At 43.1% G+C, this 70,625-nt stretch overlaps 3 protein-coding genes across 5 annotated transcripts in view; 2 read left to right on the forward strand and 1 right to left on the reverse strand.

Annotated features, from left to right (window-relative positions):
• Positions 1-3,853: 3,853 nt before the first annotated feature.
• LOC131087948 (carboxymethylenebutenolidase homolog) lies at positions 3,854-36,938 on the forward strand. Of its 2 annotated transcripts, XM_058031673.1 has the most exons (8): positions 3,854-4,035; positions 6,450-6,672; positions 7,446-7,553; positions 8,622-8,764; positions 9,913-10,004; positions 33,556-33,751; positions 34,438-34,640; positions 34,897-36,938. In XM_058031673.1, exons 2-8 carry the CDS (start codon positions 6,458-6,460, stop codon positions 35,464-35,466), a joined length of 1,527 nt encoding a protein of 508 aa, XP_057887656.1. In that variant the 5' UTR covers positions 3,854-4,035; positions 6,450-6,457; the 3' UTR covers positions 35,467-36,938. The 2 variants fall into 2 exon arrangements, with proteins under 2 accessions (XP_057887656.1, XP_057887666.1); XM_058031683.1 differs by lacking the exons at positions 33,556-33,751; positions 34,438-34,640; positions 34,897-36,938 and adding an exon at positions 10,994-11,499 and having other exon boundaries at positions 3,866-4,035.
• Positions 36,939-52,756: 15,818 nt separating this feature from the next.
• CCT5 (chaperonin containing TCP1 subunit 5) lies at positions 52,757-60,689 on the reverse strand. The gene is made up of 11 exons (XM_058037847.1): positions 60,531-60,689; positions 59,625-59,685; positions 59,366-59,530; positions 58,663-58,861; positions 57,724-57,916; positions 56,691-56,840; positions 56,245-56,364; positions 55,676-55,861; positions 54,533-54,670; positions 53,974-54,154; positions 52,757-53,041 (listed from the first exon to the last, which is right to left on the reverse strand). The coding sequence occupies exons 1-11, from the start codon at positions 60,633-60,635 to the stop codon at positions 52,914-52,916; spliced, it is 1,626 nt and encodes a 541-aa protein (XP_057893830.1). The 5' UTR covers positions 60,636-60,689; the 3' UTR covers positions 52,757-52,913.
• Positions 60,690-60,903: 214 nt separating this feature from the next.
• ATPSCKMT (ATP synthase c subunit lysine N-methyltransferase) overlaps positions 60,904-70,625 on the forward strand; it is a 9,848-nt gene continuing 126 nt past the window's right edge. Inside the window, exons 1-5 of one of the 2 annotated variants that reach the window (XM_058027212.1) lie at positions 60,904-61,348; positions 61,444-61,715; positions 63,645-63,782; positions 64,517-64,567; positions 69,398-70,625. The exon at positions 69,398-70,625 is cut by the window's right edge and continues 126 nt beyond it. In XM_058027212.1, coding sequence (XP_057883195.1) covers positions 61,449-61,715; positions 63,645-63,782; positions 64,517-64,567; positions 69,398-69,595 — 654 coding nt within the window. In that variant the 5' untranslated portion in view covers positions 60,904-61,348; positions 61,444-61,448 and the 3' untranslated portion in view covers positions 69,596-70,625. The remainder of the gene's footprint in view (positions 61,349-61,443; positions 61,716-63,644; positions 63,783-64,516; positions 64,568-69,397) is intronic. The other variant, XM_058027222.1, reaches the window with a different exon arrangement.

The raw sequence follows: 70,625 nt of genomic DNA on the forward strand, positions 1-70,625 counted from the left end.
ACTCAAGCTTCTATGCACAGAAGATATCTTTGAAGTCTTAATTCAGATATTCTGTCTATACTAAGAAACGGGCTTAAATAGATTTTTATTCCAGAAATGTATCTTTTGAGGAACCATGATACCAGTAGCTTCAAAATAAAGCTCATATGTATGGCTACATATTGTGTGAGATATGAAAATTTCTCACTGCAGAAGCAGAATGCTCTATCTGAGTCTGGATTTCCCCTAAAATGTCAGTTGAAGATTTTGTTTTCATGTTTTCTAGGACTAATCAAAGATTCTGATGATATATTCAATCTCATTAACCCTAAATCTTTCATTTTTGATGAAAAAGATTACTTAATTCCCCTTCATCAAATATGCTAATAGCCTCCATCATCTTTGATGAGTTAAAACTCAGCCTCCTAATAGTGCTTGAAGATCAAAAAAAAAAAAAAAAAACAAGCAGAAAAATAGAGCTAGACATAGAAGGGCTAATGCAACCTAGGCAAAGAATTAAATCTATCTATCTAGCTATATGTATTTTCAAAGTGTCTTTCTTTTGTAAAAATATGGTTACTAACCCAAGTAGAAAAGTTTCATAAGAATTCCACTGCTGTTTTGGAGTACCCTACTCAGGGACCTATCCTTTGCTGTATGACTTTTTTCTATTGGTCTAGGAACCCATAAACCATGTAGGATGTGCCAAGTTGCATCCAAATGTGTCTGTTAGAGGCTTCTTGTTCAGTTATAGTGTATGTGGCACTGCCATATATTTCACATAGGAAAAATCTTTGTCATGTCCATGTCTTTGCAATTGGGAGCCTCCTTTTAGCAAATTTTTAGAATCTGAATGGAAAAGTGGATGCTGTGCTTTAACATGCACTGAAATACTCTCCAGTTCCTTGAGATTCATGTTTCAAGTTAGACTAAATGTAAATTAATCTGTGTGTTATGGCCCTTGTTCATCTATGTTCCAAATAAATCACAAGCCCAAAATTTAGGAACACAAACACATTGCTTGGTGAAGCTCATTTAGAGAGATGAAGCTTTTTTGACTTGTAGCCTGGTGGCAGATGTGTGTTTAGCAGGTGATGTATGGGAGCACACATCTTTCAAAATTTGTGGCTAAGGTTATTCAGAGGGGGTTCTACTTTGTTGGATTCCCTGTGGCTCAGTGAAACACCATAGATTCCTAAACTGACCAGTTTAGGAATTGAAGTGTGCATTGCAATGTGCAGACAGGACATTTTAATGTGAGGCTTACAACCATGGCTGCTCCCTGAAGAAGAAATCTCACATTTCAAAAACAATCCATGTTTTTGCATGATGTATCTTGTTCCCTAGTTTTTCTGTCAGTTTTATGACACAATTTTCCATGTCTCATCAGCTCAAGATTGTATCCTCATCAGCACCCATCCTCCATTTGTGGCCAGCAGTAAGGAATTTCCCTCCATGCTAAACATCCTGGCAACCTGTGCATAAGGGGATTTCTGAGCTAGAAATTTCTAATGCCACTCCTGCAACTGTGTCAAATGGCCACTGGTGGACCAAGAGTATGTTGGAACTTTCTTGAGCTGCTGAGCTCTAGCTCATCTTGTGACTGTGACTTCCATGGTTTAATTATGCCTCATAATTAAAGAGGGAGAAAGGCTTGTGATCATTAGTTTGAACCCAGCTGCCTCATATCTTCATCAGGTACTGCTATTAGAAAACCAAACATGAGTATGTCCCTTTTCACCTTTTCAGTGCTACAGATAAAGACTGCATATCATTTAAATGGGGAGAAAAAATGTAATTTAAGGAAGTCATAATTTTACTAATGACAGTCTTTCCAATTAAATATACCATCACAGAAATATTTATTGTGGTGTCTCTCATGTAAAGATAGTCAACAGTACTAATGACCTGTATTTCTCTTAATGGGATTGTTAATGTGTTCCTACTTTATACGCTCCTAATGGCCCTACATCTTTCTTATGGGGAGTTCCTCAGAGAATTCTGACCTGAAACTGCTGATTAACTGTTGATTCCTGTGTGACACCACCTATCTGTAATGTATAAATGCAGGTGTTTCCTGGGTGATACAGCTGTCATAACACATATTTTCCAGGAGAAGAATGCAGAAGTCTGGAAGTGTATTGTGCCTTAATTTGCCCCAGCGTCAAACACTGATCACTCCACATTAATGGTGTTCCATTAGTGTTAGAAGGTTTGTTAATGTGGGAGAGGACGATCAGGACATCTATTTAGAGAACAGCAGTCATTCATAAATTCTGGAACGGCATGTGAACTGCAATACTAACACTGTGACTAAGCAAAAAGAAAAAAAACAAACTGACATGCAGTATTTTTGTGAAATTAAAAGGTAGACAGCTACTGAACCATATTATCATATTTTTTTAATGTTATAAATGTGTATTTTATATATGTGTATTTTCAATATATGTATAAAATATATAACATATTTTATGGTTCCTACAAGTACAGCCAAATATTCATGATAAAACTGTAAGTCTCTGAGTAGGAGTTGGAAATGTGAGATCTGAAAGAGGTGAGTGTTTACATTGTGAAGTGAAGCCAAACGCATGTACAGAGATTGTGGATGTATTGAATTAAGTTATGACTTCCAAGTGAAAAATCAGCATGGATTGCCTATCAAGGAACATGAAACAACAGGAAATCAAAAGGAGTTCTGTTTCCAAACTTTAACCTTAATATTAAGGTAAAGTGGAATAGTCTTACATATAAATAATTATCTCCACATGACTAAGAAAGTGGAAATGTGGTTAAACAGCTCTAGTGGAGAGAAGGTTCTGCAAGCATTGCTGCCATTTTTGTTTTCTGTGAATGATGAAAACTCACAATTGTTCTCTCATTTATTTGACTGCTGGCCTCAAAAGCTGATATGGAATACCTCTTGTCCTTGTGTGCTATAATTTGTGGCACACAAGTGGGAAGAGCCAAAAAATGTAAAAAGGGTTGGGTTTTGAGCTTTGCTCTGGAACTCTTGGATGGGCTTCTTTAAATTTGTTTAACTTTATTTTAGGGATTGTAAACAAAGAGCACTAAGGAAGTAACATAAAATATGAGCAAGCACCTTATATATGAGGATTAAACTGTAAAACAAAAGTGTGTTAGACTAGCGTGCATTTAGTCTACTTCATAGATGTACCTCTGAGGAAACAGGGAATTTTGGGTTGCTAATATATTTAGCTAAAGGTCTTTACAAAATAATCCTAATAATCTCTTAAAAAGAAAATCAGGAGAATGGGAAGGATACAAGGGTCAGCCAGAAACTAAAAAGAAAAAAAAACAGCATAAAGTATCCTGTGGTAGGATAAAAATGTCTCTGTTTTAAACACTTATTAAATGGAGGTACAGCAATCTAGAAAGTTATTACTTTCTTACATGCTGCTCATTTTCACTGTGAAGAGAAAATATTTCTTTTCATTTCTGAAGAGAAATGAAATTTCATTTCTTCATTTCTGAAGAGAAAATATTTCAAAGGTGTATAACCTTTGTCTAGTATAGAGCTTTGAAATGACATTTCCACTTTACCCTTATCCTGCTGATGACTTTAAATATGCCTTTTACCCATGGATAAATAGTCTCAGGAATTAATTGTGCCAACGTAGTGTTCAAAAGTGCATTGACCCCAACCTTTAAAAACAAAGGAACATCTTAAAAAAAAAAAAATCCTAGGTGGATTGTTCAGCTAAATCAACATGTTTTGGAAACATGAAAGAAAAATCCCTCCGGGGTGAATACCATTTCGTGCAAGTTCAAAGGAAGGCTTGGTGCCCAGGGATGGCAGCACACCCCGCCCACGGTGCAGTGAAAGGAACAGCTTTAAAAAGAGCGGCCCTCGTCACTGGGCCGGGCACAGAGATAAAGGCAGGGAGTTATGTAACTCTCTGTTAAAGAGCCCGATCCTGCGCTCTCCCCTTTCCTTTCGGGAATTAGAGCTTTGTTTGGGGATCCATTTGAGCCACAGCCATCCACGCCGAGCTCCTGCATCCTGCTTTACAGCCCCGCACATCTGCAGCGCTACAGGTACGTGCGGGTTTCTGCGGGTTTTGTTTAAAGTCGTGGCTTTTTTTCCCCCTCAGAAACGCAGAACAAGCGCTTGCGAGGTGTGACTCAGCATGCTCGGGAGACTTTCATTTTATTTGCTGGCAGAGTGCCGGCTCATTTAAATGCAATTGGGGGTCACTTTCTTCCATTTCTTTATTTCCCCCCCGCCTTTTTTTTTTTTTCTTTTTGAGATGATGGTTCAGAAACCTGTTATTTTCTCCCCAGAGGTGGGGAAGACCTCTGAGGAGGAAGACTCAGGAGAGTGTGTTTAAAGTGATGGTGCCACACAGCAATATCTTTACATTTGTAGATTCCAGTATCTGAAAATCAATTCTGGTTTGCTCTTCCAGTAAATTCTCAAGTGCTTGCAGGTGGAAATGGTGGCACACCAAGGCTGTGGGTTTTCAGATCCTCCTAAAATAATAGCTTTGATAAATGTAAGAGGGGGAAATTAATTTTTAAGCAATGTTTCCATAGCATCTTAGGAATGCGAAAAGATGCTGTTTGTATGTACTGCAGTAGATGCAGAAACACTGAAGTGTCTTGCCTATGTTACAGAGCTTGCAAGTGTATATGGTTTATAAACCATACCAACCAATGCTATCCCTCACAGTCTTGCATCTAGAGATGTTTTCATCAGTGAATATATCTACATCTTTAAATATCTCATGTTCTATGTGTTGTTTTACATTTTATCAGATAGTATGAAATGTTTTCAATTAAAGCTTTTGAGGTTATACTGGTAAGGGCATTGTATTTGTGTTTCTGGAGTTCTGAAGTATATGTTTCTTTAATATTTAATCTCTGGTATTCTTATATTTTCTGGTTTAGTCTAACCTAAAGGAAATAGTTTGTGAATGGAAAATTAATTATGAACTTATTATATATTTGCACCGTCTTTTGCCTTATATGCTCATTTATTCATTAATTTTTTCCTGGTAAACATATTTTAATTAGAAGTCCTGTATGTGAGACCACAACCTGTAGAGAAAAAAGGGCACTTATTGGTGTGGCTTATTTAAAAAAGAAAAGGTAGAATACTTGTGTAGACATGTGCCCAGAGATAATACAGCTTTCAAATATGACACAGCTTGTCCTCAACTGATCTGAACAGATCTGCAAAAATGAAATCTCCTGGTATCTGCAATCTAGCTCTGGTGATACTGCTTGGGAGATTCTAAACTTTAAAGTCTGCAAATCCAGAATATATTGGCCTCTAGTATTCTGTCCAAATTTTCTGGCTGCCAAGTTGTGTGTTGGCTTTCCTAAAGCTGTCCCTTTACTGCCACAAATCTTTAAGTCCCACTTGTCCAGGGACAGTTCAGTAATCTGCTTTTTACTGTTTCTCTCTATTTTTGACAGAGTCAGGTTTGAAGATCCTTGTTTCTTTGCTAGCAAAGTTTCTATGGCAATACATGTTTTATCTGTAGAGAGCTTGGGTAAATCTTTATCTAAATTCTTTCCATGTTCTTGAATCATTTGTAGATGCTCTGTGAATATTCAAAGGAGTTATTCAGGTCTGTTCACTCAGTTGGTTAACCTAAGCTTGATAGCAGAAAATCATTAACTTGAGTCCAAGGAGCTGCCTACAGGTGTGTTAGATTCTGCTGGTACTTTTTGACCTTTGTGAATTACTTGTTTATTTTCATTTAAGCAATAGTTTGAAAAAAAATTAACCATACCCTACTCCTCTTACCTTCTTGATAAAGATTTGGCTCAACTTTACAAATTTGGTTCTTCATGTTCAGTGCTGGTTTGTTTTTTTTTTTTTTTTTTTGCATCTTTCCCAAGTATCCTTCTTCAAAAGTTTGCAACACCTGAGGCTAAAGCTGTTTTGAAAAAGGATTTATTGACATGGAAAATTTCAGCTGTGTTTAATTTTAAGTCCCTGGATGAAAATATAATGCTTAATCTATGTGTTGTTATATCTTTCTATGCACTAGCTGTCAGTTTTTTCTTTCAAAATGCTGACACTTGTACTGGGCCTTTACTGTCTACTAAAGAAAGCTATGCATTCCTGACAGGAAATACACATGATGAAGAGTGGAAGGACTGGCTTCATCCCTATGTAAATAGTTTGTGATGGTTGCCTTGGTGCTTGCTCATAACTTTATTTTGATTTGCTACTCACTGTAGGGCATGGAAATCCTAGCATGTACCAGGTCCCTGCTGAAGACTTCATAACATAAGAAACTCTAACAATAAACTTATTATGTTAAATAACCCAATGGGCTTTTTGAGTAATGCTTCATTTTAGATCAAACAGTAATGAGCATGTTCACTCTATTACTGTAATGATTAAAAAATTCAATAGTTGATGATACTGCTGACATTTTTCAGTGTGGCATGCTTTGGTATTCACTACTGAATGTTTTTTTTTTTTTTTTCCTTAGTATCACCCATGGCAAATGAATCGAGGCCCTGCCCCTGTGACATTGGGGACAAGTTTGACTATGGAGGCCGTGGGCAGGAGGTGCAAGTTGGGCACATCAAGGCGTACATCTGCAAACCTTCTGCCAGCACCGACAAAGCTGTCATTGTGATTCATGATATATTTGGGTGGCAACTCCCAAACACCAGATACATAGCTGATATGCTAACAACTAATGGATACATGTAAGAAATATTACTGCTTTCAAAGTGTCTTTTTAATAAGAAAGTTTGTTGAACCAGCTGTTCCCTTCTTTCATGTAAATGATACAAACACAAATAATTTCACAGTCTTTCTTTACCCCTTTCTCCAAGGAGCTTTCTGGTAAAACAGTGAAAGGAGTCTAAAATAATTGAGTAGTCTTACCATAATGAGTTAGTAGGTAAGCACAGAAGAACAGGGGAGAAACATAAAATTTTCTTATTCTGCATCTTTCATCCTCTATGAGCCTCTAGCAGCCTGCTTCCTCCCTTTGTGCAACTTGGCTGTTATGGTAAAAATTCCAAAGATGCTGAAGAGCTTTTCTAGGAAGGAAAAGTGTACTAGCTTGTGCCAAATAGAGAAACAAATTCTCAAATATGTGAAAAGCATATTGAGTATCCTCTTTCCTGTATTACTGGGTTAGTGTTCCTTCCAGGCAAAACCGTGTAAATTGTAGTTTCTTTGGTTTGGTTTTGAATTTCTTTTTTAAGTTGGTAGGAAACCACCAAGGATTTTCAGTTACAGTTAACTATCGAGTTAAGTAATGAATTTTAACAGGGTAAAATGTAACTGGAAATTATACTAAGTCTCCTTATTAGATGTAGAAAATTATTGAGGGTTGCTGATATAATGCTTTGGTGTGGGTTAAGTGCTATGTATTCAGCAAAAGAATTTGTTGTGTAGTACATATGGCCTTCCCTTTAATCCCTTTCCAGTATTATTTCATGGACATAAAATATTCTCATTTTTCTTGCAGAGCCATCTGCCCAGACTTTTTTGTGGGACAAGAAGCTTGGAAACCTTCTAATGACTGGGCAACTTTCAATGACTGGGTGAAAACACGAGAAGCCGGCAAAATAGACAAGTACAGCCATTGTTCCTCGTCCACCGAGGGGACATCCCTATTTCATAGGAATTTTTGCCTCAGTGAAAATGTAAAATTAGATCCTAAATTATTAGTGGGTTAAATATAGCTGAATGTCCACAAATAGAATGTTCATGCAGCTCATGGGACAAGCTCACGGTCATGTGAGTGGTGCTTTACAGATAAAAGTAGACATTTGAAGCATAAAAGTTCCCAGTGTTTGTCTGTGCAGAAAGTAGAAGCAAAATGAATGAATGAAAAGGAAAGAGCCAGCAAAGGCTAGAAAATGCAGCTCACTCTGCCACTTGGATCCCTCAGGAAGGCACAAACTCCATGGATTTTAGATAGGGTGCAAATGCAAGCACTGTGTAACGAGGGAACATTTCTTCTGCTCTCCATCAGATCACAGGTAGTTCAAAGCATACTGCTTTCCCACTTTTCTGTATTTTTCCCATTTTTATCTGACACATAGCTTGATTGCATAAAGTACCTGCTGATTTAGAAAAAACAATTGGAAATTTGCTTCCACAATTTTTTAAAATATTTGTCATCCTTGTGAGAGATGCTTTGCATATAAGTCACATTTGTGATAACAGGATGCTCTTGACTGGCTGTGGGTCTCAAACTTTATTTGTGTTCCCTTACATAATAACTGCTGCTATTTGTGAAATTAATTGGACTGCTGTTCATAAAATCATGTGATGTCCTAGTAACAATGATCTAGGAAGACTGATTTTCTCCTTTGTCTTCTCCCCTGGAGTTTGTCTTGTATTTTAGAAATTAGTAATAGTGAAGTGGTGTTGTGGGTTGACCCCAACCAGCAGCCACCAACCTGGACTCAGTTGCTCCCACAAGAGGAACAGGGGTGAGAATAAGGGAAACAAAGCAAGAAAACTCATGGGTTGAGATAAAGACAATTTGATAAGTAAAGGAAAGAGAAAAACCAGGAGTGATGCAAAGACAGTCACTTTGTCCCAGAAGCAGACTGATGCCCGCCCAAACTTTGAGCAGCAGCCACCAAAGAGAAAGAGGCTAGAGCCTTAACTCACTTTCATTTGCATGTCTCAGAGAAGTTGATGTCGTCCTCAAGTATCTAAAGGACCAGTGTGGTGCGAAGAGGATTGGTGTCATTGGGTTTTGCTGGGGTGGAGCAGCAGTGCAACATCTGATGCTGAAAAATCCCCATTTAAAGACCGGAGTGTCCCTTTATGGTGAGCCTGAAATACCTGCTGCATTCTGAGCAGAATAGCAGTGCAGGAAGCAATTCTTTAGGGCTATTGCTGTAACGAAGTTCAGTGTGACTTCCAGTGGAACAAGGTGATTTTATTATAAATAATCTATAAGTGATTTGATTTTGCACACTCGCATTTTTACACTTAAGTGTACCCAGCATGATCTATGAATTTAAAGAGTGGCATTTTATCTGTGAAAATTGTGCCAAATGCCATGGCCTCACTCATTTTGTGGTGATGACAAAAGGGCTTCTAGGCACATCTTTGCATCTTTTAGACAGTGGTCCCTCATTACTAATAGGACCCATTTTTCACTCTCTGTTTTAACCCTGTAGTCTCACACATTACTCAGTGCATTTATACTGCCTTTGATATTTTTCTTTTTAACCTCTGTACATCCACAGAACCCAGACCAACTTATTGGTTATTATTTATTACAAATTAGAGGTGAAAGCAAATTGAAGATATTTTTCCAGAAAGATTATTGAGATTGTTTTGCTGCACTGATATGTTGATCAACTGAGCCCATTCAGCACTGTTACTTGCTAATATTTTACTTTTTTGTTGTAATAATGTCAGGAATTAAAAGAGTAGCCAGTGTGGCAGCTGGTTAGTTCTACTGTAACTTTTATTCAAATACATTTGAATAGTCAAAATTACAATGTCAATTTGTCATGAAATCATATCAGTGTAAATATATGTACACTGAAATTGTAACCATGTATGAGGAATGATCAGTATTAACAATTATCTTAAAAATGGTCTTCCCAAGCCAGAGGGGAGCAGTTCCAATGTGTCTATCTCTCACAGAGCCCTCTGTGACAGTGGTCAGAAGCAGTTGCTGAAAGCAACCCACAAAAATAGGGCAGATGTAACAATTCTTTCCTGATTTTTTCCCGCAGAACTGGTCTCTGGTCTTTCTTTTTCCCACAACTGATGTTATCTCTAATGACATTGCAAGCATTTCACAACAAAAGGGACTTTAAAGCAAAGTGTGTTAAATTCCACTACAAACTAATCAGCTGTAACTGATGAAAATGTCCTGAAGTCTCACTGTATAGATTTTGTAGTGTTTTAGCTACTTTAGGTAGCATAACTTCTTGTATGTATGTTTTCTTCTTCCTTAGGAGTGATCAGCCGTTTTGAGGACAAGCAGAGTCTGCTGCATCCCACCTTTTTCATTTTTGGTGAGAAGGATAACATTGTTCCATTGGAGCAGGTGAGTTTCCCGTCACAGATATTTGTCTTTTTAATGCTTTTTGTGCGTGCTTTGTAATTTGGTTTTAATGAGCACAGAGTAGAAAACTAATTTGTACTTTTCTTTCTCTTTCACTAACTCTTGTAATACTTCTACACAAATTGTTGTTGTTTATCCCCAAATCAAAAAGTTTTACCATGACATTAAAAGCATTTTCTGTTCCTGTTTGGAAATTTGGGTGATTTTCATCAGTTCCTAGGAAAAGAGCTCATGGTTATCCAAAGAAAGTTTTCTGACAAGTTTAAGATAGGAGACTCTTTTTAGTGATAGCAATTGTCCATAAAATCTGCCTGTTCCAATGGAATCACTTGTGGGAGAATTAAAAAGATCCTGTGGCTATCCTTTTCCTTTCCCCCCTGTCCTGCAGAGATTCTCCTTTCTGTCACTCTGTCAACAGTCTTTCTCTGGAGCCTGAGTGGAGAATGCTTGGAGAAAGGTTATTATCTGCCAAGGGGATCAAAGGGAAACATGTTTTTATTGAGTGATGTTGGCTTTAACTTTCCTAGCAAAAATTCCAGTCACTCTGAACTGCTGATTTTGTCTCTGCCCCTCCTCCCTCAACTTCTAATTCAAACTCTTGCCCCAATTTTTTAAATGTGTGGTCTATCAGCAGCAACTCATACTGTGTTCACTACATGATAACCTTCTCATGATGCTGAGCAGTAGGTTTTTTTACCTTTACAGGTGTTAATAGTAATCCATGTAATATTTTTTTACATTTTACTCAGTCACATGCTGGTATTTTACTGGGGAGAAAAAAAGCTTAGTTAAATAAAGCAAGTGCAGTAATAGAAATGCATTTAGGTATAAAATTAGTAGAAGAGAAAACAGTGGCAAGGATAAATTATGTCTGTCTTTCAGAGAAGTTAAAAATGAGGACAGCTTTGGGACTGTAAGTATAGAATGTGTTAACTTTGTACTCAGCCAACATAGAATGTTCTGTGTTACAGGTCACCTTGCTGGAGCAGAAGCTTAAACAAAACTGTAAAGTTGATTATGAAGTTAAAATTTACCCTGGACAGACACATGGGTTTGTGCATCGCAAAAGAGAAGATATCAATCCTCAAGATAAACCTTACATTGAGGAAGGAAGAAAGGATATGATCAACTGGCTGAATAAATATATTTAGGTTAAATTAATGTTGATAAATAAAATCAATTGTTGTACGAAATCAGAAAATAATAGACTATATTGCTTAAGATGTTCTTACAACCATAAAAATATTTTGTAAAACTCTTCTGCAATAACACTACTAATTTGCACTTACCTTCTAAATAGGGGCTTAGAAATGGTTTTTCAAATGTTGAAAGCTGTAAATGTAAAGAAGGTTTTTAACAGTGGTTTTGTATATCTTAAAATTATTAGAATTTTATATGGCATCTTTTCTGGCACCTGAGAGTTTAATTTTTTTTATATCAATGTCAACATGATTAAAAACCATTGAAACTCCTCCCACCCTTGAGAAGTTCTCTCCTTAAGGCTGTGTTAACCATTGTTTAACTGTGAGATTTTCAGCTCCAAGATTTTAGGGAAATAATTGTTTACCTAAAATAGATTAGGTACATTTTTAATATACATATTTATATTTATATCTATCTATCTATCTATTTATAGATATTATTGTTTAGTTCTGGGTTGTAAGACTGGGAGATTTTCTTGGAAACAGAATATCCTCTTCAGACTTCATGAAAAGAGAGCTAGAAAAGGGAAGGGGAAAGACAATGGAAATAAATGTATGTGAACAGAAAGGGAGCTGCAAAAAGTTGGGAACCATGACTAAAGTGAAGAGATTAGAAGAGATAATTTCACAATTATCTTGATGCAAATCCTTCATCAAATTGTTCCTTTATCACAGGTTTCTCTCTGCTGTGATTTAATTGGGTATTGTTATTGGTAAGGTACAGCCCATTCCTAGTGACTGGGGGAACATTACCCTGTTTCAGCTCCTTTGGACCCTCCCAGTGTAATTCCCAAAAACCATGTGGTGAGGTCTTGCCTGTATTTGTGATGCTGAAGGAATAGATGTGGCTGAAATATTGTACTGAACATTGCCCATTTTCCTCTCAGGGAAACATATATGTGTGAGCCCAGGAATATTCCTTTCAAGGAATATTGCCTTTCTAGTTGCAGCCCCTCCATGGTTTCCACTGCCCCACAACATTTTTTCTTTTTGAGTTTGCTGCTGCCAGCCATGCCTGACAGCTCCTTGAGGAAGTCACATTCCCTCTGGCTCTTTCCTAGCCGGGGGCCTAAGTAGTCTGTGGTGGAGTTGTAGCTGCATGTGTTTCTGAACTCCACGGTGTCTCTTTGGAGTCTCCCTCCATGTGGGTCCCACCTCAGATCCCAAATCCCCAGCAGTGCTTCAACCATCCCTCCATTCCAACCCCGTTCTTCACATCACTCCTTCCTTCCTGCAATGCACTCTGTGTGTCCCTTGAGAAAATAGTTCTCTCTGCAGCACACTGGTTGATATTAAAGAAAATCTCCTATCTTTCAAAAAGATTTCATGCAAACCTCTGAGGCAAAAATGCAAAATCTTCCTTTGCTCCTTGGTTCATGCCCTTGGTCAGTGATTATTGCTGTTCTGTGGTTTGGGCACTGCACATTGTGTTTTCATCTCCTTGCTCAATGATTTTCAGAGAGATGAGCCTTCAGTTTGTACTGGGTCCAGCCAGTGCAGGGAAAACCTCTTCAGGTCTGCAGGGCATTGTTGCCATCAGTCGTGCTGGAAGAAATAGTCCCTCCACGCTGGAGAAGTTCCATGATGCCTCCCCTGATCCTGCCCTTGTGCTCAATCTGCATATTCCCAGTGACTTATAGACAGAGGGAAGGGCCAGACAGTGACTTCTGTGCTTCCTGCCAGTCCTGTCATGGTTCTGTTCTTAGCAGGGAGAAGAGGAACACTTTTCCAGGAGAGAACTGCAGACACCTCCATGCACTGGCATGGGCACACCTGAGGTGTGTTCCTGCCCAGCTCTAGGGAGTGGGAACATAATGATGCACAAACCTGCCTAGAAGAAAGCAGTGTGGGTTTGTGGTTCAGGTAATCTGTAAAGTGTAAATTCAATTCCCAGCTCTGGATTCATGCCCAGTTTATCAGGGTTGCTATGAGAACAGAGAGAGATGATGAAACTAAACCTCTCCACAACGATTTTCTCATGTGGATTTTAAATGAAAGAGCCCTGGTTTCTCTGAAGGTAATGTCTTGGTTGGCAAACCTGTCCAGCTTGGATTTTTATGGGAATGTACAGATGTCTTAGGGAATAGGGTGAAGTGTTGCCAAATTTTCCCTGAGATGGGGAAAGACTGTAAAACTGAAGAGTATTTTGCCAAAATTCATTTTACTTGGAAAATTCAGAGTCTCTTGCTGTAGGACAGGTGTTACATTTTATTATATATTTGTTTTTATAGGAAAAAAAACCAAAACCAGGTGCATTAGAAAAGGTCATTGCCAGCAGGTCAAGAGAGATTATCCTGCCCCTCTTCTCAGCTGTAGTGAGGCCACATCTGGAATGCTGTGTCCAGTTCTGGGCTTCTCAGTATAAGAGAGACATGAAGCCCCTGAAATGAGTCCAGCAGAGGGCCACAAAGATGATAAGGGGACTGGAACATCTCTCTTGCAAGAAGAGGCTGGGACAACTGGGCTTGTTTAGCCTCAAGAGATGACTGAGAGGGGACCTCATCTGTGTCTGTAAGTTTCTACAGGGAAGGGTCAAGAGGACGGAGCCAGGCTCTTCTTGGTAGTGCCAAGCAATAGGACAAGAGGCAATGGGCAGAAAGTTCTGCATGGGAAGTTCCACCTGAATTTGAGGAAGAACTTCTTTACTGTGCAGGTTACCATGGACTGGAGCAGATTGCCCAGAGCAGCTGTGGAGTCTCCCTCACTGAAGGTATTCCAGAACTGTCTGGATGCAATCCTGTGCAATGAGCTCTAGGATGACTCTCCTTGAGCAAGAATGTTGGACCAGATGACTCACTGTGGTCTCTTCCAACCTTAGCAGTGATTTGTGATTCTGTAAAATACACTGTCTAAGATGAAAGACTTAGAAAACTCAATACTGGCACAAGCATTTTGGTAGCATCTGTTATCTTTAATCAGTTTAATATCACACTGGCTTAACTTCTACTCCAATTTGATTACTTTTTTTACATGCTGAATGGGAGCTTTTTTATGGGTTTCAGTTAAATATTTATGACAACAGTTTTTAATCCACAAAATGCCTCTTCAACTCTGTTCCTTTTTCTGCACTGCTGTCTGTCAAGTTCACATTTATTGTTGTTGTGGTTTGTTTGTTTGTTTGTTGTTGTTGTTTTTTTGTTGGTTTTTTTTTTTTTTTTACTGTAGTGCCGAAATCAGATAGCCACTGTTTTATCTTGTTAATTTTTCTCAGCTTCTTTGACTCCTAAATTGGAATGGGCTTTTCAAGGCCATAGTCAGCAAAGACAAAGAAAAGCCCTCCTGCTCCCCTCAACTCCCCCCTTCCCCCTCTCCCCTGGACATACATACATAGCAGTGCCAATATTCCCATAAAATAATGTGCACTCAGTCAGTATAAAAAAATGCCCTCCGCATTTTGTGTCCCTCTGTACAGCACCAACTGCACCAATGTGGGGAGCAGTTTTTCCTCAGCTGCAAACTCTGACTCCAAGGAACTCTGCTGCTTGGTCTTGAAAGGGCTTTTTTGTCTTATTTTTTCTTCAAAGCAGGCCCTAGGGAAGGAGCTGAATGATTGCTATGCTGGATTAGTGAGGCTTCAGGGTTAGAAGCCTGACCAGAATTTGAACTTGATGGAATTTGGAGAATTGATGGAAGATGTGATAGGGATGACTACTCCAGTAGATTCAGGTCCAGTCCATCTGAATGCCTTGTTGTAACTCATTTTGGCCACATTCACAGGCACACTAAGTTTGGTATTTAGGACTGGTTGTGATCAAACTGGACTCCCTGCCTCTAACTAATGAGAATTCAATGTGTTTTGCCACAGACCAGGAGTGGTAGCTTAGGCTCCAGAAAGGTGCACTGAAGACATAATTTTTTGAGGTAGGTTGTTTTGTCACAGGGACACAAAACAATCTAGTTTAATCTTATTTGAGGTACAAAAAATAAAGGTAGACCCACTGAAAGCACTTTAGTCAGAGCTCCTATAGGAAGAGCAATGGGAATTTGGTACCTACTTCCTCTTTATACCTTCAGAAACCTCCAGCACTCTTTACTTATTTTCTGGTTTCTAATGTTTGGCACTGAAGTTTATCAAAGCCCAGTGAATAACGGAATGCTAAATTTCAGAAAGTGAGGAATGGAATGGGCTAATGAAGCTCCAAAACAAAGTTCCTCTTTCAGACCATCTGTGGAGCAGATGGTGACACCTGTGGCAATGCATTTCCTTTCCTTCCTTCTTGCCACTGCTGTATTAAGAGCTTGTGAGGAAATTTCACATCTGGACTGATAGTTTGCCCAGAACTTCAGCAAAGCAATGCTAATGCTATTTGTTAGGGGGATTGCAAGTTATTCCAACTGCACTAATAAACTGTTCCTCAGTTTTACTTCCAGGTGTTGAGCTTATAGATTGTTGGCGATTTCTTTAAAGTTCTTTTTTTCCCCCAGAATCCTTAGAAAATTAAGAAAATTGCTAAGAAACTTTAGGTGGGTGGCTAAGCCAAAGTAAAAAACCTATGTCCTTCAGTAAAGAAAAAACTTTTATTTTTCCTCTGACTCCTTTGAGCAAAAAGCAGAAGGTAATTCTTAGGGATGGGTGTTTGCAAGAAGAAGGAGATGCAGGAGGAAGGGATAAGCTTGCCTATTGTTGTATATATTTGCAAGAACTGTAGTTTGCAGTGCTCTGTGATGCTGCTTTGGAGAGCAGTGAGCTGGGAAAGCTTTCCCTGTCAGTAGGACAGCAGTGGGGCAGCAGCTCAGGGTAGGTTAGCAGTGCAAGGTAGGTTGATCCTGTTGGATGGCTTGAATAGACTGAGAGCTTGTTATTGTCCTGCCCTTCCCCTGTTTTCCTCACCCAGCTGGTTTAGCTCCAAAATCACTCAGAATTTTTCTTTCTGAGACACAGATATACCCTGGGTGAGAATTAATGGGACACACACTCATTCATGTGTGTTATCTACTAAAGATGAAACCAACTTCTGGCTCCACAGGCAAGTAAAGTAGAGGTGGCCTCCTGCTCAGGGGTGCTCCTGATGTGTACAGGCTGTATATCACACCTGTGTTTTCAGATGTGATAACCAGAAGAAATGTTCTCTCTTTATAGTGGTGTATAACAAATAGTGCTAGAAAAGCTAAATAAATAAAATGGTGGAACATTCTTTGCTGATATAACTGTGAAATCACATAATTAAAATCCCTCTAAGCTGCAAAAATGGGAGTAACGATGTCCTGCAGCAACATTATTTGTTGCTGCTCCTTTCCAGCCCCCCCTTTGCTGATGGCTTTGCTGTGTAACACCAAGGCAGAGCGTAGCACTGCTGTGCCTGGCTGTCTCAAGACTGCTGCAAAAATACATGAACTCATTCTGCTCACAGCCCAAGCTGGGCTAAAGCTGCATAGCCTCGTCAGATGGGTGCTTTGCTTAAACAATCTTAACAGATTATATCAGCTTGGAATCACTATTCATAGCAAAGTGGGACTGGGCTTGTACTGCAGTGAATGGCAGCAGGGCTAGAGGGCATAAAGTTCTGTATTTTTTGACTCTGCAAAACACTGCTGAGGCCCAGACCTAACTCTCTGTCTGCATAACATCTCACTCTCACACATTTGTCACTTTTTGCAGATTAAATATTGTGAGCAGCTACCTATGGCTATCAAAGTGACTCCAGTGACTCCTTGTGGAGCAGCAGAGATCACAGAGCAAGAAGAGTTTTAGGATCTTCCCAGCAGGCCTGGGAAGAAGGAAGCAGGAGGAGTCTGACCAAACTGGAACAGACAAAAAGTGAAGAGTTATCTGGTGGGTAGAGGAGGGAGCACATAGTTGGCTGTGAAAAGGAAAAGTGTGGGAGGTAGGCACTGAAGAGAGTAGAGAGTGGTGTTGGTTGTTTAAAATCAGAGTTGTGGCAAAAGTAGAGCATTCCAGAACTTCAGCTCGAAGCAAAAGTGACACTGTGAACAGGAGACAAGGAGACCTGAGACTGACCCTTGAAGATCACTAGTCCATGCTCATCCTGCCTGCTGGTTTTCTTTACTAAGAATCTGTTGAATAAGTCTCTGTGAGGACAGCCAGATGGAAATTAGGCAAATAAAAGGTGGTATAGAAAAGAAAATAGAAAAGCAAAAGGGAGAGGTTAGGCAGGAAATGCAGATACGGGATCCTCAGATGGGGAAAAACACTGGCAGTTATCGTGCCTCCTGAAAGTCACAGGTATCCCATGCCTCTGCTCCACTTTCCTGACTTAATGAACCAGGAATCAGCCCTGACTGAGCACTATGTAATGTTAGCAGAGATGTCTCCATTAAAGAGGAGCAAAAATTCAGCTGTACTAAGTGGAGGTAGAGCCTCCCTGAGGAGGGAGACAAAGGGAGATCTGCTTCAAAGGAGAGGCAGTGAGTCAGCACTGGAGAGGCAAAGCAGGGCATATTTCTATTGCTGGGTGCCTAAGAGATTTGAGGAGATAAACACTTCTTACTGTCACTAAGCCTTTCTCCATCACATTGTGAGCAATGGCACTGTAGGAGACAGGTGGCCTTCTGTTGCTTCATGGCTGTTGCTGGGTGATTTGTAGATCGTATGCCAAAGTTCAAAGTTAAATTCCCAGGAATTTCTCAACTCAAGATAATGCCAGGAAGCAAAATTGGTGAGATGATGGAAGTTACTCCTCAGTAAGACAAAAGCTTCTAGGGGAAAAATTGCCACCTGGAGTTTTTCTCACCCACCCCTTTCCCTTGCTGGGCCCTAGTTTCATTGCCTCTCCAAATGTACTTTTGCTGCTGGGCTGATGCCAGGTGGTGCATGCAAAGGGGGCTGAAGAGAAATGTGTCAGGGTGTTTTGGTAGAAAGTCAAGGTAAGCAATTCAAAGGAAGAGGTAAATCAGAAATTAATAAGGAGGTACAGTTAATTATTTCTTTCCCCCATGTAAATTAGGGAATGATGAGTCTGAAGTCAGGAAAAGAGCTGGAAGAGAAAGGAAAAGAAAGATGTCTCTATTGGTTCATGCTACACCAGTAAGAGGGAGGTGGGGAGGGCTTGGCAGCTCCCTGCAGGCTGATGGGGTGGAGAAGGTGCCATTCCAAGCCTTATTGCTTTCCAGCTGGCTCAGATTGATGGTGTTTGCTATTCCCATGATATCTCTGATAGCATCTGTCTGATGTACTAATGACAAGATGCTTCATTCACCACTCAAAAGAGGGATTAGGGCTCAAATTGCCATTCTAGCTTGTCACTCACCAAGGAATTAAAATCTTCTTTGAATGTGGAATTTACTGACCCCGTGGGAGAGCCTAAGACTAAGGAAATGATGCTTTAAACATGAGATCACTGAAATAAAATAACTCATTAGCTGGTGAGTGTTCATCTTTCCAAGCTGTGGTGGAAAGCCACTGGACAACCTTACACAGGCAGCACTCTCATGGATCAACCAGTTCATCGCAAATACCCCAGACATTTCCTCCTCTGAAGAAATAGCAGAGTATAGTGCAGGAACACCAAGAGATGGTTTTTAAGGAGTTTGTGTGGTTTTTATAGAAGAGGTTTGATCTGTGTCTTTCCTAATGAAGCAAATTATCTACTTCTTGTCCTGATTTGTCACTGACAGCTGGCCATTGGTCACAAATCTAAATCAGGAGCTGTGAAGAAAATCACTTTGAATTTTACCTGAACAGAAGACTGCTGCTGATAGTGATGCCTTAAATGAATTTATATAGATGTGCCCACATGGGAAGACAAGTGTCCTGTAGTACAAGCCTGAGATCTCTGCTAGCTCAGCTGTGCTATGAGGTCTTACAGTAGAAGTGAGCTGGTACTGAACTAAATGTGCACAGTGGGGAGAGCAGCAGCATCTCAGGAAACCAGATGGTTGGGCAATGATACACAGTCACTCTAGGTGCTCTGGGCTCCTCCAGGAATTACTGACATCCATGGTTTTAGAAAGTCTGAGGACACTGCCCTCCTGCTCCCCTCCCTGCTCTTCCCCCAACCCCTGGACATCCCCTCCCCCCCTCCAGTTTTTGAAAACATGTCTTTAGAATTGTCCAGGAAATAAGATCCTTTAAGAAGTTAACAGTGAAATCCAGGTCTTACTAATTTGCATTGATTGTGGGGTTTTTTGGTTGGTTTTGTTTGATTTTGTTTTTATGGGTTGGGGTTTTTTGCTATGCTAGGTCTAGCTTCTCTTCATACTGCACATAATTTTATTGGAATAATTCTGAACTTATCTCCTTTGGAATATAAATACAATTTGAGCCAAAATACACTGCAAGTTGAAGCAATTGTGTTGTAGTTGGTGGAATTGCAATGGATTGATGGACAAGATATGACTCAAGGTCAAAAGCCCTTTTGGGGTTTTTTTGGGGCTTCTTCCATCTCTGGAACAATCCTTGCTAACATTTCCACACCAGTGGCTCTCTCTAGCTCTCTGATGATGGAAGGCTGTCAGCCTCCCTTGAGAGAAACCTGTTTCCATGTGATCTACGAGGCTGATGAAATCTGTTTGGAAGACTTAAACTCTTTGGAAGACTTAAACTGTATCTGAGCTCCCCTAGGAACAAAGCACAGCTGGGTAACCCAGCTTGTGTCATGTCCACAAATCGTCTCTCAGAAGGCAGTTCCCTGGATGGGCTATGCAACCTGAAAAATCTCCAGAGCCCACAGCAACTGACAGATCCTACATCTCCTAGAGGGTAGGATAATAAGAAGGCAAGCCCAAGCTAGCAGAGGCCACAGTCATCCTCAAATCAGCCACAGCTGTCCTGCCTCCTTGTTTCTGTGGAGAAGAATTGTGGTTGCAAGGATGTTGAACTTGAAATCCCTACTCCTGCCATGTGTGTCCATCCAGATTAAGGAGATTTTTCTGCCTCTTTAGATTCTGCCTGTGATGTCTCGGGTTTTAGCTTTTATATTTTTCAGATTCTGTACTTTAGTGTGTAGTTCTGAGCTTTATATTAAGCGATGGTAAGCTCTCTTCACAGAATAAGTAGACAAAACAATTCCTTTTCTAGCTTGGGACCAAACACAACTGATCCAAATTTCAGGCCCAAGAGCATAAACAATGGTGGACTGCAGAGAGAAAAACAAGAAGGATGGGACTTCATAACCTAAAATTATAATTGGACAGTTAACTCCAATATGCTAATTGACCAGAACTTATAAAAGTGAGAAACCTCCCGACTGGTTGCCCATTTTGTGACTCTTTTGGGTTCATCTTGGGTGCAGCCCTGGCTGGGCTCTTGGGCTGCACAAGGTGGATCCACTGAGGCCTTCTAATAAATCCCTGCTTTATTCTTTAGCTCTGTCTAGCCTCTGTTCTAGGTCAGCCTTGTCAAGGCATCACCTGTATGTCTGTATGTCTGCCTGGTTGTCCCAGATGCTCAGACATTCATATACCTAGGTATTTAATTAGTGTTAACTCACACCAGAGATCGATCATTGGACCACAGTGGCAAGGGAAGCTGAAGCTCAGACTCTAGAAGGTCCCCGGTTCAGAAAAATGAAGTCTTGAAGGTCTTGAATGTAACAGATCACTTCTGTGGAACTGAATTTCAAAGTGGCTAAAGGAATTTGTTCAATTAATGCACTTTTCTTTAGTTTAGTATCACCCCTTAGTGCCATTTGGGTCCAGTTTCCACTGTTATATTTTTCCTAACCAGTCTTGATTTCTTACCTCTTCCCCCCAGGAACCTTGCAGATATAGCAAGAGATGTGCCAGCAACCATGGTCCTGGGAAAGTGACAAAGATGTATTTAGCTCAAGATGTGAAATTGTCAGGATTTTAAATGTTTATCCCAAGGAGTTGAGGAGTTTTTAAAGCTTTCTTTTACATCTGTCTGGAAGTTGGACATATAGACAGTGAGAGAGTTGTAGAAGAAGGTAGATACAGAATCTACCTTCCAACAGTGGAATGCAATGTTTGGTGGGAACAATTTCGCTCCTGATGCGATTTTTGTAGTAGATTGGTGAGAGGGAACAACTTAGTTGGAAGTAAGACCAGACAGATACTTTCAATTTTAGTAAGTCACTTGGACTGCATGACATTTGCCTGAAAGTCCTGAAGGAATTCCAATGTGAAACTGCAAGCTGCTGGCCGAGCAGCATAACCTGTCTGTCATTAGTATCTCTGTGCCTGAGCACTGATGGGCGGCTGGTGTAACCCACTTGCTATAAAAAATTACTGGTGAGTCTGACTTCCATCCATTGTAAGAGACAGGTGTCTAATATAAAGGGTAAGGCTGAAGAATGGTCTTGGTGACAAGTCTTGTGGGAAAGATCCAGTGTGGCTTCTGTAAAGGGAAATCCCACATTATTGCCATGCTGGTTTCTGTGAGGGCCTCAAAAAGCACAGGAAGTTACTAAAGGGTTGGAGGAAAGGTCCTTTCATGGAATGAAAGCTGAGTAAAGGACAATAAACAAAAGGAGTGTATGGCACACTTCTCAGGGTAGAGAAGAAGCAGAGAGGAGAGGAGAGGAGAGGAGAGGAGAGGAGAGGAGAGGAGAGGAGAGGAGAGGAGAGGAGAGGAGAGGAGAGGAGAGGAGAGGAGAGGAGAGGAGAGGAGAGGAGAGGAGAGGAGAGGAGAGGAGAGGAGAGATGAAGGATTATCCAGTCGAACTGCCTGACCATGTCAAGGTCAAAGTTAAAGCATGTTACTAAGGGCATTGTCCAAATACCTCTTAAACACTGACGGCCAGTGGCCACTTCTCTAGAAACCTGTTCCAGTGGTTTACCACCCTCTTGGTAAAGAAATTCTTCTTCATGCCCAGTTTGAACCTACCTTGAACAGCTACCCATCATGAGCAGCTTTGAATTGTCCTGTCACTGGAACCAAGGAAGAAGAGATCAGGCCCTCCCCCTTCACTTCCCCTCCACAGGAACCTGGAGAGAGCAGTGAGATTTTCCTCCAAGGATAGCTCATGTATTACTCTTAGGAGTGGTTTTATTCAGTGGCTTTGTGGATGATCCAGAGGAGTGACTGAACTCCCTGCCTCCCTTCCTTGCAATTTTTTGGACAGCCCCAGAGGAGACAAGTGCAATGCCTTGACATTAGACAGATAGCAACACTGGGAACAGTGTCCCAGCAGCAGTTGTCCCTAGGAGCTGGTTGGTGGAAGACATTTTGCGGGATGCTGACTTCTTCTCTGTGCAGATGAAGCTGTAGAAATGAGGTAGGGTTAGCACAGAAGGAGTCAGCCTTCCTCAGGGAATGGGAGCCTTTGCCTTCAAGACCATTACTAGAGGCAGGCAAGAAGCTGCCAAAGAATTGAGAGGTAGGCAGGAACCATAATTTTGCCTTGCTTCAAGGGTACTGATAAGTTTTGATGGCCCTGACCAGCTTCTCCTGGATCTCCCACCTCAACATCTTCCCATGGGACCAAGAAACCAATTCCACCTCAGCCCTGGGCTTTTGGTCCCTGCCTGAGCTGTAATGTGGTCTATCTTTCCCAGCTATGCATGGCCATATTCACTGTTTGTCTGTCCCTAGCAACTGAACAAACTTCCTGGCTTGACCTCATACCTGCCTGGCAATCATCGGACTGGCACTGACTGCCACCCCCAGCAATGATGCTGACCTACAAACCAACTTCTCACCTGGACCTTGGACCTGTTCTGCCACCACAAGCCCACCTGATGATCTGGACTCTCAGTTGAACGCAAGTCCATCCCTGGGCCTGCATGCTCCTTGTAGGAAACTTGGACAAGACTTGGCTGGAGAGACTTTGTCCTGCCAGCCTTTTCTCTCTTGTCTTCTGGATACCTGATGCTAAGGAACAGTTGTCTCATCTCTCTATCCTGACAGAAGAAAACTTTCGCAGTGAAATATGTTGTCCCTGACCCACCACCCAAGTCCACTCTTCTTCTGCAAGTCTCCTTTTTTCCTGCAAGACCTCACTACAACTCTTCCCTTCCCAGTATTGTGGAGGAATAGAATGTAAGAAAATAGTGCAGAAGGTAATCTCACACCTGAGGAGTTGCAGCTGTACGAATAACCAAAGATTAGGAACAGGCCTGCCCTTAACAGGCTACAGCTGTGTCCAATGATGAGTGCTACAAAAGAGTGGGTTAGCTGGGTGAGGAGAGAGTTGGAGTTTGTTGGTTGGGCTGTGAAGATGGTGGAATCAGTGCTTTGAGGAGCTGCACATGAGAAATCACTGAGAAGGTATGGAACTTTTGAAATAATTTGATAACACAGTATCTGTCGTTAAACCATCTGGAGCTCCAGCCAACTCAATCTCCTGGAGTGGCACCACCTTACCAGGCCAGGGTGGGAGCTGCAAGCTGAGTTGCCTCCTGAACAGTCCCTACCTGTAACTATGGTGACAAATAAGCCATTAAGTTTCAGGGAGAAGGCTGATGTACACCATGGTTACAGGATATTTTATATTGCTTTAAGCACTGGTGGACAGGCTGGGAGAGATGGGAAATGTTAAAAATACTGCAATTGTGGATCCCTGTCCCTGTGCTGGAAGGGCACTGCCCCAGCATTGCTCTGAGGCACTGGGAGCAGTGCTCTTGGATTCCATTGGATTAGCACTGCCTCTTGCAATCATTCTGCACCCAATGCACCTAACAACAACATGAAGGGAGTAGGTTGAAGTGGGACTGAGCAGAATGCTTTGAAGCGGGTGTGGTGTTCAGTAGGTGACCAGAGGTTTCAGGTGTGAGGGGTTTTGACAAAGAAGGGGAACGTAGCTGGGAAGCACTTCTGGGGAGCAGGGCCCAGGCTCAGTGTGACTTTTGTGTTAGCTGGGAAGCAAGGTGGGACATTGTGTGGCATTGCCAGGAAGGCGGCCAGCAGATTCCTCAGTGATGGGGTAGCACTGAATGACCTCAGAGCACAAATGGTCTGTGCAGCTGGTGGACTCCTCTGAGCACCCTGCCTGTGCCAGGGAGAGTGCAGGGCCCCAGCTCTCCTGGGAGGCAGCCCACACCTTGTAGTACCCTGCAGACTGGCCTGCCTGCTGAGGCTGGGGGGAGGAAAGTGCTGGCAGCTCACAGAATTATTAACAGAAGGGCAATAGGGAAAGTTAGAGTGGTTCCCCAGCATCGGGCGCAGAACTGGATCTGAAAAAGCTGAGCAAAATTTAGTGCTGGAAATGAAGGGATCGTGACTGCTCTGAAAAGTTGCTGTCACAGAAGTTCTGAGTAATTGCTTGTGGTCAGTTTGAAAATACAGAGACAAACGGAACATTGCCATAGACTACTATATTAAAAGAGCAGTGCCATTTTAGGCCCTTTAAGTAAAGGAGCCTGACATTAATATTTCAGCAACTTTCACACATACCCCTTCTGATGAGCCTCCACACCTCCAAAGAGTGCTCTGTTGGGTCCAAATGGCATCAAATCTTCTTGCCCCTAAATCTTTTGGAGCCTCTGATAATAGAGAATGGGAAGTAAAGACCTGTGTGGGACTGGGTCACCCTGAAACAGGAGTACAGACCTCCTCAGCCAGCTGCTGTGGAAATCATCAGAGTCATTAGCCAGGGTCATTGTGAAAAATTATTCACACTAAGCCAACACTTGAGAAACTGAGTGTCCTGCTGAAAGTGTGTTGGGAGAGCTAGTTGCCTCCATGGTTCTTAAGGTACTTGATGGAACATGGTGGATTTCTCTTTGGAAGGGCAGTAATTATAAATTACTGTATAATTTGCAACCATACATCTGGCATCATCTGACTACAGAGCACTCTCTGTTAGGAGATCAGACCTGAGCCTTTAGAGCTGTGTATGCCTGTACTTGAAGAGCTGCCGCTGTTCTGATGCGAGTGAAACAGCCTGCTGTGTGTATGCTGAGGATGAGCAATAAGGGGAGAGAAAAAAGGATGAAAAGGAGAGCTCTTCTTGACTATGTCCCTTTACTGTAGTTGCTTTAGTCCAGCTGTTCCTCATGCAGTTGCCACTGCTATGACTTTGTGACACTGGCTGCCATGTCTGGCTCTTGGAAATTTTCATGCTCTATTATTTTTCTGTGTACTGCCTATCTGAGCCAGACATGCAGGAGGCAGGATATTCATCATGCTAAACCAACCATAATTCAGAGGAGGAAAATGATGCACTTTCATACAGTGCTTGTTACATATCATAGGCCGTCCCCAATGCTTGTGTGTGTCACTGCAGTGGGTTGACTCTGGCTGGATGTTGGACACTCACCAAAACTCCTCTATCACTCCTCCTCCACTGCTGGACTGGGGAGAGTAAATATAATGAAAGGTTCATGGATTGCAATAAGGACCAGGAGAGATCACTCACCAATACTGTCACAGGAAAAACATTCTTGAATGAGAGATTTTAATTAAATTTGCTGCTAATAAAATCAGAGCAGGATCATGAAAAGCAAAATAAGACCTCAAAAAACACCTTCCCCACACCCTTCTCTCCTCCTAGCTCTAACTTCTCCACAGCCTGGGACCAAACTTTCCAAGACACTAAGGCAGTTTTGGTTACATCATGTTTCCATGTTCTCTCAGTGTTGACTTTGACCAACATCTTGTTTGCCAGCTGGACAAAATGTGTGCAGTGTGGGTGAGAGAGGTGTAGGTGTTAAATTACAGAGGTCCTGACATGCACTGGTGTGGACTTCATTAGCAGTGCAGCAGCTCTGGGGCCTCCAACAGCTGTCCTGTGCTCAGGGAGTGGAGGTCAGGGATTCTCAAACATGCATGTGATACACAGTACGTGACATATTCCCTGGTAATGAGGAATGCAGGACAAGCCCTGTGGATGAATGGCAGGTCAGGAGTGAGCCCTCAGTGAGATTGCTACTTGTCAGTGCACTCCAGGTAAGGCTGTGGAAGAGGTCTCTTCTCTAAACTAAATCCCCCTGCAGATGCCTGTCTCAGTACGAATGGATAATGGTGGGATTCTGCCCTTCAAAAAATTAACTGGAAAATAGGGAAGGATGTTGAACTTGTATTTTGTTCCTATATCTGGAAGCATATTTAAGATAGTGACTGGAGAAGAGAGAGGGACTGGGGGAGTCAGGGAACCTGGGCTGCTTTCCCAGCACTGTGTTGTTACTGTAAATTATAGCAAGTCCCCAGGGACATTTTTCAGTTCTGACTTGTCTCTCAAGTAAAGCTAATAGTCTCACACTTTCCACCAGAAGACTAGATTATACAGGGTCTCTGTTCCTGGAGAGGAGTGGTTACACTACACCATTTATCCCAGTGCTGAGTTCTTGGATATTGGATAGGTTTCTTGGGTACACTCACATCACCCCTAGCTGTAATGTTCCTGCCTGTAGGGACTTTGCACATTGAAGGCTGTTCCAAATCATGCCTTTCAGAATGTGTGTAAAGGCACAGGCTTGAATGGCACAAGACCTTTAGGTCATCAGCAAAACAATCTCACTCCCCACCCCTCATCCAGAAGCAGAGGGACAGCTGGAAGCCTGACTGTGCTACTCCTCTTGCCCTCTGATTTGCAGCTCCTCTGAGTGGTAGCAGACTGGCTCTTCACAGGCCTGTGCCAGCAGTCCAGTGCATCTCAACTTGTTACCCTTCTGTGAGGGCAGAGCCCTTGGCATAATTATTGTCCCTTCTGAGATCAGATGAGAAGGTTCAGTCCTGTGCTGGAGACCCAGAGTATTTATGTTTATGGGGGGATGCTCTTTTCTCTTAAGGCTGTCTTTCACCTCTCCCAGCCTTCCTTGCAATTCTCTGACCCCAGGGAGTGCCAGGGCTCATCACTGCTGCTGGCAGATAGACAAACTGATCCACTTCCTTGAGGGAAAAAAAAATAAATCAGTGTTTAAGAGCCAAGATGCAGGGCCTGCATGGTGTCCATGCATCCAGGAGCTGTTTTCATGTCCATGCTCAAGTGGAAGAAGGAAGGGCTTGGCACAGGACTATGCTCTGGGGCAGGTACTGAGAACAGGTAAAATGTTCCCAAGTCATCACAGTTATCATTAATAATTTCAGCTCCACCACCATGCTCTGCAGTGCTGGTGTGTGTGAGGACCCTGGCCCATTGGGTCCCAAGAGGGGTTTTGAGCCAGCCATGGTTTGTGCCTGGTCTCTGATGCTCACAAGCACGGGCCCCTTTGGTAGCCAAGGAGGAGCAGTGGCAGCCCATGGTCGTTCTGATCCCTGCCATCGGGAACACACTCCTACTTGGCACAGCCCTGGAGCAAGGACCTTGTCCCAGCCCAGGGAGCTGCTTTGCTCCTTCAGCAGTAACGAGAGCCCAAGCTGGAGCAAAGGGCCGAACAAGGTGGGTCTGCCAGTGGCTCCCCGGGGGTTTGCTCTATGGCTAGAGCAGAAACAATCCCGCCCCGACTCCTGAAACACATCCCCCTCCATTAAGAGGGTAGCGGGATAGTCCTTTCCTTCTCCCTTTCCCCTCTTTCCTTCCCTCCGGGAGGTCACCTTCAGCGGGGAGCCAGCGTGCCCCCAGGCCCAGAGCCGTGGGGACGGGGCGGAGCGTCACGCTCGGCCCCGCAGCTCCTGGCAGCCCCGGCGGCTGCTGGCGCAGGCTGAGCCCGGCGGCTGCGGCGAGGGGAGCGCGGCTGGCTGGCTGCGCTGCGCTGCTGGACAAGGTGAGAGCTCAGCGCAGGCGGAAGGGAAGTCACAGCAGTGGCAGGATGAAAGACACTGGACAGGCGTGTGAGGGGCACACAGCCCTCTCAAACAGGTTTTGGAGACTCGAGCGTGGTGTGGCGGCACAGAGCGGAGCGCACCCGCTTCCCGCAGACGGCTGATGGAGAGCTCCTTGGTGGCTTTGCCCTGGAAGGTCGCTTTGTGTCCACTTGTGTTCGGTGGGATGGTGCTGTGCTCCTGGCGGGTTGGTTGGGAGAAATGTGTGGTGTGGCTCGGTCCCAGTGAGATTGCTGCCGGTTTCTGTCCGAGGAGGCTGCTGTGCAGAGCCCGTGGTGTGCTGCATGCTCCCGAGAGGCTTGCGGGGCTCTCCGGGGACACTGCTGGGTGTCTCTGCCCGGAGCAGCAGCTCTGCTACCGGCACAGTCATGCCGTTCTCTGCAGAGAGATTAAGCACTAGCCTGCTGACCAGTTTTAGAAAGAAGCTCATAAATCTTCCAGCAATAAGGCCACAAGCAAACGTTGGGGTAATCTGTTCATATCCCTTGTTGTATTAAACGTGGTTTGAGTTGCCTCGCATGGGGCGACAGGTTTGCACCAGAGTGGACCTTTTAGGGGAAAAAAAAATGCCATTCTTGGACCAAAAGTTACAAAGATGGAAGAATATTCTTCCACAACGTTTGATGAGACTTTTAGGGACAAATATCCTTCTTCACAGAATGTTCACCACAGCGGAGGTCTGAAATGGCCTCACTTCATCTTCGTCTATTGGCTTTATTATAATGCTTTTGCCTAACTGGGAGAGCCCCTTTTAGTGAAATTCCAATACTCTGAAAAGTGTATACAGATGATAGAGTAACTTCACCATCTGTTTGATAAGTTACAAAGACAGCACCCCTGGAATTTTCCCCTGGAATTTTCAGCCCTCTTGCCATTGTCATGATTGTCTCTTGTCCTTTTTCTACCAAACTGGGGACATCAGAGGTAGCTTGCTCAACTGTGGGCTCACTGATATTATTAAAAAGACAGAAAACATCCAGTAACTGGTTCAGTTGATCTATCAGAAGAATTCAGGAAGTTTACCCTGGCTTTCTTCATATCAATGGATTTTTAACATTTCAAGAAACATCATAAAAAGGTAGATAAAAAAGAATACAAAGCAGAGCAAGCAGAAAAATAAATTTATTATAAAAATACAAATTCCACTGGTGTGTGATATTCTCAATTGTACAGAAGTTGTTAACAGGTGGCCAGCTCTTCAGAAATACAGCTTCCCTAACTCAGCTGATTTTTGGAGATTAAATTTCAGACTGTCTCATTGCATCTGTATGTAGGAACCTCTGCAGAAACTGAAGTTCACTGTAAGAGGCACATCGCCTCAGAACAGATCTCTTCTTTTGTTACAATCATCTCAGCCTACGTGAAACTGAACAGCTGTCTCTACTTTTTTTTTCTTGTTTGTTTTCTTTTGTTTACAGTGAAGCTTACTTTCTTAATTTAGCATCTGGAAAATGTTAGTTTGCCTCTCACTGCTGATGTTTCCTGCATCTGAATCTTTTCAGGCATTCTCTTTTGCAGAGTGAATGCAAAAGTGAAATCTGTAACATCAGTAACCCTTGATCTGTTATGCTCTTAGACTTGTATCTGTAAGATTAAGATGTGTATCTATCTCGCTGTAGATTATTTCTACTGCAATTCTGTATCATCCAATGTTTTAAGGCCTGCAAAGGCAGTGAAGCTATTCCAAATCTGCATTTCTGGATTTACGTAGTGCCCATTAAGCAGCATGAAGAAACTAGATGTGTCTGATTAGTATGACTTTTTTTTTTTGCCTTTTTTTTCCCCCCTGTTACTCATCCAATGCCAGACTAAAATACTGACTTCTTTGGTCATTTGGAATGCTTTTGTATCTGTGTATGTGTATGCATGTACACAGTTGCAGTTTTACCAAGCAACGCATTGTCTACCCAAACCCTTTTTTGTGCCACTTGCAATATTTTTCTGGACGATTTCAGTGTTTCCTTCAAGATCATTGACAAAGATAAAAGTATGATGACACAGTTAGGATTGAAAAAAAAATTGTATAGGGTGAGAATAACAATAAAATATGGAAGTTTCCACTATATACTGGGCTTTTAAATAATTAATTAAAAATATGTGGCTTCTTAGTTTAGACCAATGCCAGGATGAATTTGTACAGATAACTTTCAGGAAATGACCAGTGAATGGGACCTTTCTGGCAGCTGCTGTATGAACCAATACCAGGATGAGAACTGCTTCAAACCAACAATTTAGAGGTTGGTGGGAGGTGCCTGCAGGTGGGGTCCTTACACAGCCCTGAAGCAGAAGTGTGACAACAACTGGGTGAATTGATCTGGATTACTTGGTGCACTAAATCCATTTGAGCAAAATGTGCTTCACTAAACACAGTGCAAGAATATTCAGGTAGAAACCAGGTAGGCAGCACATCTAAAGGGACTTCCTCCATGAAGAGCAAGTTGTTTTTCTCCCCCAACATTCCCCAGTAATTTGGAAGAACTCTGGACTCATAATGGATGTATAAGGTAGTCCAGCCTGTGTGTCAGTCCTTGAGGCCACAGCATGAGGCAGGGGGGAATTCTAGCTGAATGTGTGACAGGAGGCATTGCCCCCAAGACAGTTGGTGTTTTAATGTGCAGGGTGGGAGGAGAAAAATTATGAGACTTTAGAAAAGAACCCTGAAACAGATCTGAGAGCTGGACAAGCAGATTGGACAATCTGAGAGCTTGGTTTGACAATTAGACAGAAAGTTACTGGAAGGCATTGAATCAATAAGAAGACTGACAGGTGTCTTGATCAGAGAGCTTAGAGATGCCTATTCTCAATTCAGAATGTGACCACATTTTGTGGCAGCATCACATCTGTTTTTCAACTAACTGATGTAGGCACTACAGAAACACAGCGTGAGAGATGCTTTGGGAAGCCTAAGTAAAGCATCAGTTAAATGCATAGCCTGAGCTTCATTCTCGTAGTTTCACACAGTGTAATTAATTGAAAATACGTTCTCATAGCCTGTGGTCATATCTCTGACCACAGTGCATATAAACCCTGCAAGGGACTGGAGAAATTTAACAGGTATTAGAAACCTCTTTATCTGAGAAACTTCAGCAGCAGGTTAGGTAAATACAGATTAGGTTATACCTAATACCTAACGAATACCTAACAGAATACCTAACAGCAAGAATGTTCACACCAGCATTTATAATTGACCAACTGTCTTTGGATCAAGCCTGAATGACTTTTTGAAAGAGATGCCCCAGATGCTGTTTGTTATTTGGTTTGTGTTAAGGCCCTGTAGAAGGTCAGACAAGAAAATGGACCCCACATGTCATATGCTCAAGGCCATTTTTAATAGAGTATCTTTGATATGAGAAGAGGCTGAAACAGCTGAAACTCTTCAGCTTGAAAAAGAGAAGGCTCAGAGGGGATCTTACTGGTATATAAATATCTGATGAGGGGTAATGAAGAAAAGGGAGCCAGACTCTTCTAAGCAGTGATCATTGATGGGAGTCTCCATCTATGGAGATATTGAAGACCTGGCTGAACACCTTCCTAGACAACCTGCTTCAGTTGCTGCAGCTTGAGCAGGTGACTTTAATGGATTAGATGATCTCAAGAGGTCCCTTCCAACCTAAACACCTCTGTGATTCTGTTATTACAGCGCTGTCTCTGTTATACAGGGATCACACTGTCTTTGGCTTTTGACATGTATGAAGTGTTTTTCTGCACTAAGTATATTAGTCATTTTGCTTGAAGAACCAGAATAACATTACCTGGACTAAGACATTGTATCTCCAGAGGCTAGATCCCCCTCAGCTTCTCATGTGGTTCAGAGGTATCTCGTGATGGTGTAAAGGATGTGAACTTTTTACTGCTGCAATTAGAGATTCTTTTGAGGAAATACAGTTTCTCACAGTCAGCAGCCTGGAAACAAGAGCTTTAGCAGGGATGAAGCCTGGAAATGATAGTGGAGGAAAGAACAGGTTTGAATAGGACTCTGCCTGCTGCCTTCAGTACAGCACAGCCAAATGGTGAATGCATGCTGCTCAGGGCCCTGCTGACCTCCTCTTCAGTGCTTGTCAGTCTGCAAAGGGAAAATGACACTTTAGAAGGTATCACAAGTAGGTGCAGAGCATCTAGACAAACTCTACTCAGCAGTGGCCCAAATTTGATCCTCACTTACCTTCCTAGCTAATCACAGTGGCATCTCAAAGAAAGACCTGAACATGTCAGCTATTTTCTCAAGTATGGACTTTCTCCTGTAGTTCATGACTCCAAGGGCAGCAAGGGCCAAAGTCTGCAAACTGTTCTGGAGTGACTGCAGCTGGGGCTTCCTTCATAAGGAGCCCTGATCAGACCCGCAGGTCACAGGCTCTCAAGAAACTCTACCCATATCCTCTGGATGATCTGTTCTTACAAGGTGGCTCATTCACTTTATTGCTCTACTCTTGCAAAAAAAGTAGGGTCCATTACTTAGCACTTCTGAATTGGATAAAATTTAGAAATGCAGTCAAGGAGAGAGGGAAGGGAAGAGGAACTTCCCCACAAATAGTCCCAGGCTCCTGTAGAAATCCAGCCTTGTTGTAGATTTCCCAGGTTTAAATAATTCTTTTTTTTTTCCAAATTTCTGTATTTTGAAGAATGACTGGATTTAGCAGCAGTGGGGCTCCTTTGCAGAAGAGAAGAGAGTCTCCTTTTCAGACTGTGAAGACAGTTAAGATATGAGAGTATCTGTCATAGAAGGAGAGGGTAACAGAGCTGGGACTTGATCAGGTTTAGAGGGGATCATCTGATTGATGCATATGAATACCTGCAAAAACACACAACCAGGTGTATCACAGTATCAAATGATACTGAGTGACAGAACTAGAAGCAGTGGGCCTGAAAGAGAATTTCTATTTAAGCAGAAGTTAAAATCTTTTTTACCACAAATGTGATTGAACACTGAAACAGGTTACCCATGGCAGCTGTAAAGTCTCCATCCTTGCTGATATTTAAAATTGGACTGGTCTAGCTAACCCTCCTCTGAGCAGGATGTTGCAGCAAGAGGTCTCCAGAAGTACCTTCTGGCATTTACCATCCTGTGACTCTGGTTCTGTTCCCAGGCCCAAAGTGCTTTGTTCAGAGCACAGGGAGAGAGTGCTGCCACAGAGGCCTTAAAATGCTGCCTTGTGGCTGGCTGGGAAAAAAGAAAAACCACTTCTCTGAAATGGGCCTGAAGCAGCTGGCTAGAGCTCAAAATGCCATTGATGTCCTAGGTTACTTCCTGTACATGTTCCTTGGCTGCACAGAGGCATGACTTTTGGTCAGAAATGTCATCAGGCATGTGAGGTACTGAGCTCCCTTTGGCTTTCCTGGGACACTCTACCTTTTGTCACATGTCCTAAGGGACAGATCTGTCTCATCTGCTGACTCAAGGACTTTCTCCAGTAAGCATTAGAGGTGGAATTTTGAGGTCTTGCTGCAGTAGGCTAAGGAGAGCAAGGAGAGGTGACTGGATCGTACTTGAAAATCTGGGACTCTGCTAATGTTTTGTCTGTTGTCTAATATTAGGCAAAAGGATTAGGGGGCTGGAGGAGGTTCCCTTCAATAGAGAGACTTTTTCTATGATGAGGGGCTTTGCCCAGAGATGTGCTATATAAAAGTGCAAATTCAATTCTAGCACAGCAGCAAGAATGCTCAGGCTCCAACTGGCAGAAATACGCCATGGCATGGTTTGTGTTGCATGTTTGATCTGACTTTCTCTGAGCGTGCTATGATGTTTCTGACTCTGGCTGTGGTGTTCCTGCAGCACTCAGCGATGGCAGAGAGCTCAGCTGTGACCGCAGCAGTGCCAGAGAGAGCAGCACCCACCAAGCTGGAGGAGCTCCTGGAGATCACGGCTCAGAGCCTGGTGCGCGCCGAGGTGGCTGAGCACTATGAGGTTGTTCGGGAGCTGGGCAGGGGCAAGTATGGCCACGTGATGCTAGTGACCCACAGGCAGAGAGGTAAGGAGCTGACTGCACCCTGTGAACTACTGTGCCTCTCCACTCACTGGGGCATGGGGTGGGCTGGTGGCACTTTGGGGACAGACACCAGGCACGGCAGGGAGGATCCCCAGGGAGACCAGCAGGATGGGGACCTTCCCACCTAGGGACTATCCCATGACATCCAGCCAGGGACCAGGTGATGCCAGGGGGCAGCCCAGATTATCTGGCAAGGTTATAGTGATAAAACAGGTCCACGGTCAAGCTGGGAAGTTAATCCACAAGCCAGGATCAGGAGAGTTCACAGATATGCACCAACATGCATGTGGTATAGACGGAAACAGCAGTCCCACCACAGGGCTCAGTCACAGAGCCCCAAGCCTGATCTGAAGTGGTGCCCTAAGGCCCATGGACAGAGGGTGTGCATGAAGGTCCTGCGTTGGCCATATGAGTGCCCTGACACTGCTCTTCCCCAGTAGTCCCAGCTCAGACTGATAGGCCCATTTATCCTGAATGCCCCTACTCTGCCCAGGGCTCAAAACACACCAGCAGCAGTGCCTGTTCCCAGACCTGGCGTCCACAGAGTATATCCACACAAGCTTTGGAATAGAGACCTCCCTGTGGCTGTGACTGCCTAGATCTGTGGCTGCTCTGTCTTGCCTTGGTATGACTTCCAGAGGAGTCAAACTCACTCTTCCCATCCCCAGGGACTCCTATGGCCCTCAAACTGCTACCCAAAGCCAGTACCAAGCTGCACACCTTCCTGTATGAGTATTGTGTAGCACTGTCCCTCGCCACCCACCCTGCCATCATCGGCATGTTCGGAATTGCCATTGAGTCCAGCCAGTACTATGGCTTCCTCTACGAACCAGCGCTGCACAAAGACCTCATCTCTATCATCAAACCCCGTGTGAGTGTTGCCACAAGGCCTTGGGGATTGGGCTGTAGCATTTGGTCCCTCTGGAGGCTGGCTGGGTCAGAGGGAAGGAGATAAAGGCAATGGCTGTGGATCTATCTGGGGTCTGCAGCACTTAAGCAGCCTTGGGCTTGCAAGGTGAGAAATGTGAAGGTGTTTTCCAGTGCAGAGCACTGAGGTGAGAGCCCATCTGGCAGGGCTGCTGAGGTGCCCCATGTGTGCCATCCCGCCTGTCTCTCTCCCTGCCCAGGATGGGATCCCTGAGCCGGCCGCAAAGCAGTGTGCCAAGCAGCTGGTGAGCGCGCTGGAGTTCATCCACAGTCGGGGGCTGGTGTACCGTGACATCAAGCCCGAGAACGTGCTGCTTTTTGATCCCGACTGCCGGCTCGTCAAACTCACTGACTTCGGCCTCACAAGGCCCAAGGGCACCAAGCTCAAGCTGGTGGCCGGGGTAATCCCCTACACCGCCCCTGAGCTGAGCAACACTGCTGATACCCAGGGGGTGCCCATTGACACCAGCATGGATGCCTGGGCCTTTGGGGTAATGCTTTTCTGCCTGCTGACCGGCTACTTCCCCTGGGAGCAGAGCCTGCCAGAGGACCCTTTCTTTGAGGACTTCATGCAGTGGCAGGAGACAGGCCTGGAGAAGGACGTGCCCCGGCACTGGAGGCGCCTGACGGCCGAGGCTGCCGGCATGCTGCGGAGCCTGCTGGCTCTGGATCCCGCCAAGCGCGGCCCTGTCAGCGCCGTGCTGCGCTACGTCGGCTGCCCTTGGCGGCAGGAGGACGGACGCGGTGAGGAGGCTGCCGTGAAGTCCTAGGGCCGTTCTAGGCCCTGCTCCCCATGGCAGGAAGGAGGGTCGGAGCCTGCAAGGGGCTTCAGGGTTTGGGCACCATGATGGCCTGGGCGTGAGACACCGTGGTGACCCAGAGAGCAACTTCTCTGCTGCACTGTCCCTGCTGCCACAGAGCCAAGCTCCTTCCCCAGCAGATGGCCCTCACCCCAGGACTCAGTGCTGCCCAGTGCAGCCTCCTTGTGGCTTGGAAACATCTTTCTCTTGGAAATGACTGCGTGTGAAGCATCCACTTGTTTCCTAGCCACAGGAACTCCAGGGAGTTATTTAGGCTGCAGCACTTGCCGTGCCTCAAAACAGCAAAATATGTACTTTTGTGTTTCTGTAAGTGGCTTGTTTTCCCTCATAATAAATGCCTGTTGGGACCTGCTTGCTGTTGGAAAGCACCCAGCATGTCAGAACTTGCAGCTGTCTCAGGACAAGCTGTCCAAGGCATGGGCCATCTCTGGATGCTGCCTGTGCCCTCACCAGGACCCCTGGAGGGTGGCTGCAGGCTGGTGGATGGGCTGGGGAGATCCCAGCACGTGGCTGTGGATTATGGCTGGGGAACATTCATGGTGTTGGAGGTTATCTCATGCCAGCCCAAACACATTTCTTCCCTTGTATTGCCTTCAGGTCCTAAGACAATGTCCTTCATGCTCCTTTAAATGCCTGGCTAACCCTCTGCAAGACCTTTCTTCTCCCCTTTCCTATCACTTCTTTAACCCTTCCCTAGACACACACCTCTCCTAATGCCCTGATATCATCCTAGGTGCACGTTTGAATTCTGAAAAGGAGTAGCAAAGAGGGAATTAGGGGTTAGTAGTAATTTTTACTTTTCTACCTCTTTTCAATCCCCAGGATTTTGCTGTTGGTAATAATCCCTTCCTGCACTTAACCTGGTCTTTTGCTGGAAACATTCACAGCTTGTTTTTCACTCTCAGGGGCTTCATAACTCCAAAAACTGCAGTGTCCCAGCACTATACTTTCTAGCATTTCAGCTTTTTTTTCATGTCAGACCCTTCCTGTACGCAGTCCCTCTTCTATGCTTCCCCAACCTGCAGCTTTTTTTGTCCACCTTCTTCTCCCCCACTGGCATTTTAGCATGTCTTAACTTTTCTACCAATACTACCTATCACCTGGTAAATACCTTTTGCTCATCACCTCTGTACTACTGTTTTGTGCTGCTCCTGCTCCCTACATCATTTATGTCTTGAGTCTTCCAACTCCCCAACCTAGCTTACCAAAGAGCGTTATGCTCACACTGTTCAAGATACAGTTTTCTTCTGCTTACTTCCATCTCTTACAATTTTTCATTACTTGAAATCATAATAAATGCTGCTCAACTCCAGCCTGCTGAGATTGGCTTTAATTACTCTTTAATTACTGTAGGAATAGCAGAGAGATGTTAAGGTGCCAACATGGTTCCTGCATTTAGAGTGGAAAAGCTTTAAGATGAATGGATCTAAAGGCCAGGTAGCTGGCAAGTATCCAGTGAAAAATAATGGAAAAAGCATTTGTTGCAGATGTTAGTTAATGGAGAAATACAGAATAGGAATGTGGCTTTTTGGAATGAGACATTCAATTTCATAATAAAGTTGTGTTTAATACAGTAAATTCATAGTGTTATGGTACAGAGTTTTTGTAAGTCATGACCTATTGATTAAAAGAGAATTATGATATGTTGTATTGATTCAGAAGATGCAAAGTCCATAAAATATAGATTAAGTGGATTGAGAACTTTTGATAGGCAGAAGAGATAATTGTTGGCTTGGAATGCTCTATTTTGTCTGGTTTCTGCAGGGATCAGTTGTTAAATGAGAACTGATTAACGTTTCCAACCATGATTTTAAGGAAAGTACAAATCAGGTAAAACCCTACAGATGACACAAGCATGAATAGGGTGGTTGCAAGAAGAACAGGCTACTCAAAGAGATCTAGATAACTTGATAAGTTAAGTGTATTCAAACAAAATACATTTTCTTACAGGCAGGAGAAACATAATTAGGTAGGAACACATAAGAATAAAAGCCACCCTTACAAAAGGACCCCTAAAAACTTGCCAAGTCACAGAGGACACACAAGATTACATGAGTTCTTACTGTGTTGTCCTGTTAAAAAAAGGCAAATGGGCTCCTTGCATGGCTAAGGAGGCGTAGAGAGTAAGGATGGTCAAATCTTCAGCAAAAACAGCTAACAAGATTCCTGCTGGCCTAAATATGAGTGTGGGAAGTAGGAGTGAGCCATCATGGGGAATTCTTGGGTATGGCACCACAATTACAGGCAAGCTGGAAAACTGGAGACAGCTCAGGAAAATACATGGTGGGAATGTGGTTTAAGGCTGTAAGAAAGTCTTAAAGAAGCTGACAAGTGAAACTAACTAAAATAGGAAGACTAGATGATGGATTGATCATTATTGGTATAGAGTACTGAGAGGAAAATACCACCTACTACTGGCCTATTTTAATTAGAGAATGATCCAAGAACAGCCATGAGAGGCTGAAGCCAAACACTCCAGTAGTGAGGTTCTTGCCTACTGAAGGAAGCCATCATATGAGCAGAGGCTGAGAGAATGGGGAATGTCCAGCCTAGAGAGGAGAAGAGTCAGGGAGGATCTTATATCTCTTTATACTTCCAGGCATAAATATTAATAGAGAGAGGGGAGGCATTTAAACAACTGAAAAATGGCTTTATGGTGATGGTGGCCAAACTTTGTAGCATTGGTTGTGTATCTATGGCTTTGGCAATGTTCAAAGGATGATTGGATAAGGCTCTGGTTAACTTTCTCCAGCTGTCTCTCTTTTGAGAAGGAGCTTCGTGTAAGCAATCTTCAGATGTCCTGTGTGGCATCAACCATGCTGTGATTCCACAACATTTTTTTTATTTTGAAACACTCGGTGTTGCAGCTAAGGATGTTTAGGGCTCTGAAATGTCTTCTCCCTTGGAGTTGCTCAGCATGGTTTCAGCAAAGCTGTGTGCCAAATGCAAAAAAGGCATGACAAGAAAGGGTTAGCAAGATTTTAGGATTTATTCCAATTTAAAGTGAAACTGAACCGATGGAAAATTGACATCTTTGGGGAAACAGATCAAGCTGCCCCATGCCATCAGGACCCAGGCTGGTATTTTTTGCGGGAGCCAATTATGCCAATGAGGATCCAGGATTCTGTGCTGTCTGACAAAGACAATGTGACCGGATAATGGCAGTAAGAAGTGACAATAATCAGGATTGTTTCTCTGTCTCCTTTGTCACAGAGCCTTGAGACTTTGGTAGGAGGGGCTTCTGCTGCCAGAAAGCTGTGTGATGTATAGTGAAGGGATGACCAGCACTGTGACTGTGTCATGCATGTGATGGTGGTGGGGACAGGGCTGCAATGAAGCAAGCACAGGTTTGAGCACAGTGGCAAAGAGCCCCACTCTGAGCCAAGTCCTCAACTCAGGCTTCTTTTCTCAGTAGCTTGTTCATAATTGCAGCTGGATTTCTTAAACCAATGAATAAACAGACTTGGCAAAGACTATGCCCAGAGGGTCTGGAAAAGGATCTTGTTGCCCCCATCAGCCCCGGAGCAGCTGTTGGGAGAGGCTGAATGGAAGGGAGCTGTGTGCAAGCCCTTTGCACGCCCAGCCTCTGGCTGCAGGAGGGCTGGCCAGGTGCCCAGCACTGTAAAGGGCAACACTTCAACTAATGTAGGCACGAGGGATGGGGTGGATCCAGTGTCATCCCCAAAGGGGCATCAGGTGGCTCTGAAGAGGAGGGAAAACGCGGTACTTCGCTCCTCTCTGGGATGGAATGAAGAGATAAATTGGGTAATTACCGAGCTCACCACACTTTGTGAATTCTGGCTGCAGGTCAGTCCAAGAAGTGTGAATCCAGGCCCTGGTGCCCTGATGCCTGCAACACACTGTGTGGTATTTTCTGGGTGCCCCGTCGTAGGGAGGAAATGATGAATGTGACTCCATGTTCTCAGAAGGCTAATTTATTATTTTATGATCTATATTATGTTAAAGGATACTATACTAAAGAATACAGAAAGGATACAGACAGAAGGCAAAAAGAGACTAATGAAAAACTCGTGAGTCTCTCCTCAGAATCTGACACAGCTTGACAGTAATTGGTCATTAAGTTAAAACAATTCACATGAAACCAATGAAACAATGACCAGTTGGTAAACAATGTCCAAACCACATTCCAAAGCAGCAAAACACAGGAGAAGCGAATCAGATAATTATTGTTTTCATTTTTCTCTAAGGCTTCTCAGCTTCCCAGGAGAAGAAATCCTGGCGAAGGGATTTTTCAGAAAATATGACAGTGGCAACACTGCATGCACAGGCTGGGAGCATGGATCCAATGGCTTTTGGTGGGATGTATGCTCCATATTTCTGGGTCCCCTCATGCACCTCACTGTGGATTCTGTTTCCACTTTTGCACAGTACAGTCCACATGGCTCCTCAGTAGTTACACTCAGCAGCAGCCCGGGGAATGTGGTGCAGATCAGAGACTGCAGAGTGTAGGGAAGATACAGGCCAGCACTGCAGGCAGAAGGGTGATGGGTTGAGCCTGGATCTATTAACTGAACAAATAGTTTGATTGTAACTCTTCTACCAGTTAGAAGTGTTGTTAGGAAGAAGTGAGTGAAGGCTGTTTCCAAATAGAGATGTGAAAATTCAAGCAGATTTGAAAGTGTGATGACCTAAAAGTTGTGAAAATGGTTAAACAGTGCCCCAGACGACTCATCTGAGAATTAAAATACTGAATGTTAAAAAGAGCCTTTAGGCAAATTATTTAGACTAACCACAGGTCAGCAGTGTCCCCAGCACAGACTGTTTTCTTACACTGGCTGGACTTGGGATATAAAAGGCAGGGTAGGACCAAATTGCATAGTGGGGTCAACGTCATCTTCTCTTTCTACACGTATAATAATGAAAGTCACTGTATTGGAAGACAGAGCAGTGACTAAAGGCAGGGTAGAGACTCAGCCTTCAGGGATTTAGCAGTTAGGGCTCTGGAGTAATTTCTAGAAGCTTGCATGTAACTTTCCTTCTGCCTTGTCAACTCCAACACTTTGTTACTTCCATCTCTTCCCACTTAAAGCCTTTTAAGTATGATTACTGTGACTGAATCAGTTTCTTAGGAAGGGTGGTATTCCCCAGCATTCCCTGAGCAAGACTACAATGCTGACCACCCTGTGTGACCTTTCCCACTCTGCATGCAAATGTCAGGGCTTGAGACTGCAAAAGGTCTGAGCACCACTTACCAAAAATGAGTGGGGGAAAGCATCTCAGACCAGGGAATATGACAGGGGAGATGCAAGACTGCAGGATGTGTGAGCCTAACTCTTCCCACACTGCTTGTTCCTGAGTTTTGACTTTCACTTCAAAGACAAAGCAGGCCAAAGCTTTGTAAAAGCCATAAAATATAGCTCTGTTCTGAGCAACTCTCCCTCTGAGCACAGGGATTGGAATAAATAGTAACTAAGGAATAAAAATGGTGGAATTTTTTACCTTTCATTCTTACTCGTGTAGGGGCATGTTGGTGACAACTGCAACCCAGCTGATGTCTTCTAGAGCTGCTTGTAGCTGAGAGGCCATGAGAAATCATAAAATGCTATTGTCATGTTGGGATCTCTAGCTTGTCAGAGTGACCCTGAGAAAAGTTGGAAATTGTCTTTTCCCAGGCTGGCACTTGAAGGAGTCAGAGCTCTTCATGTCTTGGTCTCAAGGTTGTTTATTGTATCTTGCCTGTATAATTCTTTCTCCTGTCCTGCCAAGGTCCGCTCAGCAAGACAGTCCAGGCACTCTGCCTGTCCCCGGGGCGGTGTTATGTCTTTATAATAAAAACTACAATATTTACAATTACTTTCCAGTACCTGTCACCTATGTTAGACAGTGAGCTTCTATCTCTAAACCAATCTAAAAGTGCCAACATCAAGCAGAAGATGGAGGCCAAGAAGAAGAAGGAGAAAGGCTGGACGCGCCCAGATCCCTCCATCTTGCCCTCTGAACCTCCATTCTAAAAACCTCAAAATCTACTTTTTCACCCCATGATAAATTCACTATCATTCTGCTCAATTTTTTCGTGGCTTGCAGATCTTCATCTAAGGTTTGTAACTTGCTCCAGGGGTCATAATCAAAACCACAGGCATTTTGGGCTCTGTGCCAGGGTCTCTGAGCCCCCTGGCAGGGTTCTTGGCTGCTCAGGACAGCCAGAGTGATATCCTGTGTCCTGACATTGTCATGCCAAAGAGCTGCAGGATTGAAAGTGCCTGGAGCACAAGATACCTAGTCCCTGACATGGAGTTTCAGCTTTTAGCCTTTTTTTTGCTTCTATCCAGCATCTGTGGGTGGAGATGCAGAAACCTTAGGGAAATACCTCAGACAGGAAAATCAAAGGACCTGCCTCAGTGTTTTTCACAACCTGTAGCTTGCACAGTACCTTGCTACCCGTACTTTAATTTTAGCTTCCCCTGTGCTGTGCTGCTGCTGACCACAAGAAGAGGAGTGACCACTACTAAATCCCCTAATGGCCAATATCAGCCAGCACGCTAGACTTCCCTACTTAGAGTGCTCTGAGGTCTGACAGCCAGGCACACCAGCCAATAACCTGGGCTTGCCCATATACAGGTCTGCCTGTTGCTGTGGTGCATTTGTTTTCTTTTCCCTGGGCTGATAGGCAGCTGGGCATGTTTATGAGCCCTGAGCCTTGGCTCAGCTTTGTGCAAGAGAGGGAGGAAAGGGGATTTGGCCTGGCCCAGGGTGGTGACAGAAGGCAGTCACGGCTGTCACACAGACTAATTGCACTTCTAACCCTCTCTGCTGTTTACAAGCTGCCCCCCACCAAGGACTCGTGTCTCTGACTGGCACCAGTGTCTCAGGGTAGACACACAAGGCTCCCTTGGTAGCCACTTTCTGTGTGCTAACTCAGAGTGCAACTTCCACCTGTACTTTGCTGACATATTTCTTAGGGAACAGCATGCTCTTGACTGAACAGATTTATTTAAGTGAGGTGCTCGGGAGAAAAATTATCTTAAGGGGTAAAAGATTAGTTTTTTAAAAGTATATGTCAGACATCTAGCTATGCAGAGCTTGCTTCAAGCAAAGCAGTCATGCTACCATGATTAGAGTTGGTGCAGATGTCTTCAAACCACTGCTTGAACAGTCCTGTGTCCTTGACCCTAGTGTTGCCCGGTGCCTGGCACAGCTGGTTGTCTTTCCTTCCACTGGCAGAGTAGGTAATGGAAGCAGAGCAAGGACTGAGACCTCCAGGCATTGGTTGACATCTGCTGAATCTGCTCTTTCCAAATCCAAGTAGAGAAAAAGTGGCAGCTTTCACATCCCCTTGTTCTGTCACTAACAGCTGTTGCAGCTGACATTTGCTTTGAGATATTATTTTATCTTCCTCTTCAGGACAGTAAATCTCACAGAGATTGCCAAATGCAGAGCTAACTCATAATTGTCTTCCCCAGGGGCATCCTGGTCAAGCTTAACTCCTAACTTCAACAGAGCCTCTCTCTGCTTTACCCTGCACCCCTTTGCTTCATGACTTTTGGCTGCTGAGCCCTCTTAGAAGAAACCAAAACACATTTAATGGTTCATACCTTTATGATTGATAAGCCCTTTGTTGCCTGCAGGTCAATTCCCTGAGGTGTGGATTTGTTTACCTGTCCAAAGCCCTGGAAGTGAGCAAGATGAGCAAATGGTAGACTTCCATGCCTTTGAATTGAACAATACAGATTAAGTGCAGGAATTTCACAATACACCAGATTTACATGATGGATCAAAATTGCAGACAGACACCTGCCTGTCCTAGTCCAGGACTCAGCACTGTTGTGTCCGGCCACACAAGTGTCATGGAGGCGTGAGAGGAATAGTTGTGCTATCCTCAGAGGTGCAGATTATCCCAGGGGAGTGGTGAGAGCTGCTCCATGGATATGAGGCTTTGGTAAAGTTACAGTGTTCACCCAGCTGTGGATTAACATCTCTTACACTGAAAGAAAGGAAGTTTCCAGGGACTCTTTTCCTCCTTCAGCTCTGAGGAACTTTCAGGAATTCTCCTTCTGTGGTACAGTTTATTTGCTCTCTCTTTCTTGCATTTTTTTCAATCTTTATCACTCTTTCAGCCCTGTTTCTGCATCACTTGCCCATCCACATTTTCTCCTTGCTGGGGTCATCCTGGTGAAAAAGAAATGTCCCTTTATACCAAAACCTGGAAAACTTTATATTCTCAAGAAGCAGCACAGGGACTGTACAACTCAGTGGTTTCTTTCCTTGATTTGGGAGAGGTGCCACTCATTTGGATCAGTTCACCTCCTTGCCCCACTGATCTGGGGACTGTAGCAAGTAGCAGCAGCACTCGTGTCCTCAGGGTCCCCTCTCTCACATCCACACTGCTCATAGTGCTTCAGAGGAGGCTGCAGTGCCTTCATTCCATCAGAACTGTTTATCCCTCAGCTGGAAATGTCACTTGCACAAAGAGCAGCTGCTGTTTGGGTGCTGCTGGTAGTGGGCTAGGAGGGGACTTCAGCAGGCAGGTTGGGTGGTTTCTATTCCCAGCACCAGAGGAGGTGGGTGCAGAGGGAAGCTGGACCTCCTGGTGATTCTCTGCATGTCTTTGAAGGCATCCATTGCCAATCTCTGTTTGAGTTTACTGTTGCTGGGCTGCCCCAGGAACTGCTGAACTGATTGGTCTTTTCTGTACTGCTCCATAATGGAAATCTGGGGATGAAGTGGGAGCCATGATAGGCAGCCCTTCTGCCCAACCCCTGCACAGCCTGCCACCCTCCCACTGGTTCCTGGCTACACAAGGGCATGTCAGGAACTGGATAGGGCTGGCAGAGACCTGGCTGTAACAGGATGCCCCTGTCCTTTCCTTTCTTTCTGTGACAGGAGGGAGATGAGTTTATGGCATGTGGTGTGTGGGGGCTGCCAAGTGGCACTGGCGGAAAGAATGGTGGCACCTCAAGAGGGTAGATTGCCACCACCACCACAGATCTGACTGGTTCAATGAGTAGAAAACTTGCTGATAAGTAGTTTGGATACAAAGCAAAGTCTTGAGCTGCAACGTGGGTCACTCAGCAGGCTGGAAAAAAAAATATTAGTAATCTTGACTTCAGCTCTCATTAATCATTAGGCATATCACTGTTCTTCCAGAGTGGGGCAGAGAATTGCAAATCCTGACCCTGACTGCTCGTTTTCATTTCCACTCATTCCCTTCCTACCTCATGTTAGGGAAAGTAAGGGCAGTAACGTCTGTTTGGACCCAGGTCCTGTTTCCAGTTTTTGGCATGGCTACTCATTTTCCCAAGCTCTGATACAGATTTTATGTTGTTCTTTAGTGACTCTTGGGACTGTTTTCAACTTGCTAGCAAGGAGAGGATGGCTGGGTATCATCCTCATGTTAGAATTATGCAGTGGAGAGTAACAGGTCAGGACCAATGCTCAGGTTGGATTAGGCTGGATTTCTCATCTCAGCTTCTAAATTTTCAGCTTCTTCTTAAGATTTGAGGAAAATGGCATGGGGAAACTGCTAACTGCTAAAGAAAAATAAAGATAAAGCTAGGGGAGAGGAACATTTCCTTAGCAAGAGCAAAACCAGAGCATTTGTAAAGCTGGCTCACTTTAGGCTGGATACTGTTCTGTTCTTTTTTCTGGCTCTTCCCTTTACTCTGGGATACTGGAAAAAATCTCCATGCTGTCCACAAAGCTGTTGTTTTGTAAATCTCCCTCATTAGCCTCAGCTTCATTGTCTTTGTGATTTGAACATGTACTTACTTCAGAGATTAATCTGGTCACCATTTCATTGACTGATAATTTTCTTGCAATTAGGAGGCAAGGGCTACTACCTGGCAGGCTGCAGACAAGGGAAGAGCTTATGAAGACACATATTGCTTAGATTACAGAAGTAAATCTCACCCTTATGTACAGTTTGTCAGGCAAGCATCAGCACACCTGTCATGTCTGAGCAGTCAGTAAAGCAGGCAATTTCTTGCCTGTGACATGGGGCTGAAAAGAAGCATTTAAAAACAGAAAGGAAGGCAATACATGTTTTGAGACAGACTTCACAGCCTCAAAGAAAAAGAATTTATTCGATTTTCTTCACACTCTGACATTTTTGTTCCTTATAGTGCTGTCACTAGGCTAGTGAAAAGGGAATAACGGAATAGTTGCTGAGAAAGGGGTTTAAGACTTCTCAAACCTTCTCAGTTTTCAGGCCTGCAGTTTTGCCCCAAGATGTAGTTATGTTAGTTTGCAGAGAGGAAAAATGTACATGTTTACTCTGGGTGAGTAAATTGAACACTAGACAAATTCAGCATTAGATTAGGAGCTGGTAAAGTGTGGTAGCATGTAAACTGGGGTATATGTAAATGATTTCCTGCACACCCTTTCTGTATCCCTCCTCCCTGATGGAGCACAGCCTGCGTGTGCACTGTTACTGGTCACTCGGGTCCTGGCTTCTACAGAGATCCTGGCAGAAGCCAACAGGGCCAGGTCTCTGATGTGGACAGTCAGCACACCAGATCCACTGAATTACCCTCCCTGTGCTCAACCAGACCTCTGCTATCTCATCTGTGGCACTACTTAAACCCTGACAGGAGCTGGCCCAACTTCCTTTAATGACCTGGAGCAGAGACTGCAACTCAGACCTGGAAGAAAGGATTACACTTCCACACCAGCTACTGATGGTGTGTGGGCCTGTCCCCATTCTGCCTTATCTGCAGAGTAATTTCTTGGAGCGAGGCAGGATCTGCGTTTTGCATTACCTTAAAGGGACTGCTTCCCTACAGGAATTCTCACTGCCACATCTCAGTCCCTTGGATGCTCACACTGCTGCATTGCAGTAGCTGAAGCTTCCAGTGCTGGGAGGGTGCCAAGGATTCAAACACTCGTACCCACTATAACTCCTGCCTCAGGAATCCTGATTTGCCTGGGACTTAGTAACATGACCTGTTTTCCACCAGCTCTAAAGTGCTCCCTCCAGAACTGAGTTTCATCTTCTCTCATACTTAGTTTCAGCCAAGGAATGAAATCACTGTGACAGCCTCTGAAATTTGTTGTCCCTGTTAACTTCTGCACTTCCACTCAAAAGCATTAATATTTACTGCTCAGTTTAGGAATAGACACATCTTCTGTTCTCTGCTCTTCCTAAACCATCAGGAGCTAGAGGTTGCATACTTTCTATATTACCAAAAGAGAAGAAATTGTGCAAACTTTCTTTGTCAAGGAAAAGAAGGCAAGGCTGTGATGATCTGTCCATCTCCTGGGCATGATCTCACATGATCTCTGCATGAAATAGCAAGAGAGAGAGCTTGACCCAGATCCTGAGGTGTCAGAAATGGAGCTCCCATGGGATTTGTAGCAGTAGCTTTTCTTAGGAGTGAATCAAGGTAGCTGAAAAGCAAGGCAGCATAGTGAGTGTTAAGAGGATGTACCATTGCAACCTTGTATTGAAGTTACTCAGCTAAGGATGTTTCCTAAGTGGATTTTCAGTCATTTCAGTCACTCCTTCTTCCCCACTCCTCACCATACATCACCTTCTGTCCCTCTGTGCTCACTCTCACTCACTAACACTTGCACTCACTTAACCTTAACTATTAGTGCTGTCCTTAAATCAGAGGCAGTGCTGGACACTTGCCTTTCCCAGCCTTTGGCCTTCTTCCAGTTACAGCGGACGCGTTAATGAGAAGACCTCATATCTAACTGTCTAGTCAAGGCACTTGCAAAATGCCAGCCAGCACAGTAGCTGGATGTGGAAAACAGAAACCAGCTAATGTCAGCTCAGAGCAAGACTCACATTCAGAGCAGCAGAGAGCAGGGAGAATCCATGACTACTGGGGGCGAGCACATCAAGACATGGTTCAAAGGTCCTTGGAGAAGTGTTATTTTCATTGGAAAACCCAGCTGAGGGTGGGGACCATCAGCTCCTGCTGGTGGATTTTGGATACACCACCTGGCAGCAGGCAGCTGGGGACTTAGTGGTCCACACGTGGGGGAATGGTCTGGAGATTGCAGAGGACTTCTCACTTGTGAGCTGGGTGATGAGATCAGTCAGTGAGTGATAAGTACGAGCAGCTGGTAGAGAATTTCACCACGAGACAGTCCAGTTTAGAGAGTGGGAACTCAGCAATTTTAATGTTGGGCAGTTTTTTAATGATACTCTGAGAACTAGGTGCCATAAGGCACATAAATCAAATCTTGAAACTGAGACAGTGTGAGACCCTGATGCCCTGAGATCAGAGCAGCTGAGGTGACACTAGATAGTCTCCTGTGTACATGGACTCTATTTGTGCCAGCAGGGTAACCACTCCCTCATGATCTGGAGTGAAAAGATAAATGACATTTTTTAGGATCAGTTTGGTTACTTGTGGGTTTTAGAGAAACAGATGATTTTCTTCACATATTATAAAAAGACACCAGACTGCATAAGAAATCACAAAATCTCTAAATTAAAACCAGATTTTAAAATATTTGAGTTATAGTTATTTTTCTTTTAAAAAGGACTTCAAATTAAATGTGAATTCAAGGAAATCTTCTCAAGACTGTTCATTTAATATCCAGCTAATCAAAATATTTAAAGAGGGAAAGCAATGCTGCTTCACTGACATTTTTGTAAATTTTAATGAGTTAAATTTTTTTTGTTATTGAACTTGTACAAGATTGACCCCAATATATAAATTAATTTTTTTCTCACAAAAATTAGGCTATGGGCAGCATGCATTCTTCCTGTAACTTTGGACTGTGCTCCAGGAAAAGAGGTACATCTAAATGTCTTAGATATACCTCTTTAAAAGTCTTAGCTTCAAAGTTCTGACATTTGCCTTGTGAGAATCAGAAACAATCTGCCAGTTCACCAGTGTTAGCCAGTTACCCCTTGCTCTTTGCATCAGCTAGTTTTATGTACAGCACAAAGTTTGAAGAGCTTTTCTCAACAGTTATAATTTCACATTAAACCAATGGTTTAACCTAATCCAAAATCCTGTTTCTTAAAAAAATAGTTATGAGAACAGGGCAAGCATATAGGGGACTGTCACAATTCCTCCAAGACACTTCCCAGCTTTCAGCTGATTTTGACTTAGGAGGAGTCTGTAGATAGGTGGAGACTTTAAATGTAGCAACCCTTAGCAGATTTTTTCCTCCCCCATGGATTTGACAATGACACTACATATTGCAGTCTAGGGAAGGGAATATATCATCCTTGGCAGCACAGCTGGTTCATGCACAGGAGGAACTTCCTCATTGCTGCTTTGTCTTCAGCCACAGTGTTGGAGTACTTTGAAGATGATACTAAAGAAGTCATTATCTTTTCTTGTCGAAGGCACTGTATCCATTACAGGCCCTACTTCAAACAGAAAAAAAGAATACAAACGGAGTGTTTAAAACCCTGTGTTACTCAGCTGCTTGACTTTTCTGGGAGGGAGAGAGCATTTCTGCTAATACCCCATCCCTCAGAGCTGTTGTCTTTAGCAGTCCATGATAGCATTACTCATACTGACATTTTCCTATTTCTAATATATTTCTTTACATCCTTACTAAAGTTCCAAGTATCTACCATTCCCTGTGATCAAGTTATCAGATTGTGCTGATTTCCTCAAGGTTTCCCATCTTTCCTTTGCTCACTCTACTTTTGCTTGAACAGACTGTCTTGCTTTACACTGCATGAGAGCCACACAGGTCAAAGAGTAACAACTCCTTCAATGGCTGTCTGAAATTCTCTTTCCAGACCTCTGGCCACTGTACTCTTCCAGAGCTCCTTGGCTTCAATGTACCCAAACAAAGAAAAGCAGAGCAGATTCAGTCACAGTGACCAGGGTCAGTAAAAAGTCAAGTTCACCAGGCAAGTCCAACTTGATAAGGCAGGACTGAGGACAAGCCAGGAAGTCAAATCAGCATCATCAAGGCACAGGCATAGCTGAGACATAGTTCAGGCAAGGAGCAAGAGCTGAGCGTAAATGCAGCTCTGGAGCAGAAGAGGGAGAGCTTCTCTCCAGCTCTCTCTTAGGCCCAGCATTTTCCCATGTTCAGTGAGCACCCAGGCACCAGAGAGCTGGCAGAGACCTGTTTCTCTCAGTGCCTGTGCTGCTGTGAGCCAAGAGCCTCACCACAACACAACTACTGGTCCCAAATAGCTCAGGGGACTTTCACAAGGAACACGTATTCCAGTGCATGTACACCAGACAAGAATCACAGCACCTGTGTTTTACAGAGAATGTACTAAAGCTTTACTCCATAGTCATTGGAGTAGCAAAGTGTCTCTTGTGTCACAGAGAGGAGCTGCTTATAAAGCAAACACTGTCAGCCCACTTAGTTAGCTCTTTAGCATGGTGAGAAATGTTCCCTGGCAGAGAGTTCCTGGGAAACCCTCCAAGACGTGACATGGAGAGGTACTTCTGCATGAGGAGGACCAGCAAAGCCAGACCCAAACCTCACAACTGAATCATTGCTCCTCAGATGATGCTGAGACCAGAGGGTGTAATAACCATCCCCACAGCCTAGGTAACAGCAATTTCCAATACTGTGAGGGACAGTCCTGCCATCCTGCTACAGAGCAGAGCAGCCACCATGGTGCCCCCTTGTCTGTGCAGACTTGCCATAAGGACATACAGACCAGGGAGGTTCTGGAGCCATTCAGATTAATTAGGTAAGTAGGTACCCTCATATCCAAATGTCTTGATATTAGAGGGAGAGCTAACAGACCTGCAGATTGGCAAGACTTGCTTGACTTCCTCCCTTGCTCCACTTAAGATCCTATCCCTAAACTGGTCACATTGGATCATTGGGATGGGAACTGTTCACATTATAAGGTGATTTTCCCCACTCAGTATGCAGAAATGATCAAAAAGTGAGTTTTTCCCTCAACAGAGGAAGAATGCATTTGTATTAAAGTGTCTGTAGAGAAATGAGGAAATTGCTTCACAGCTCTGTTAAACTCTATTCCTGAAAAAATCCACTCAGACTGTGGCGGGTCTGAAGTCAAAAGCTCAGTCATGAATGCACAGCCCCCCCAGCTGCTGCAGTGTGAGGGAGTGAGAGGACCCTGTGTGCTGTGCTCTGTGCTCCTGGCAGCCTTGCCTTGTGCCCCTGCAAAGACAAGTGTGTCAGCACAGAGGTGTCAGATCAGGAGGAAAGGAGCCCAGGCTTGGGAATGCAGCAGGAAACCAACAGACTAGGCTGGGAAAAGGGAGCTGCTAACAGGGGAACTAGAAGTAGCAGGACACAGAGGCAGGAAGATGTGAGAACTTGGATCTAAAAGGACACATGGAACTTAGTCACAAAATTAGCTGAAGTAACTGAGCCCTTGAGGGGAAGTTGTAAAGATTCATGTCATTGCTGACATCTGTGTGCTGTGTCAGTGATGTTGGGAAAGACCTGCTGGCTGCCTCAGCTCGCTTTTAAAAAATCCAGATGCAGTCTGCTATGGCAGTGATGGGTGGATATTGCCCTCCCGTGGTGAACCCTGCATTTTCCCAGGAGTCATGGAGCATGAACAGCAGGGCTCATGGACCTCATTTCCAAACACACCACCAGGCCAGGCATTTACTGCCCAGTGGTTAGAAATGGACCATGATTAATTTGAACATCAGTGTTTGCCTCACCCAGCCCTGCTGTTATTCAGATGTTTCCTGTTTTGTTTGACCAAGGCCAGGCAGCACACAAATTACCAATATGGGTATAGCCACTGTTCTGTCAAAGCACAAATTTAATTACTCCTGCTGTGAAAGTGCACCAGTTTGTGCTGCAGTTGTTTCATTAATTTGGTTTAATAGTTCCAGCTGTAAGCTGCATGCTGTGATGAAAGCCATTTGTCCTCCAGTTGTCTCTGTGCAGCACTGACTGATGGTGCTAATGCCATACATCTGTTATGTTGGAGAAGCACAAATCCCTGAAAAAATAACCACTTCTATTTCTTACAATTTTATCAAAGTTCCATTATCAAGCTCCAGACTTCTCCTACTAAGATCTAATTGAATATTAACAAATATTTATATACAGAGCATAAAATGTTTATTTTCTAGAGCCACATCAGCAAAGCCATAATTTCAATTTTCAAAGTAATCTCTCCTGGGTTCCTAAGCGCTTCTGTATTAAGCAGCTGTTTACAGCCAAAGCCTGTGACTGTGTAGGGCTTGGACAGCAAAGGGGGTCCAACCACACCAAGGGACAGAAGATGAAACACCAGAAAAATTGGAATAGCTGTTTTCTCACTTCCTTTCTATCACATCCACAACTTCACTATGAGGTGAAAGGGGTACATTAGTACAAGTACACTGCTCCCTTTCAAGTTCTAGCTACAGCTTTCCTTTTTTATTAGCAAAGCATGAGACAGCTCCACACAAGTCCAGGTATTTATGGGATTCTGGAGTCACACTTAAAACTCTGAACAGATTCAGAATGCCAGAGCTTGGCAGCAGTAAAACTGATGAACTGTTGTTGTCCATTGAACTGCATCTAAATGAAGCTAATTTGGGAAGAGGTAAAAGAGTAATGATAAAACACTCACTACTAATTTTTTAATCAATGACAATAAAGCTTTGCATGATTTATCCTCAAACAGTTCTAGAAATAAAACCAGTCTTGTAATTAGTAAATTTGTTTCTACCCTTCCTCCTCTATCAACACTCACTGAAGAGTTTTTTTTTTTGACTCAAGTGAGGTAGTCACAGCAAAAACCAATCAGAACATGACCTGCTAGCAAACACTGGCTGGCGAAGAGCTTCCTCTGCCCTATGTAACACAAAAAATGCTGAGTTAGTATTTGTAACACTTCCCTCACTATTGAAATCTTCAAAGAAATTAGACATTAGTTCTGATCTACCACTTGTTTCTTGCTGGTTGTTTCACAGCCAAGGCACCTTACTAATCAATGTTACTCTGCCACTCTCAGATTGTACTGGGGACCTTTCAGTAAGTGCACTCAACTGTGATACTACAGACAAAGTTCTGGGAAAAACCCTCACCTGGCTGAATGTGTATACCCCTGGGAAAAAACCCTCCTTAACCCTCATAAATCTGGAAGAGGACAAGGAGAAAAAACTGAAGCAACTGGAAGCATGGAAGACAGCTCCTGTAAATGCTCAGACTGAAACCTCATACTTAATATATTTAACATATGAGAATTATCGGAGGCTAAAATAATTGGTTAATATTAATTAGTTTAAGGAACAATGGAGAATTACCCATTAAATGTAATGCCGCATAATTTTTGTTTTCCCTATACATTCAGGAAGTATTTTCTATGAATATTTACATCTGTCTAAGAAAAGATGCAACAATACTTATGAAACAAGTCTTGAAATCACCAGTGCTAAATTGTTTTATTTCCAACAACTAGCCATTACAGTATGTGAAACAAAAAGTGTCCAGAATAAATAGCTGAAGATGAAGCATCAGAATACTACCATCTTTGCTACTGCTGTGGCCCCTTAATGTTTCCTGCTTTTCAACCTTCACTCTTCGGATTCTCCAGGCCTACGGATATCATCAATCTTCAGGATCATTCTAACAACCTGAGTCGCCAGAGAAATCTGCTGCTTCTTGCCAATCAAGGTTTCTATAACATGCTGTTGCTTCATATCTGCCAAAAGGAAGCAGAAGAATTAGACACCCTCATGAAATCTAGACATAACACTTAAACTGTAAGTGTTAGTAATTAGTAACAATAAATTCCACATAATTTCAAAGAACATTCTGAAATTACTACTCTTGGCCACTGTGGCTTACAAACACAATTTGTACAAACTAGAGTTTTACATCTAGGTTCCTACCAAAGATCCTCGGACATTAAGAGAGACCTCTTAGCCCAACTAGGTTGTGCTTTTCCAGAGGTAATGCAGAATGGTGAAAAGCTAGATTTCCATACACATATGTTAAAAGCACCCTAAAAGCTGAGCAAATGCTAAAGAAGTGAAAGGTCAAATGCCATCAAACAGGAACACCCCATCAAGAAGGGTTATGAATGCACAAATTTCAGTTTACCACATTCTTTTCTCAAAAAAACCAACAGAATAAGTAAGAAGGTGAAAAGTATAGATTCAGTTGAAAATAAGGTTTTATACACTGGCTTCTTAGTCTTCAGGTTTATATATGCAGACATATTGGTGAGAACATCATTGTCTACAAATATTTCCTGCCTTTTGTTTACTTCTTCACAAGCTGTTTCTCAAAACAACCATTTTAGGACTGCAGTGTAACCTGGATCACTAAAACTGCAGTATTTAAAGCACAGCCTGCTTGCCTCATCCTAATAACAGCCTTCCTTCCTGTACTACAAGATCACTCAACATCTTCAATTAATCTTGCCACAAAGAAGGTTTTAAGACAATTACACATTTTCCTCCTGGCAGACATAAATGTGCTCTCCAAGCACATTCCCATTTATTATGGCAAGGCACAAGAGTTAGAATAAACCAAGTGATGCACAGGTTAAAAAAAAACCACAGTGAGCATTTTGAGCTTTTGAGAAATAAAAGCTTTTATGCTCCCCCTTCTCCATGCTGCAGTTCTTACCATTTGTTCCTTTCTGCAAACAGTCAATGCCCAGGGCAGGATTATTTTCTTTCACCTGCCTCGCCCGCACTTCGGTCATTGTCTGTATTGGATTCATACCACTGTTCTCGGAGAGGGCCATGGGAATTACCTCCAGGGCATCTGCAAAAGCTCTCACAGCATACTGTTCCAAAGATGGGCACTAGAGGAAAAGAAATTCAAATTCATACGCTATTAAACTCCAATGTTAGTAAAAGCATATTTTCACAATAGATATAAAATACATACACACAATAAGCAGATTTTACTTGGAATATCGTAAGTAAACAAATACCTCTGAATGATAACTACTTGAAAATTAAAAAAAAATTAAACTGCTCCTAGCACAGAAGGATAAAAAGCAGTGGTAATGGCTTTTTACAGAGACAGGAAGGGTAACTTCTAACACTGGTTATAAGAGAATGTCAGAAAAGCACATGTTACGGAACTTTCTGAAAAATCTTTGAAGTTCTTTTGGAATTTCTTAAACCAGGCTCAATAGTTCATACACTAAAGAAAATGTTAACTGTTCCTTTCTTACCTTATCTGCTGCCTCACTGACTGCCAAGGCACAAGATATTTCAGCTGCACCACCACCGTACACAATCCGATTGTCACGAACGAGATTCCGGATTACACACAAGGCATCGTGAAGGGAGCGCTTCGCTTCTTCGATGATCTGCAATTACACAACAGCGTGTGTTTGATACAGTACACACATCTGAAGGCTGTGAAGATGTAGTTCCTAATACAGATGTGGAAACTGCAAATAAACTCTTAAGATTTTTTCATGGCTCTGATGCAGCTGTACTATTGCTATGTTATACTATTTAAAAATAGAGAATGTTAGACATCCAGAGGCAAAGAATATACATATGCATAAAAACGTACTGTTATTTGTTAAACCTGTAATTTGAAATAACAAAAACATGAAAAGGTTCTCAATTTTGCATATTTACAAGACACAAAACACTGAGCTTGAAATGCCAACATTATTATCAGACTGCAGTTTCTGTCCACTTCTCATTTGAACAGATGTAGGAGATTTAACAAAAACACTAACTTTTAAAGCAGTATTTCTGTTTCTTATAAGAAAATTTCAGACTACAGTATGCTCTTTTTTTCAAAGGTTTTTCATTTAAAGTAGGACTTGACCTATAGCAAATATAATTTAACACTAACAGTGCAACCAAAATCCAGTTGAAGCACATAAGCATTTCAAGTGGTCACAATTCGAGGGGAGTGGGGGATATAGGGTGTGGGGATATACAGTTTGCAGTACATTGGTGTTTTTATTTGAAATTATCTTAACTGGACTAAATCAGAAGTGATACAACTAGGTCTACAATAAAACCAAATCTGTCAAAGATGCTAATATGTCTTTACTCATAAAAGTGACCCTGTAATGAGAAAAAAATATTAAGAGTATCCACAGGTAAAAGCATTTATATATTTATGAACTATATGGTCTAACAGAGAGAAAAGTAAAGTTTTAGTTTAAAACCACAGGATGCAAATCTAACAAGTTACTTCTGACACACAGTCCTGACTGCCTACAAGCCTTACTCCTTTCCTACTTACCCACACTGCAAGGAATATGTAGACGAAGTCAAGAAGAGTGTACTAATACGTTTCACAAGGAAACTACACATTCTGCAACTATGTATCAAAGCAAGCATCTCACCATTTTATTTCCTCCCCTAATGAAAATGGTCACAGCTCTGGAGTTCTGACACTGTTCGATGAGGAGCATTCTGTCCTTGGTTGTTCCGAAGGAGATCTCTCTGACGACGCCTGCAAATCCCAGTTTCTCTGGCGTGAGCTCGCAGAAGCGCGGCACGATGCGCCCTCCCGTTGCAATGGCGATTAACTGAGGTTAAACAGCCATGAGTTACTGTATTTTTATTTAGGATTTTTTCATGTTTTTCAGAACATAAAACTAGTGGAAAAGCATCTGTCACAATGCCTACTCCAAGTGCTTCAGCCAATGTTTTGTTTCTGCCAATGGCAGGACTAAAGCAGAAACTTTCCTAGACACCTAAAACTTTTATGAAGTACTATATATATGCTCCAATTATAAACCATAATCCCCTCCATGGTAGGTTTTTCTCACAAATCCCCAATGATTTTTCTCCAACAGCCACCCATATCCACAATTATGCAGTGATACCCAGAAAGCCTGAACTTTTAGCTGGTACAGCCTTTTACTTCATAAATGTTTTAACAACTGGTGCAAAGCTCAGTTTTACTTACTTCTAATTCAGGTCCACCAACCCAACGAACAGCAGGCAGCTCATTCTGGAGCAGCAAGTGATTTGCCTCATCATCAAAACCCCACTGGCAAATGGCAAGGTTTGCACCAGTGTCTTTTATCTAAAAACAACACAAATCATCAACCTTCTGATCAGAATTAACAAAGGAATGAAAAACATTCTTTGTGGTTTTAATTCTCCCAATTTTCTCAAAAGACAATTCTCAAGAAGAACCCCCTGGCACACACAGAGATCAAAATATATTTTGAACCAAGTTGGTATCTCTTTCTTACATTATATTATCTTTGATTCACAGCATTACAACTGCTTGTATGTTGCTTCCCACCAGGATTAGCAGCTCCTTTACAGGAGCAAATCAATGCACTATGCTGTTTTTTTCTAAAGGCTATGAAAGACAAAGAAAACAGAAATAATCCTAAAGGCTACCTGCTTCACCATCTCTTCAAACTTCTCCTTTTCATATTTCTGCAGTGCCTTGTAATCATCCACAGATGTGACATCAAGCTTATGTTTGGTTTTAGGCTTAGGTGGTTCAAATGGACAAGTAAGGATGGCAATTTTAGCATCTTTTAGCTCCTGGGCAATTAAAAAAAAAAAAAAAAAAGATTTATGACCTGATTAACATTTTTTTTGTATTTGCAAAGCATACAGATGTGTCTTTATGAACACAAACACATGAACAAATGTGAAGATCATTTGACTTACTCTAAAGTTAACTAAGTATAACTAAATAATTCTATCAATAGTCTCAATAAACCACTTCGAACAAATTCCATAGCTCCAAGACACTGTTTAAGCCCTTAACCATCTTTACCAGTTATGCCTTTTTATGGTTTAATGCTTAAAAAACAAAAGAAATTAAATGAAACCATCCCTATCCACTGTGACCACTGAGAACACCACTCATCTTTGTAACAACTTTTCAACTATTACATGACCATTATTTTCCACTAGTCCTCCACTATATAGGATAAACATGGGTACCTGATAGATGAATATTTTAGAGCAGTACCTTTCTTGAAGTAGACTGCTCAAAGACTTGGAGACCTTACCTACACCAAACATAAAACAAGGACAGCTTCTGGGGTGTTCCAAACAGGACAAAATGGCAATTCATAAAGGTTTAGAATCTTGACACAGCATTGCACTAAGCATATCCACACCAGGGATAATTATTTCTACATAAAACAGAATCCTGCACCTATCCTCACTCAGCAGTACAGTAATTCCTCCCTTCCACCACACTTTCTCAATATTGTTGTAAATTCTAACTTGATGTCTTCCAATATGAAAAATTTCATGCTCCTTGCCCCTTCCTCTGTTGATATATTGGTGAAAAGCCAAGCTAAACCACAAGACTGTGTAAACACTTAATAAATGCTAGGGTGACACTTGAGGGAGGCTAGAAACTCTTATTTAAGCCAATACACACAAGAGACACACCAAGAACATGACTTACTTTAGGCATCTGTGGATGACTGAAATCTTTATCCACAATCACTCCTTTAACCAACTGTGTATCTTCCAGTCTACCACCCACTTTGCCTTGCACTTTGATCAGCTCAAAATCAACATCTTTCCGTTCCATGTCTGCCACCGTCAGTACAGCATTCACAGCAATCTCTGCCATTTGCCGGTGACAGCGGTTCACTCTAGGTTTGAACAAAATACAATCAAGTTGTACTCCATTCCCACCATTTGGGAGAAAAAGGTGATTCTATCAATCGTTCAAACAGCAAGAAGTACCACTACAGCAGTCAGCTTTTGCACAGTGTATTAAAAGAGGGGGTCCTGCTTGTTTTTTCACAGAAACAGAAGGTGCTGGCCATGGCAGAAAACCAAACACACAGCATGGTTGGTGTGAGGGACCTCTGTCAATGGAGTCTCAGCACAGATTTAGAACAAGTCAGGAGAACTTGCTACTCAAGAACATTCAAGAAACAGAAACCACGTGTAAGACAACTCTGCAAGGGAAGCCCTTCCAATGTCTGAATTTATACATTTACACATAGAACCCAGGAAGGAAAAGAAACTTCTGTAACCATCCTAAGTTAAAATATTTTTAGCGGCAAAAAACCCAAAAGATGACTCGTTACTATTTTGAACAGATTCACATTGCTTTTGGAACCTGATATGATGCAGAACCTGGAACTACAGGTTAGAATGAAATTGATGCTGCAGTTGTTTAACTTCATGGAATTGACCCTTTGGAGACAAAGGATTCACAATTTCTTACCCTGAGACAGGAGTTCATGGAAGAATTAGCCACAACAAAACACAGAAGAGCCTTCAGCAGCATTCCAATAACATAAATAAAACACCAGGATTTCTCCTTCCCAAGCAGAAAGTTTTCAATGGAAGGGTAAATATTCATTGAATATTCACTTTTGTGACTTACACTTTAGAGCCCAGAGTTGTCTTTGCTGTCTGGATCAGAGGCTCAATGTTCTGTGGATCAACGGGGAAGCTGTCACTGATTTTGTCTAGGTGCTCAATAGCAATGCGTGCTGCCTGCTCATAACCATCTGCTATCCTGATGGGGTGGATGCCTCGGTCCAGCAGCTGCTCAGCCTGTTCCAGTAATGCCCCAGCCAGAACTATTAAAAAAAACAACAAAAAACCCCACTTTTATTCTTGATTGGAACATAATTTTAAGTATATTATCAACAGATTAAAAAGCACATTTTCTGATTTTTCTGCAATGCTTAAAAGAGTTCAAGGTCTCCTAAATAAGAAAAAACCATGAAAACCCCTACTTGCTTTGCTTAGCAAGAAAACCACATGATGTTAAGACCAAAATGAAGTACAGGCATCGTGGCAGGACAGGGCGACTACAGAAGAAAATTATGCAAAAATTTTTGAAAGCATCAAAGTGGCTCTCAGCACTATCTTAAAATGTAACCAAATTTTAAAAAGACACAAAAGGCTTCTTCCTGATTAGAAGACTTCTCATACAAGAACTGACAGGAATACTGCAACAATAAATACTCCAAAGAAGTCCTACAGAAAAGCTACTGTTATTTCTCACATTTTTTTTTAATTGCTGAAGCAGCTTGATTTTAAACTTGAAAAAGGAAGCTAAATTTCAAACACTTTCTTACCAACGACTCCAGTAGTTCCATCCCCAATTTCATCATCCTGAGACTTAGCCAGCTCCACCATGAGTTTGGCTATCTGGTGATCCACATCCATCATATTCAGGATGGTAGCACCATCATTTGTCACAGTCACCTCACCATCCTTGTCCACCATCATTTTGTCCAAGCCTAAAAAATGTATGTTCAAAGGATGAAGGAAAATTTTGAAAACTCCCCCACAACAAGTACTAAGAGAGAACCACTAAAAGTTTTTTATTGTTACCATTGGGCCCAAGCGATGTTCTCAGAGTACTTGCTACAGCCTTTGCTGCCATTATGTGAGACTGTAAAACAAAGCCACAAGTTAAATCATTATCATACATTCTGAAATCACAATATTAAGCTAAGGAAAACACAGTGAGTAGTGCAAATGTTGTGATTTAACTGACAACAATTATGAAAAAGAACTGGTATGTGTGTACTGGTCTTATGACAGAAACATTTCCTATGCCTTTTCTTGTATTGCTTGTGCTGGCTCTGCTAAAGCATTAAAAAGCAGAGCAGGCAAATGACGGCTCTAATGCTCAAAAAAGGGAGCAACTGAAGCCGGCAAGGCTAAAAAGAGAAGGCAGTGCAATGGCAGCGCAATTTTAGCCATCACAGAATAATCATAGGATGGTGTGGCTTGGAAGGGGCCTTTAAGATCATCCAGATCCCACCGTCTGTCAGGGGCAGAACACCTTCCACTAGACCAGGTTGCTCAGTGCCCCATACACTTCCCTGAACGCTGCCAGGAATGGTACATCCACAACCTTCCAGCGTCCGCTCCCATATTCCGTCAGGATTTGTGCCACCCGCACTCAGCCCCGGCCTTCCTTCAGCGGCCGAGCTTTAGGCTGCGGTCCGAGGGAGGGGGCGCCGGGGAGCGGATCCACGCCGTGCCGCGGATTCCCAGCCCCAGGGCCATGCCTTCTCTCTTCCTCCATCTCTCCCCCGCTAACGGGCCTAGTCCAGGCTCCATCCGCCCTGTGCCTCGGGCGGGGCTGGCGCTGAGCGCGGCAGCGCCTCGCCCCAGGGGCTCCATCCTCCCGCGGCAGCATGGCGCGGTACAGCACAGCACAGCGTGGAACGGCGCGGCCCAGCCAGCGCGGGCCCGCGGGCGGCCCCGGCGGCCGCCCCGCTCGCTCACCTTGAGCGCCTCCAGCCCCATGAGGCGCGTCTTGCGCTCCTGGTCCTTGAGGATGAGGAAGGGCCGCCCATACTCGTCAAACGCCAGAGTCCCCATGGCCGACATGGCTGCACCGCCTGCTCCGACCGCCGCCGCCCGCGCGCACCGCCCGGAAGCCGCCGCGCCCGCCGCGCCACTGCGCGCCGCCCCGCGCCTGCGCACCCGCTACAGCCGCGCCTTATTTCGCGGGCGGGAGCTTTGTGGCGCCCCCAGAGGAGCCTTCTGGAAGCCGCCCGGCCCGGGGGAGGAGCGCGGCGCTGGCGGCCGCACGCCCCGGCTCACGGGGGCGGGGAGGGAAGGAAGGATAGGAGGGTGTACCGAGCGCGGACGCGGTAGCAGCGGGCTGCGCTGGATGACGTGAGGGCGGAGGAGGGAACAGACACGCACGCGGTGGAAAAGTGTGCGCGGCGCTTCTCTCCGGAGCGCCTTCGGAAAGGTTTCGGTCCTCCACCCCGTCTTAGTGAAGTGGTACTGCCCTTCCCAATAAGTGTTGCAGGCCGAGCATAAGGCGGGGTTGGTCACTGGCGATTTGGAGTGTGTGTGTGGCGGGTGTCGCTGTGTCCCAGGGAAAAGTTCCTCCGCCAAGGAGGAGCAGTAACTCCGGGACGTGTTCCCATGGCGGGCAGGTCCCTACCTGCGCTGCCCTTGAGCTGCTCGGGGCGCGCTGCTGCCCGCCTGTGTGGAGGGCCAGGAGTTTAAATGGGAACCGCATTCCTGCCCCCTCGTGCCGCTGCTTTCCGGCAGCTGTAGCGTTTCCTTGGGATCGGCTGAAGTGTAGGGTGGGTTTTTTTCATCTCTTACGTTGTAGCTCAAGATACTGAATTGCCTCAAGTGAGTGAAAACACTGTCTGTCCGTCCGTCCGTCCGTCCCCAGGCGCGATGTGCCCGGCGCTGGCGAAGGCGGCCCCGCAGGAGGAGGGCGAGCGCGGCTCCCGCAGGAGCGGCTGGGGCCTGCTGGTCACGGCCGGCCTGGGGGGCGCCCTGGTGGCCCTCTATGCTGTGGCCGCCCCCTTCGTGAGCCCGGCCCTGAGGAAGGTGTGCCTGCCCTTCGTGCCTGCCACCGCCGAGCAGATCCAGAATGTGCTGAAAATGTTGGAAAACAGAAGCGGCTCCCTAGTTGACATTGGCAGCGGGGATGGCCGCATTGTAAGTTAAGGATGTTGCCTTCTTTTTAGATCACCTCTTAAAAAAGTGCCACAGTGCTGGGGCTGCGTTTTCTCACACTTAAAAATGTCTTGTCTTAGGCATCTGGTGGTTGTGTCTGAGCCTTATGGAAAGGATAAAAGCTGAGAAAGGTTTACATTCAGTTTTGATGGGTAATAAATAGCTTTTGCTGCAATCTTACCTGTAGCTTGTCCAAGGTAGTGGACAAAATGTCATTGTGGTGACTGGAGGGAGTAACAGTGCACTCACTTGAAAAGATGCTGTCAGAGTCTTGGTACTGATTGCAAAAGAGCTGTGATTCCACAAAGGTGTGTAGCTGCAGCAAGTGAGGCTGTGAGATGTTTAATGTATAAAGGTGATAGAAGTGCAAAAAGAAACGGGCAGTGAGCGATGGGTTATAAAAATTAAAATCCTGGTGTGGTTAGAACTGTAGTCCTCAAACCTTCGTTTGAAGCACTGGTGGCTTCCCCACTTCCCAATCCATGTGGTGAAACTAGAATAAACACCGAGAGAGGGAGAACACCAATGGTGAGAATCATGGAAGAAAAAGTGATACTGTGTTTCCAGGGTACTGCTTGAGCCCCAGTTTGTGAAATGTGGTGAGGATATAGTAGAAAATTGTGTGATGTGATTTTTCTTTTTTTGCTGTGATGCATTGTGTGCTTTTTTGTAACTATCTGCTTCAAGTCAGAGTTAGCAACAAGGTGGTGGTTTTTGATGGAAACACGAGTTCTTGAATGCTACCTTTGTCCATGTTTTATGTGAATGAGTCAACTATTTGTCCATGCAAAAAAAATGATTTGGAACTCCAAATCTGTGAAGAATGTGTGAATTGTGCCTGGGTAGGAAAAACACCAAAAAACTTAGGCATGAGATAAGTGCAGTTTCTGGTGCCCTCTGTGAGGCATTGTGGCTGCTGACTCTAATCAGAGGTATTTAATTTCAATAGGTTCTGTGTCATTAATTCTTATATATTATATAGGTGCCTAAATGGAGACTATTTGGAAAGCCAGATGCCTAAAAAGGAATGCTTGGTGCTTCCTTGATGCATCTGTCCTGAAAAAAAGTCTGTTCTGAGGCTTTTAATTATTTAGCACTTACTCAGGTGGAATCAGTGGATAAATATGAAGATGTTTGCCACATTTCCAAGTGTGGTAAAAGTGTCAGGTTCTTTTGGGGAATTTGCAAGTGCTCTGTGCATGATGAAAGATGCATTATTTTAACAGTGTGAAATATATAGTCTAGGTAAAGCTGAGAAGTTCTGTTAAGAAACGTGTACTTTCTGTACTTTCTGATTTCACCTTGCTTGTTTTGTAATTGATAGTTCATCAGGCCATTGCTGATTAGAAATTTGCAGTAGCCTTTTAAATTTTGTTTTAAACCTTTTATTCTAGAAATCAGTGCACTTTAATTTTTTTTTCAATGTAGATCAAGATTGCTTTCACACTCTTTCTATTGGTATGCCATTTTGGCTCTGATTCAAGGGCTGCTCACTTGCCTATCCCTTGCTGCTTTTCAAATAAGTGGTCTAATGTTGAGCATTTTTGCTTGTGAGTTGCATTGTTCTCTCTGTGATCAATGTTGGTTCTATTCAATTCCAAGACACTCTAATGAATGTGTTAATTTAAACTTTTATATGAATCATAGATGTACCGCAAGCCTCACAGCTTTGCCCTTGAATGTTTGTTTTCATTTTGTTTGCCCGGCTATATTTCAGTCAGGACTAGCAATAGTAGTAAAATGTAGTTTTGAGTTTTTTGTTCACTATACAGCTGATCTGTTGGGTGTTAAACCCAGGGTGACTTAGGAAAGTGCTTTCCTTTGATTTATATTTTAAATAAAACTGTGTGCTTCTCTTTAGGTGAATAGACTTTTATGTTTCAAAGTGAAGATTTATTTTCTTTCTTGTAGGTGATAGCAGCTGCAAAAAAGGGATTCCAGGCTGTTGGATATGAATTGAATCCCTGGCTAGTCTGGTACTCCAGATATCGTGCCTGGAGAGATGGAGTACATCAGAACACCAAATTTTATATTTCAGACTTATGGAAGGTAAGTAGTGAATTGTGTAAGAAGAGATCTGGGATGATTGAGAGATTTTTTAAGTTTGGAAATACTTTCCTGAAAAAGCTGAAATGCTGTCTGACCACAAGGTGCTGTACTGGGCTTTGAGCAGAGTCCTTGTGCTGGGAATCTGGTTTCTTTGGGCTCAGTGTGCTGTTCTGCTGCTTTTGGGCTTTATTCAAGCTCTTCCTTTATCAGCAGGGGCTCCTTGAGCAAGCCTGGGCCTGATGAATTATGTGGGAGGGTTTTTTTGGCTGTGGGGGTGTTTGTGTTCAGAGAGGAACACAGGAGAACTTGATGGTGCTGAGTGGAAGAACTCAGTCATTAGAATGCCTGGGAAGTTTTTATAGCTAGCTGACATTTAACAAAAGAAGGGGTGAACTTAAAGCATACATGATTTTATCATATACTGGAGTTGTGAAAATAACTCTTTAGTTATTAGTAAAATCTTATTGGTGTTTTCTAAACTAATGCTTTCTGTGCTTCTAGAATTGCTATTCCATGTTCTTGGCAAGAACAGTAGAAGTTTTTTGCTGTTCAGCAGTATAAATTTTCTTTATGTGGAAATTTTTGTGATGAAAAAAGGGATCTCCTTACATATTTTTGGTCTAAATCCCTGTTGAAGGAAGTGCAGCTAGAGGGATTAGGAGAAAAGAATGGTGAGAATGTCTGTAACTGTAAATGCCATTTTCAATAAGATTTGTTCTCAAATTTTATTTTAGGTTTCTTTTTCCCATTATAGAAATGTTGTTGTTTTTGGAGTACCTCAAATGGTAAGCTTACTATTTATTTTTTATTTTTATTATTCTATTTTATTTGTTATACTGTTTAATTATTTGTTACAATGTTTAATTATTTTAATTGTAACAATTGTGTACAAGTAACAAATAGTGTACAAGTAGTGCACATACATGAATCTGCAAAATGAATTAACCTGCAGATGGTCAAAGGCAGTCAGTAATAATTATAGAATCATAGAATGTTAAGGGTTGGAAGGGACCTTAAACATCATCAAGCCCCAAGCCCCCTGTGCATGGGATACCTCCCATTAGACCAGGTTGCAGCCTGGCTTTGAACACTGCAGGGTTGGGGCTTCCAGAAATTTCCTGGGCAACCTATTCCAGTGTCTCACCACCCTCACAGTAAAGAATTTCTTCATAATGTCTAACTGAAATTTCCCCTTTCAGTTTTTTCCCGTTCTCTATTGTCCTATCTCTGCAGTTCCTGATGAAGTGACCCTCTCCAGCTTCACCAGGAGATTCCTCCCTGTAGGCTCCCTTCTGATATTGGAAGGTTGCTATAAGGTCTGCATACAACCTTCTCTTCTCTAGTTCCAACTCCCTGCCATGAGCACAGGGACACTTTTGACTAGACCACATTCCTCAGAGCTCCATCCAGCCTGGTTTGAACAATTCCATGGCTGGGACATCCACGACTTCTCTGGGCAACCTATTCCATTGCCTCACCACCCTCATATGAAGAATTTCTTCCTAATACCAATCAAAACCTACTCTCTTTCAGTTTGAAGCCCTTCCCCCTTGTCCTGTCACTACCTGTGCCTGTGGAAGGTCCCTCTCTCCATCTTGTAGGCTCCCTTCCGTGCTGGGGGCTGCAGTTAGGTTCCCCTGAAGCCGTCTCTTTTCCAGGCAGAACAAACCCAATTGTGTCATCCTGTGCTTCTGTATTGCTTGTTCCTTGGCTAAGGCCGGTGTGAGATGCAGTGAGTGAAGAGCTTTATGTGATGCTGTACCATACAGCATACACTGAAAACGTTTCTGCAGCACTAACAGGAGGCATAATAAAACTTCCCATTCTGTGGTGTTTTTGTTTGCTTGTTTGTTTTTTTTTTCACCCGGCACCAGGGCTAGACCTCTACTTCAGATTCCAATTGTAACTCGTATTGGAAACTGAAGTGGGTAAGGGTGGGGTATTGGTGAGCACCGGGGTGTTCCTCTTGCTGCCAAGAGCTCCCTTGCTGAGTTCCGGCAGGGGGCACTGGAAACGTTCGGAATTGCGGACAGGAATTCTGCCGTGGCACCGAGGGGAAAAGCCCTGGTGGGGAAAGCTCAGTAAAGTAGGAATAAACAAATGCCCTGGGAAAATGTGAGTAAATCCAGCAGAAATACTGAGTTAACTTTTAAATGTAATAAAGTGGGACGCATTAGTAACAGCTGTGATAGAAAGGGTAGCTGTAGGGCTCAGAATAACTTTTGTAGATCCAGTAAATACTAAGTTAAATTCTTTCAGCAAAAGAACTGTCATAAATGCAACAGATGCAAACATATGAACCTCTGTGTTTTCTGAGCATTTGTTTGCTTATTATCCCCTTTGAATTTACTTTGGAAGATGTTAATGCTCAGCCTCCTGAATGGCTAAATTAATTTTCTAGAGACCTTAATGCATTTCTTCTTTTTTGCTGAGAAACAATAGATCTCTTTAGCTTTTTTAATAATGCTGGCCTGATTTGATGCTTTCACACAGTGCTTTTATTTCAGATCTGAGATTAGCTTTAAAAACCTGAATTTATTGATCTTCAGGGAAGACTAAGACCTCTCTTGTTCTTGCAGGCATCTGGGGGGAAGGTGTGTTTGTTTCTGAGTTATTGCAGAGAGAGACTTGTTCAGGGTAGGATGATGGAATTCTTGCCAGGTGTTCATGTTTGCAGCTCCTGTGTATTTTAACTAATTACATACTGTAAAAAAGCTTTACTAAACTATGTATCCATGTTGACACACCAAAAAATTCCCCCAAACCCTGGCTTCACATAAAATACAGTATGATTGTAACACCTAATGTAACTGATATATTTAGCTTAAAAACTAGTTTGACTGGTTGTTCAAGGATATAATTATTTTTGGCCGAACTTAGCTGAATTATTAATGATGTTTTCTAATTTGTGCTAATATGGATATGCAGTGTCACTAATTTTCATAATTGCTCCTAAAAATTAGTATATGTCTATATTTATATTTTCTGTAAAAATTTTTTTTCTGGTGTCTCAACTCAGTTTAAGCCCACTTTGTTATTTTAGGTAACTAAGTGGGCTTATTTTTCTAGTTTGTTGAAGGTGCTTGTGGGCTTATTCTAGTTGTTTAAGGCAGCAAAAATGTTAAAAAGCATTTGTAGTGTGGATGAAATCAGAGCCTTAAAAATATTTGGAGATAACTCTTTGGTATATTAGATCTATGACTGTAATTTTCCTAAAATATTCCATTGTTAGCTTAAATGTAGCTATAATAGGATATTACATCAAAGGCACACCCTGAATGTATGTGATAGTGAAAGCTCTTTGCAGCCTTTAGGAAATACCTTTTCTTTAGTCAATCTTATTTTCTAATACTGTTTTTTTGGGTTTTGTTTCTTTCATCTTTTTTCTGAAATGTTATGTATTTTTGTCTTTGTGACTGAAATTCAGCTAAATTTGTTAATAACTCCTGCCCTTTAAATTTTTTTAATATTTAAACATTACATCATGATAACCAAAGTAAATGGTGTTTTACATGTAGCAGAAGTAGCCTGTTAAAATTACTCATTCAGATACATACAATATGTAAGAATAAAAGGAACTCCAAATGGATGTGTGCTGCTGATCTGCTTAAACATACCATCAAACTTTGCCAAAGGACAGAAGTGGCTAAATCTGTTAGGTTTCTCTTTTTTTCCTAGAACATAATCGCTATCTGGGATGGAAAAAAATTTGCAAAACACTTCTTAGAAAAAGAGCATTTGACTGGTCAGGGTGTTCTGTTCTAGGAAAGTGGTGATATTTCCTCTGACTTTCATATCCTCTCAATTTTTGTGAATAGAGGAAAGCTGGACTGTAGGTATTCAACCAGGGAGAGTTGCTATGTGACATGGTGCCCCTCAGCATCCTGCTCTCTACACTGGGGAGGGATGGATTTGGTGGATGGACTGTTCACTGGATAAGGAGTTGTGTGGATAGCTGTATTCATAGGGTAGTGGTCAATGTCTCAATGTCCAGATGAAGATCAGCTACAATTGGTGTCCTTCAGGGGTCTGTATTAGGAGCAGTCCTGCTTAATGTCTTCATCAATAGCATAAAACAATGGGATTGAGTGCACTCTCAGAAAAATTTGCAGATTTTGCAGATGCACCAAGCTGAGTGGTGCAGTTGACATGCCTGAAGGACAGGATGCCATCCAGAGGGACCTGGACAAGCAGTGAGCCCCTGGGAATATTGCGAGGTTTAACAAGAACAAGTGCCAGGTGCTGCACCTGGGCCAGGGTAACTCTAAGTACCAACACAGGCTGGGGAATGAACAGAGCAGGGCAGCCCTGCCCAGAAGGACTTGGGAGGTGCTGGTGGATGAGAGGCTGGACAGGACCCAGCCATGGGCACTCACAGCCCAGAAAGCCAAACATGTCCTGAGCTGCATCCAAAGCAGTGTGGGCAGCAGGGGAGGGAGGGGATTCTGCCCCCCTCATCTGCTCTGCTGGGACCCCACTTGGAGTGCTGCATCCAGCTCTGGGCATCCCATCACAAGAGGGATGTGGATTTGTTGGAGTTGGTTCAGAGTAGCTCCTTTCCTGGATGCAGGCTGAGAGAATTGGGGTGATTCACCCTGGAGAAGACTTGACTCTTGGGAGTGGCCTTTTAGTACTTAAAGGGGGCTTGTAAACGAGATGGGGACAGACTTTTCAGTAGGGGCTGTAGGGACAGGACAAGGGGTAATAGTTTTAAACTAAAAGATGGCAGATCCATTTTAGATATAAGTAAGAAAAATTTTATGAATACAATGGTGGAACACTGGAACAGGTTGCTCAGAGAGGCAGTGGATGGGGCCTGGATGGGGCTCTGAGCACCCTGATCTAGTTTAAGATGTCCCAGCCCATGGCAGGGGTGTTCAACTAGACTACCTTTAAAAGTCCATTAAATCCAAACCATTCCATGATTCTACCTTCTCTTTCATGGAGTGCTGAAGAAGGGATTCACATGCCTATGTTAACAGGTTGTGAATTTGACTAAGCTCAATTTCAGTATTTTTTAATGTAACAGTATTTTACCATAGACTGACAGCAGAATGTTTGCTTTGGGTTGTTGTCTGAGTGATGTTTTGAGTGTCCAGGATCGGTCTTGCAGTTAGACTGTAAATTTTGAGCTTTTGAATATCACACAATAGCTCATGAACCTTGGGGTTTCATAAATAGCTTAAATTCAGGGGGTGGAATTTTCATTCCCTCAGAGAAGAATCCCACTGAAGAGAATTATGAATTGGAACATGCAAAGTCTTTTGCCTGCAGTTGTGGGTTTTTTTTTGTTCGTTTGTTGTTTTTTTTTTTTTTTTTTTTTTTTTTTTTTTTTTTAATTTAAGGAATAATTTATGGGCTTTGATTTAATTTTTAGATCTTAAAGTTATGATTTCCTTGATCTCACCAACTGAGGCCACAATAACCATTTTCTGCTTTTAGATATTCTTTGTCAAGGCATCAAAGCCAAAACACGTATCACAAATACTTTCCTAAGATTTAAAAAAAAAAAAGTTACTCAAGTCTTGGATTTCTCTTGAACACCTGAATTAGATTCTGAAGAGAATGCTCTTGTTTTTTACTGTTTCTGAGAGGTTTTTCTTGTAACTCAACAGATGCCACAGCTGGAGAAGAAGCTAGAGGAAGAACTTGAATGTAATGCCAGGATCATTGCGTGTCGCTTTCCTTTCCCTTGCTGGATTCCAGATCATACTACTGGAGAGGGAATAGACACTGTGTGGGCCTACGATTTGAAACATTCTAGAGCATGTGAAACAAAAAGCTTGGAAATTACACCAAAGACAGAATCTTAAACATTGAATTTGGTTTCTTACAGAAATTTTTAGCTTTGACTGGACCTGTTGAAGATAAGATTAACATGGAGAGGGCCCTGGCATATGAAGATGTGAATTCACTGTAAGAACTGAAGTACAGTGGCTGTCTGAAAGCACACAAAGGTTACTGAAAGGTGTAGTTAAATGGCTTAATATGGTGTTCTGGTTTAACTCCGTCTGGCAGTGGAGTACCACACAGATGTTCACTCACCCCAGTCCACAGACTCCCACAGAGGGATGGGAAAAAAAACTGAAAAAAAGGTCATACCCATGACCATGGACTGAGATAGGAATAGTTTAATAATTTTTAATAATAATAATAACAAGAACAAGAGACAAGTAAAACCCAAGAAAGATGAGTGATGTACAGTACCCTTGCTTAGCACCCACTGATGGATGCCCACCCCATCCCAGAGCAGCGACTGCCAGCTCTCCCCAGTTTATATACCGGGCATGATGTTCTGTGGTGTGGAATATCCCTTTGGCCAGTTCAGCTCAGCTGTCCTGGCCATGCTTCCTCCTGGCTTCTTGTGCACCTCCTTGTTCGCAGAACATGAGAAACTAAAAAGTCCTTGGCTTGGAGTAAGTGCTGCTCAGTATCAACTAAAACCATTAGTGTATTATCAACATTAGTCTTTTCTACCACAGTGCTGTACCAGCTAATAGGAAGAAAATCAACTCCCAGCTGAAAGCAGAACATGTAGTTAGTCAAAATTATGAAAAAGTTTTTTAGAAGAGGAAAACTTCAATATGGAAAAGGGTTTAGAATATAAGTTCAAATGTTCAAATTTGTGAACTTTATATATACATTCTTTTTGACCCTACAGAGCATTTGGTATTGGTGTTGGAATGATGTGCAAGTGTCTTCTAAAATGTATTTCCAAAATGTCTGAATTTTGTATGCCAAGTACATAGTGCTGCATACACAAAACTGGTCCAGATGGAGTATGATGATGACACCAATGTTTCACACCACAGCCTTGAATGTGTACTTTTGAAAGTTGAGTAT

The sequence above is a fragment of the Melospiza georgiana genome, chromosome 1, assembly GCF_028018845.1.
Source record: "Melospiza georgiana isolate bMelGeo1 chromosome 1, bMelGeo1.pri, whole genome shotgun sequence".
NCBI classification, from domain to species: Eukaryota; Metazoa; Chordata; class Aves; order Passeriformes; family Passerellidae; genus Melospiza; species Melospiza georgiana.

Bases quoted from the DNA above. Each gene is read 5' to 3' on its own strand.
- LOC131087948 (XM_058031673.1), top strand. From the start codon at position 6,458: ATGGCAAATGAATCGAGGCCCTGCCCCTGTGACATTGGGGACAAGTTT. The intron at 6,673-7,445 runs GTAAGAAATATT...TTTTTCTTGCAG, and splicing joins CTAACAACTAATGGATACAT to AGCCATCTGCCCAGACTTTT. The intron at 8,765-9,912 runs GTGAGCCTGAAA...CTTCTTCCTTAG, and splicing joins GACCGGAGTGTCCCTTTATG to GAGTGATCAGCCGTTTTGAG.
- CCT5 (XM_058037847.1), bottom strand. From the start codon at position 60,635: ATGTCGGCCATGGGGACTCTGGCGTTTGACGAGTATGGGCGGCCCTTC. The intron at 55,862-56,244 runs GTAAGTAAAACT...GTTTAACCTCAG, and splicing joins TTGGTGGACCTGAATTAGAA to TTAATCGCCATTGCAACGGG. The intron at 54,155-54,532 runs GTAAGAAAGGAA...CTTTTCCTCTAG, and splicing joins TCAGTGAGGCAGCAGATAAG to TGCCCATCTTTGGAACAGTA.